The following is a 72089-nucleotide window of genomic DNA, read 5'->3' on the forward strand; positions in this document are numbered from 1 at the left end:
TGGATGATGTTTTCAACGAGCAAATTGGAAGAAACCTAGAAGTCTACGTGGATGATTTGGTGATTAAAAGCAGGGAGGAAAAACAAATGCTCAAAGACATCGAAGAAACCCTTTCGCGCCTAAAGGAAGTAAACATGAAGCTCAACCCGAGCAAATGCACTTTCGGCGTACAAGAGGGGAAATTTCTAGGTGTAATGGTCACCAAGGATGGGTTCAAGGTGAACCCAGAGAAGGTGGAGGCCATCCTTGACATGCCCTCGCCATCCACCATGAAAGAAGTTCAAAAGTTGAATGGTAGATTGGTATCAATCAACAGGTTCCTAGCGAACCATGCAAGCAAATCTACCCCATTCGTTAACACATTGAGAAATTGCCTAAAGAAAAGCCAATTCAAGTGGACGCCTGAGGCTGAGCAAGCTTTCAATGAGATAAAAGAATGTCTGATAAATCTGCCCGCGCTCACAGCTCCACTTCCTGGCGAAACTCTAACATTGTACCTGTCAGCAGGAGAACGCGCCATCGGCGCAGTGTTGTTGGTGGATCGCAAGGGAATCCAAACACCGATATATTATGTGAGTCGGGTGCTGACAGATCCTGAGACGCGCTACTCCATCATGGAAAAGTTAGTTTTGTCACTAACACACGCGTCGCGCAAGCTTCATAGATATTTCAATGGTCATCCTATTGAAGTTCTGACTGGTTACAACATCCAGCAAGTCTTGCGGCGTCCCGCGCTCTCAGGAAGGCTGACAAAATGGGCGCTGGAATTAGGAGAGCACACGATCGCCTATAAGCCCCGTCCAGCAATAAAGGGACAAGTCTTAGCTGATTTCATCGCAGAAATCCCTGAAGGAAAAATTGAAGAGGCTCAGCGCGAGGTAGATCCTCCGCGAGCCAATGATGAAGAGAATGTTTGGAGATTATTCACTGATGGAGCTTCAAACAACGAAGGGTCCGGCGCAGGCCTCAAACTGGTGGATCCAGAAAATCATGAGTATACTTATGCAATCAGGTTGGATTTCAAGAGCACCAACAATGAAGCTGAGTATGAAGCCCTGCTGGCTGGCCTGCGCATCGCGCACAAATTTGGAGTTAAAAAGCTAGAGGCCCATGTTGATTCATACTTGGTAGCAGCACAGGTCAATGGCCTTTATGATGCCAAGGAGAACACCATGCCTCTGTATCTAGAGCAGGCGAAAAAGCTCATCGAGCAATTTGACAGCTTCAGAATCATACATATTCCGCGCAGTGAAAACAAATCTGCCGACGCGCTGAGCAAGATGGCATCAACCAGCTTTGATCATTTTGGCAAAGATGTCAGGGTAGAAGTAATGAGCAATCCGTCGGTGGGAGCGAAGTCTGTCCTTGTAATTCATACAACACCTTCATCATGGATAACTCCGATAATGGAATTCTTGAAGGAGGGAAAGGTACCAGACGATCGCGCACAGGCGAGGAAGATAAGACACAAGTCGCAGAACTATGAACTGCTTGATGGTACATTATATCGACGCTCTTATCTTTGACCACTCATGAAATGCCTAGATGCTGAGGAAGCAAGCTATGTGATCAGAGAGATACACGAAGGAATCTGTGGAATACATGCTGGCCCGCGCATGGTGGTTGCCAAGGCAATGAGCGCAGGTTACTATTGGCCAGGCATGTACTTGGACGCGTTAAAAGAGATCCAAAAATGCAAAGCGTGTCAGAGCTATGCGCCAAACACCATGCGGCCAAAGAACAACTTGATTCCGGTGACCTCCGCATGGCCTTTCCACAAATGGGCAATCGATATTGTGGGTCCCCTACCGCAAGCGCAAGGGCGAGTAAAATTTTTGGTAGTGGCAGTAGACTATTTCACAAAATGGGTTGAAGCCAAGCCACTAGCAAAAATCACAGCCGAGGCGATGAAGCAGTTTATTTGGAGCCACATCATATGCCGTTTTGGCCTTCCCATGGAAATTGTGAGCGACAATGGCAAACAATTCACTGACAGGAAGATATCCAGCTGGCTCAAGGAATTGCGCATCAACCAAATTTTCACTTCAGTATACCACCCTCAGGGGAATGGCCAAGTGGAGCGCGCGAACCAAAGCTTGCTAAATGGGCTGAAGAAAAGGTTGGAGGGAGAATCCCATTCTTGGGTCGACGAGCTACCTAATGTCCTGTGGGCGCACAGGACATTAAGCAAAACCAGTAATGACGAATCCCCGTTCAGCCTAACCTATGGAACGGAGGCTATGATTCCAGCAGAAATTGGATGCCCATCCCATAGAGTGCTCATGATGAACAAGATTGATAACGAGCGCGAAAGGAGGTTGGATCTCAACTTACTTGAAGGGCGCAGAGAGGCGGCTATCATCAGTGAAGCCAAATACAAGAAAAAACTGGAAAAATATTACAATCAGCGCGTGAAAGAATGCCACTTCAAGAAGAATGATTTTGTCCTTCGAAACAAGGAAGCTAGCCGCGCGATACCCCCGGGAAAGATGTCCCCCAATTGGGAGGGACCTTATCAAGTCTCGGAAGAATTGGGAAAAGGCGCATACGCTTTAAAAGATTTGAATGGAAAGAAGATCCCGCGCGCATGGAACGCAGCACAGCTTAGAAAATGTTTCATGTAAAAATTGTCAAGTTTGTAATCAAGGCTTTTTAAGCCATTATGAATAATGATACGCGCTATCTTCTCTTAATGTGGGTTCTATTACCTTTTGCATACATGTTTCACACTTCCCTTTATTAATTTTGAGCAATATGACAACATTGTATTGACATCAAAACAAAAAATAAAACGAAGTAAAACATACATGCGCGAGCTTCAAGCTCAAACGCGTTAACGAGTTTTAACTCTAAAACGTCAGGGCCTTAGCCCAATAATATGAGCCTTAGCTCAGGGCCTTAGCCCAATAATGTGAGCCTTAGCTCAAATCACTCACAACATCCATCCTACATGCTGCGCAGCCTGACCATAAAAATACCTAAGCACAACTAAGGCAAAGCACATGCCAAAACATAGTTGTTAAGGTCTCAGGTCGAGGTCGCGCATGGATTTGTAATGGATATCTGAGTAACACATACACGTAAAGGCTAAAAAACTCATAATTCCCTATAATAAATGCGCGATAACATCGCGCAAAAGAGGAATAATGAAACGCCAAGGCATGTGTCAACATAATCAGGATATTGCAAAATCACTTACAATATGACAAGGATTAAGTAAAATAATTTCCTTACAACCTTGTTCTTATTTCAACGTGCAAGCATATCTTATATTCAACAAGCAAACATGCAATATAAAGAGATGAATGGGGAATGCGCAAGATGCGAATAAGGGAAAAACAAAATTTCATTCCAAAGCATTGAAGTTTACAAGTTTACAAGATGATGAGATACAAACTACAAATAAAAAAAAAAAAAAAAAACATGAAGGGCTTCTCAAGTCTCCACGTCGACGTCAGCCTCTTCATCGCCCTCCTCATCACCGCCCTCAGCATCTGGCGCAGCCCGCTCCTCGTCATCTCCAAACTGACCATAGTCAAGTTGTTCGTTCTGAATGGAGTCGTCTTCTATCACAATAGTGTCAGGAGCGGGTCCTTTGGCCACGCCAGAGCCGCTAGTAGGGGCAGCATTCCCCGCGCCATCATCGCTGCCACCAGCCCCTTCGCACTCGTCAAGTAATTTCTTTAGCGCGCCGAGATCGGGCTGGTCAGCAAGTTCGGCTATCTGCAAATCATAAAGGAAAATATGAGTACAAAAAGACTAGGAAAATAAGTCAAGGTAAACTCATTAAGGTTGGGCTTCATCCTTCTCTGCCCGCGCGGCCTCTAGCTCCTTCTTCAGGCGCGCAACCTCACTCTCTAACGAAGATTTATCAGTGATAGACTGTACAAGAGCTTGGTCACGCGCCTCTGCGTCCAGCTCCAAGTCGCGCACTCGCCGCGCGTACTTGGCCGCGTCCGCCTCGGCCGCCTGCAGCTTCTCCCGCGCAGCCTGTAGCTCATGCCCGCGCTTCACGAAGGCAGCGTTGGCACTTGCTCGGTTCTCGCTGAGCTCTGCTTGGAGTTTCTCAGCTCTCTCTCGAGCATCAGAAAGGTTCCAAGCAGATACTTTAGCCTCTTGCTTGGCTTCCGCAAGAGCATCACGTACCTTTACGTAATCATAGCGAAGCTCTTGGGAGGCAGCAAAGAAAGCCGACCCAGCGAAAAGATGGTCATTGAGCAAGTCCACGCGGGCGCGCTCCTCCTGAAACCTCCTTTCAGCTGGAGGCACGGAGTGAGCCCAGAAGTCTTCACACACCCCCATGGACTGAAATGAGCTATCCTCAGTAATATTCCATCTCGGGCGGTAGATGTGATCGGCTTCCTGCAAACATAAAGCAACGTTCTAGTCATCTAAACACTAATATGGAAGTCCGCGCAGCGGAGCAAAACGAACTTATACCTGCGGGGAGCAAGCAGAAAAGTCAGCGCCAGCCCCACGAGAAGACTACGCCGCGAAATCTCGTGGCGCTACAGGGCTTGCGCGGCCGCCGTCGGTGTCTTCAAGTTGAACCTCCTTTTCCTCTGAAACAGGCCTTTTCTCCTGCGACCTAGAAGAATCAAAACCAGTCTCGCGAGGAGGGCTGCGCGCAGGAGGAGGTGAGGGAGGTCTCGACGCCGCCAGATCAGCGCGTAAAATGGCCTCCTGCTCCTTAGTAATCCCGACGAGGGGAGAATCAGAGCTCGCAGGAGCAGGAACAGAACCAACGGCGCTGGCACCGGCGCCAGCAGTGCAGCCAGCAGCTTGTACGCCAGCTATGACTCCTATGAAAAAATCAACAAAGAGAAATGGTTCATGACTTGATCTAAAAGAAAAAAGTCAGAAAATAAAAGCGCAATACATACATTGGCGCACCGCCGTTCGCGAGTTAAACATCGCCATGAAGTCTATTCTCCCCTTTTTTGAGGGTAAAACGGGGGACTTCGAAGCAACCTCCGGCGCAGCCTCGGTACCTGGTTGTGCCTGAGGTTGATCCACCAAGGTCGCCGGCTCTACAAACATTTGAGTGAACAAAGATTCATTAATAATTCTATCCGAATCGCGCTCATAAAACCATAAAGTATAAACAAAGTATACCTGTTGAAGAGGAGACAGCAGGCGCAGCGCCGCTTCCCTTTTCCGCCGCGCGAAGAGAGGAAGTGGCGGCACCATACCTCGTGTGGACAGGAGGACTGCCCACACCTTGAGGCAAAGAAGACAAGGAAACCTTGGAGGTAAACCCCTTGGTTTTCTTAGGTCCCTTCGCCTGAGTAGGAGGATCCTGAGCAACAGGGGCATCATCTTTCCTCTGTTTTTTACTGGCCCCTGCGCCAGTTTTCCCTTTAGCTTTACGCTTGAGCTGTGGCACCTCAGCTTCCTCCTCCTCCTCTTCTTCCGCGAGCTCCAGCTCGTAGTTCTTGAGCGCATCTACAATACGTGCAACAGAAATGTTAACCAAATTTGGTATTCTAAAGGCATACGCATAAGTACAAAGGCCTACCAGGCGCATCGCTGTCGAAGCAAAATCCCAAATCAACAGGGATGAACATATCAGCGAAGCGATCGGGGAAGCCAACTTCCCCAGCGCCCAGCGCGACAGAGCCACCCTCCATATGCTCATCATAGGCGGCGTGGACGTACTCCTTGCTTACTGCATAAAACAAAGACATGATATCAGCAAAACGAATTATGTTCGCGCAGAAATAATGCAATTAGCTAATAACTCACATAATCCATCAACTTGGATAACGGGCTCAGTCGCGCTGTCGGCCCACCTCCTGCTCATGCCAACCCCCACCAGCGCCTCCTCGCAAATATTCTTGGCGGGGGATGGTTCAGCAACCAACTTTTTAACCCATGCGCCAGTTGGGTTCTTAAAAACATTCACATCCGCGGGCGCATAAGTGATCGCGCGCATGGTCATGCGGATGGGAATCACACCAGCCTTAATATAGAAAAATTTCACAGACCAGTCATGAAGGCTCTTGAAAGAATCTTGGATTTTTGGTTTATAAAAATATTGAAAGCGCCGAGGGGTGGGCTCCTCGCGCTGAGATTTGCACATGAACTCAAAATGAGTCATGCGCACAAGTCCAAACGGATGGACTTGGGATATGTGAATCCCATAAAATCGAAGCAGCGCACCCACAAACCTTGTCATCGGGAGACGAAGGTTGCAATGGGTGAAAAAGTGGCAGTACAGGGAGATGTAGCCGGTGGGCGGATCCGCCGCCGTTTGCCCGGCCGCCGGGAGCATGCAGCCATACTCAGGGAGAAAACCCTGAGAGGCGATGAGACTGTCAAAATCGGACTGCCTCAATTTGCAGGGGATCTCATCCCACCTCTTCACTGCCTTGACCTTCCCCACCTCCTCCGATGAGGCCTCGGCAGCCCGTTTCCCCTTGCCGGTCTTCTTCAAAGTAGACATCACCAATGACTTTACACGGCGTTTGCTGGGAAAGATTGTGGTGTCTGGGCTATCAGACATACAACTGAGAATCAGACAGGTTACTTCAATGGAAATCTGGAAGCAGAAGACAGGCCCTAATCGGAATAAAAATGGAAGGAAAGAAAAGCTCTGAAATAACAAGGAAGATGAAGAATAATAACTCAAAGGGCTTGCTTTTATAGGCCCAGGAGAGAGAGAAACAGGTACTGATCAGAGTCCACGCGCCCCCACTCGCAGGTGTAGACCAACGCGAGCGCGACACGTGTCCCTGACACTGTGTGAGGGGACATGAAAGGGAACGAAACAGGCACTGATCAGAGTTCACGCGCCCCCACTCGCAGGTGCAGGCCAACACGAGCGCGACACGTGTTCCTGACACTGTGTGAGGGGACATGAAAGGCAACTGTAGCACCTCGAGCACACGAAAAGTCTGACACATGCCTCCATCTCTGACGCATGTCAGCACCAACCAACCACGTACATGGACGATTCATTTCAACCACAAGGATAGAATTTCGCGCAACGATGAGAAATAAAAAGAAAAGACAAACCCTATTAAAAGAGCAAACTATTAAGTCTAATATCTATCTTACCTCGCTCGCGCGAGACAAGGCACACATTAGACTGGGGGGGCTTGAAGAGGTATGTACCCGCCTCAACATCGAGCAAGGCGGGTCAACCCACAAGATATAGACAAAAGGCTTGAAATCAAGATATTATGAAGGCACAAAGCCAAAACCTATGCGCATGGCGCATATCACATATGCTCACGCATATCACATGCTCACGCATATCACATCTGCGCGTGGCGCATCCGCGCGTGGCGCATATTACATATGCTTGTGCATATCACATCTGCGCATGAAACATCTGCGCGTGAGAATAAAGAGAAGACCTTGCGCATCCTCAGGATAGGCGCATATCACACATGCACATAATCAACCTCGTCCTTATCCAAATCAGGATAAGGACAACCTTGATTGTGCACGTCAGACAACCTTCCAGAAGGTATCCTTTAAGGAATAAGAATATGCTGATGTTGACAGCTGCCAATGAAAGGTGGACAACTCAGCAAAACCCATGTGCTACCACGTGATTGCACATGGGTCAGGTAAAATACCTGGGTCAGAGAATAATCAATAAAAAAGCACCAGGTGTCCTAAGGACACGTGGCGCAAATCAATAGGAGGAGGCCAAAAAGGCCCTAATTGGGTCTGAGCCCAATCATTGGAAACCCTAGCACTATAAATACCACACCACCTCCACAAGGAGAGGTAAGCAAGAGTAAGCAACAACAAGCTAGAAAATACATTCCAATTCCTTACTCACTCTCAGATTATTATCTTCTCCTACAATCTCTTATTCTCACAACGGAGTGTTACCCCAAAGAGGACCCCTCTGTCCCTTTCTGAGGGGTAAGTTTACGGTGCTGTTCATTTTGTAGGTGGAAGAATCCATACTCCGGAGAACCATCGGTGAAATAGCATAATCATACCCGATGAAAGTTGATCGTCTACCAGTGAGCCGATCCACGTTTCTTCAGGTACACCAAGTCACCAAGACCTGTGGCAAGCCATGATAGATGACTAAAACTTTTTTCATAGATTTATAAGAGTATATGTTTAAGGAGACAACTTTGAGCAATTGTAATTAAGGTTCCTGCCATGCATGTGACCTGAGGTCACGGGTTTGGAGATTGTTTAGGCTCAAGTTGGCATGACACCCTCGGACGCACCGGCTTTGCCCATTAATTATAAAGGTATCTATTTATTTGGATGTGTGTTATTATAAAACTGATTATCATTATATATTACAAATTTAAAATCCTAATAATCAATTTAGGTCAAATGATTACATTGTTGGAATAAAATAATTACTTCACGGTATCATGTAGGCTTGCTTGTAAACAAACCCAAAGATAGTGAAACATTCGTGAACCGTTCACTAGAAATTTTGTTTATGTTAATTTATATATTAAGAAATAACAAACATGAACGATTTTTTTTAGTTAAACAAACAAGGACACAAGTCTCGTTCTTTCGTTTATATTCATGAATGTACGTTTACGCTAGTTTAAGTTTGTCCGATTACATTTTTTTAAGTTCGTTCGTTTATATATTCATTTTAACGTTTTTTTGGCTCATTATAATTTAGTCTGGTTTTATAAAATTAAAAACAATCATCAATTACAATTTAGTCTAGTTCTATGATTCTTTTTAAGCCCAAAAAGATCAACGCTAGTGTTTACTTTTAATTGGTGTCCGCTCGGTCATGTTTGGTCATCCACATTCAATTAGTTACATTTGTTAGTTTACGTTCATGAACCGCTCATTTATATTATTAACAAAGTCTATGAACGCACTCATTTTCTTAACGAAAGACCATGGACAACAAAATCCTATTTGTTAATTTGCCCGTGTGTTCAATTAGTTTCTCAACTAAAGTTAAATAAACAAACACAGACATGTCTTGTGTGTGTTTGTTCAGTACTTTTAATGCCTAACCAAAGGCGTGCTTTTCTCCGATCTAATTTGACAGCTTCAATTCCACAAATAGCAGAGCAACTTTTTATGCCAAGTTGGATATATTTTGTTAGGGTACCATACACACAGTAACTGCTTTTTCCATGTTACACACAATTACAGTTTGTTAAAAGTTAAAAATATGTGTACACAAAGACGTGGGCAAGACAATAAAAAAAATTGAGTATAAAACTGTGAGAAAAAAATCATAAAAAATCCAATATATTTGCAAAATTCTGAACAATTCGGTGAGATGTATGAAAAGACTGGGAAGTCAACGCATATGATGTAATGAACACAAACAAAACTATTGGAACAATAAAACTCAAAGTCAAACCCTAAAAAAAAGGAAACTGGATGGAAACCAGTGAAATCAACATCTGAGTTTTGATTGGACGATCATGAATTGACGAATACAAACAAAGAATAAGTTACTGACCTGAAACATCGACGAAAGACAGATTTTACATGATTGGAATGAGGTTCCTGCATAGCCAACCACTTGTGTTCATCGTAGATGATGGCGGCTGTACCCAGTACCCTATCATTATTAACATTAATGGGTGCAAATCATTGGTAGAGAATTAATAAGATAAGGCTGAGGGGTGTGGGGCTTCAGCGGGGGCGCGAGAGCCCCTCCGCTCGCGCCCCCAGGCGCGAGCACCACACCACCGGGGCGCGAGAGGGGCGCGAGAGGGGCGCGAGCACGGAATTCAAAGCAGGCGCAAGGTGGGTCGCGGGACCAAGCTGGCGTAAAGGAGCATTGGGAGACGTGAAATAGCCGTTGGGAGTACAGAAATGAGCCGTTGGGCTCTTTAATTTAATAAAAAAAAATTTATTTTAATATTAAAACATCCGAAAGAGGTTGATCGAAGAAGACCAAGCCGAAGAATAAGAATAATGTTTTTTTAGTACTTTAATTTTTTTTTTTATTTTTAGATATTAATGTGTTTTTTTTAATGTGTGTTTTTTTAATAATTTATGAATACGTTTTTTGAATATATTTATAAAAAAATAAAAAAATAAAATCCGCTGGAGCCCCTGCTGGAGCCCCTCCACACCAGGGCCAGGGGCTCCAGCGGGGGCTCCAACACCCACCTTATCCAGTTTCTCTCTCTGCCACACGTCACAATATTATTGGCTGGAGCCCCCACTCGCGCCCCCGTTGGAGCCCCCCACACCCCTCAGCCTAAGGAAAAGAAAAAACAAAACAAAATTTTCTTTTTCCTAGCAAAACGAGCTTTCAATAAATAAAATAAACATAAAACAAAAGTAAAAGAAAACAAAAAAAACATTTGAAAAGTTTCTTTTATTGGTTAATCATAAAGCAAATTAAATTTTTTAACGACTAATAAACAAATAATTAATTGTCTAGTTATTCTGTATGAGGTGACCCGATAACAAAATGTCATCTTCAGCTGACTCAACCTAGTTGTACGGAGCTTTTACGCGCCTCCAAGTTATCTCCACTTACGGAAAAGTCAGCCATCAAAGGCCCACTGGTGGCAAAACTCGAGCACTCTCCGGATTGAACCAGAGATCACAAAGATCTCAGACTTTCTTCATTGAGCCACCCATGTCATCCCCAAATTATTGTCTGGAGGATTCGAACCAGAGTCTCTATTGAAAAACTCATGTTTCTTTCGGTACTGCACCACAATGCCACATTGGAAATGACATAAAGCAAATTAACATATAATTCACAAACATTTTTATATAAGCTGATTTTGACATATTAACAATATATAAAAAAACATTAAACTATTTTTTTATATTAGATTTATTAAGCTTTTCTTTTTTTTTTTGAACGACAAATTTCTGTCCTATTTGGTTAATTAAACTCAAGACCTTTCAACTCTTGTGTTTTAAAAACTTTGCGTTTATCAATGAACCAATAATCCTATTGATATTAGACATTAAGCTTATTTAAAAAATCCATGCAATTTTAAACATTTTGAAAAATAATAACATTTTCAACTATTAAATGATTAAAACATTATGATATAAAATCCGTTTTGTAAAATGTTTAATGCCATTTTATGATCAATTTAAAGTTAACAAGATGATTTAAAAAAAAATAGTTACAAATACATGCATGCATGCATGCATGTTATACATGTTTACTGTTTTTAATACATAGAAAATAGTTTAGTGAACTATCGAGTTATCTTTATGAAGTGATATAGATTAATAAGTAAAAAAATTGTATCAGTAATTTTTGGGTATCAACCCATTTTTGTTTGGTTTTGCTAATTATAGATTTTTATTTATGTTTGCTTATATGTCAATCGTGTAGCACTTTCTCTCATTACCCTTCTATGTATGTAGGGATGGCAATGAAACTCAAACCTGATGGGAAAACCTAAAACATGGCATCAATGAGATTGGTAATACCCAACCTATTAGGGTTTGGGACGGGTTTGAGATTATTTATAAAATTTTTCGTGGTTTTGGGACGGGTTTGGGATTTCTAATATACCAGATTACCCGACCCAATTACCCGATAGCAGGGGCGTAGCTCTTTGAGGACCCGGGGTGGCCCCGGCCACTGCCGTTTTCTCCGTTAGTAGGTTAAATTTTACGATTTTTCCCGAAAATTTTTATAGGTATTAAGCGCGGTCACCCCCCGATGTATTGTTTCAAAATGCTACCAGTCACCACTGATTATTGTTTTTAATATAATACCCCATCGTTTGTTTTTTTTATATAAAATCTCGCAATATTTATAAACAAAAGTTACAAAATAGTAGTCGAATAGTAAAAGATTTATTTTTATAAATATTTTAGGTCTTTGCAATTCTTCTTCTAGGTACTCACCCTTTGGGATGAGATCGGTACAGCACCAGTAACGGTTATGGTACCGGTACCAAAATCCTGATCCCAAAAATCACAAATTTTTGATACCTGTATGGCTGTATCGATACCAAAATATTCGGTTCGGTATCGGTATTGAAAGCAAAATTTGGGAAATACTGAAACCGAAACTCAAAACTTTGGTACCTATTCGGTATCGATGGTACCAATGCGGTATCAATTTCGGTACCCGTACCGGTACCAATACCGAATTTGCTTACCCCTACTCACCTTTTTCTCGCATTATAATTAATATTTTAGGTCTTTGTTGGTTAATAAATTATTTTGTTTTTTTTATTGTAATAACAATCGTTTGAATAAATGAAGAAAAATCAGATTTATAGATGTCATATTGTTTGATCCGACCCGAATCACCGACAAGAACCGAATTATCGACCCGAAAATTTTTAAGTGCGTGACTTCGGCCACCCCCATGACTAGGCCCAAGCTTCGCCACTGCCCGATAACATACCCGATATATATATATATATATAAGATCCAATACACTAATCCTTAACGTACATTAACGTACACGAATCCATTTTTTCACGAATCGATCCATGAAATCACATCCAAACATCTCGGAATCGTCAATACATATCCAATCATATCATTTGTTCTTCGAAAAAATAGTTTTGTGTCACACCCCGACTTACGGCCTATGCGTGTGACCAACAGTTGGTATCGGTTTTGTAAATGTATCAGAGTTTAGCGGAAGTCTTTTAAAACTATTAATATTTTGAAATATCAATTTACTTATAAAGCTTTATTTATAATAAATATTAATATTTCTTTTGAAACATTTTATTAATAAATCTTTGTTTATTTATTTGAAAAGCTTTTAGGATAATAAATATCTGAGCGTTTATTTATAAACCTCGTTTGATTTTACAAATCATATTATTTATAATCTTTTAAATAATTAAACAATGAGCCATCTCTACCTTGCAAACATCCACTTTATGAATGGCTCCAATTCTTGATACTTTAATCACCTGAAATGTTAGAAAATACGTCAGCGATGTGCTGGTGAATACGCTGACGCTAAAATATTTTCTTTTGCTTTATTACCCCTCGAGACTACGTCTGCCTCGGCCCAACGTGGCTTAAGAATAACAAAGTCAAATAACACATTATAAATATGAGCCTCTACTCTAGGTCACCTCAGCAAACACCGCAGCGTTCGACTTAGTTAAGTACCCGTAAATATACACAACGGTCGTACTCCCTGCAGGAGAGCGTCCTACGACCAAGGGTGGTGCGATCATGCCCATTCATCGCATAGTACCACCTATGTAAGGATCCAGACATACGTATACCACAGCCTGAGGGCTAGGTTTATACCCTTTATTTATAACGGTTTTAGGAACACATAGTTCCTTGTAAACAATTTCATATAACAAGTTTGACTCATTTTTAAAATAAGTAAAAGTTTGGGGGCGTATTCACATTTTCGCTTGGGATCGGCTTCAACACCGTCCGAGGGTCTTTCCCTTGCTATCTCGCACCTATGGTACGAGTATAGCCTTCTCTTTTGGATCAACTTCAATACACTGTCCGAGGGTCTTTCCCTTCTTTGTTATCTCGCACCTATAGTACGAGTATAACTTTTTCTTTTTGGATCAGTTTCAATACATTGTCTGAGGGTCTTTCCCTCTTCTTTGTTATCTCGCACCTATAATACGAGTATAACTTTTTGTTAGTCGGATATACAATCCGGCTTAAGGCCTCTAGTCTCTTTTGTAAAATCTTTACCTCGATTTTAATTTCTTTATGAACCTTTAGTTCTAAACATCTTTTCTTTATTTTAAACCTTTAGTTTAAAATATCATTTCTTTATTCTCTTTTTCAAGTAAAAAAAATTATTTCTTTTAACTTATTTACTTTTCTTTTCTTTCACAAAATAAACCTCTAGTTTAACTTGTTGTCTTTTTCTATGTTTCTTCTTCATTAAGAAACGTATCTTTTTATTTTCTTATTATTTCTGAATAATAACTTAAATAATATTATCAACTATAACTCTTTTCTACTTCCATCTTTTCCTTTTCTTTTATAGAATGTTTGAACCTATAGTTCAACTCATATATCTTTTATTTTCACATTCGGACCTTTAGTCCGTCATGTTTTATTTTCTAAACTCTACGTTTTCCAAAACGTATACATAATACATATTCATTATTTAGTTTATATGAACGATATAAACAATATATATATATATATATATATATATATATATATATATTCATATTCTTTTACTTATTATTCAAAATGCTTTCAAATAATGTTTCTATCTTTATTTATTAATATAGATCATTTCATTTTCTTTTCTTTTATTATTATCTAATATCATTTAAATAATAATTTTGCTTTATCTATAACCAATAGTTATATTTATATATTTCTCTTTATATAATTTCTTTGCTTTTCTTTTCTTTATTTTTCGAGTTATAGACTATACCCTTAACTAGGGTCTAAGCCTTTATTATTTTATTAATATTTTATTCGGGCATTATGCATACCTTGTTCGGTTTATTATTTTCTAAACTCATGGGCAGCACTTCGACGCTTGCACGTATATCGAGAATCTTGATCACACCTCCTTGGTACGCAAATCGAGGCACGCCCCCTTCAAATCTCGTCGGCACGCATTTCGGAGCGGGTCGTCTCGGGTCGGCACGTACTTCGAGGCGGAACGTCGGGTCGTCTCGGGTCGGCACGTACTTCGAGATATTGTCGCTGGTACTTTGGGGTATCGTAGGTTTATGGTACGGATTACGAGGTATAGTGTCGGGTTTCTGGCACGAAAAACGGGGAGGTCGGTGGCACGTTTTACGAGGCAATTTTTAGAGAGAGTGTGTATGTTCAAGAGAGAGGGATGTGTGTGAGAAATGGTGTGTGTGAAATGAGAGGCTTGAAGCCTCTATTTATAGGCAATGCTATGGTGAGTCACCATGTAGGTTTGTCACACTGTGACACGTGGCAGGACACGTGTGTAACACCCCGACCAAAGGCGGATTATACATCGGGGCGCCACATATTGTTTCATTACTCGTGACACTATTGGGTGTCAATATTTAATAAATACATTCATTCGCGCACGCGCAGGGTAAACACAAGATAACATAAATCATCATAAATCAATATATTATAAATCATAATAATAAAACAGCAATAACTTGTCTTGATACATTTTAATCTAGGTCCAAAATAAAGAAAACTTCCTAGGTGTCCACAAGCTCCAAAACAGCTACTGCAAACCTGAACATGTGTTAAAATAAACGTCAAACACTTGCGTGTTGGTGAGAAATCAAGTTTAATACAATACATAGATAACAATAAATCTGCGCGCAACATGTGTATGTCTGGTTTTCAACAAGGGTGTAATCTGATCGGGACCAACTCTAAGATTCATAAGACTGCCAGTGCTCACAATTGAGCTCACAAACAAGACAAACTGTGCATGTGTAAACAAAAGAGAAAATCATAAACGATAGTTCTCCCGTGTTCATCTAATGGTACCATGAGAACTGCGGAATAGACCGACAAGACGGTTAATGATCCACACATACAAATAACACATGGGATACTGCGCGACTAAAGTTCATAAACAGTTTAAGACTCTAAGTTTGTATGAACACATGAACATCCCAAAACATTTAAAAGCAAAAAGGGATTAGGTACGAGATTACTCACTTGATAAACGATGCGGTGTAAGATAAAGCAAGAACCAACTTTAAACAAGCACAAGTTAACCTATAAATAAGATTATTGTTTTAATGATTTGTTTTAAGTCTTGATTATAAGTTAGCATAATTAATAAGTAAATTATTATATATAATATATATATATTACCGGAAAAGCAGGGCAGAACAGGGAGGAAGACGGAGGCAGAGAGGAAGACGACAGAGAGAGCAAGGAGCAAGAGAACATGAGAGATTAAGTGTTTTGTGTGTGTAGTGTTATGAAAATATTATTATTATTTATAGGAAAACCCTAGGAGACATAATCCCTAGAAAAGGGGAAAGGATCTTTAACAGGATCAAGCAAAATATATCAAAAAGCATAAGAATCCAAAAGCAAAAGATATGGAAAGATATGGCAGCTGCAGAGGCAAGATAAAGCTGACAGGGAACAGTAAAAAAAGGCATGGGCGGTTCAGATAAAGGTACAGGTCAGGCATGGAAAAAGCAGATCTCCAAAGATAATGTCAGTCACTTTTTCTGCCAACCAATGGGGTTGGTGCGCATGCTGCGCCGAAAGTAACTTTTCAGACATAAAGCAGATTAGGTCAACAGCTCAAAAGATAAGACAACACAAAAGCAAACGGCTAGATTAAACAGAAGAAAACTCAAAGGGTTTAGCGCGAGAAAGCTCGAGCGCGAAGGCAGACACAGAAGGTCAAGAGAGCGCGAGCGCGAAGGCAGACAGAACCAACCTTAACGCGTCGCGGAAAGAACTACATTTCTAAGCGCGCCGCGGGAAGAATCACATTTCTTAGCGCGCCGCGGGAAGAACTATAATTCTTCGCGCGTCGAGGGATGAACTACGATTCTTAGCGCGCTGCGAGAAGAACTACAAATCCTTAGCGCGCTGCGAGAAGAGTTCGTCTCGCGTAACGCTGAAACAGGTGGTCTTCACGCAGGATTCCTTGTAAGGGGTCTGGCGCGTGGAGCTGCGCAGACAACCTTAGGCGGGAAGGAACAAAGGACAAGCAAAGAGTTAGAAAAAAAAGAGGGAAACAAGGCGTAAGGGCGGGACGGCGACAAGAGGGAAAAGAAGGCGGAAAGAGAGGAGGAGAGGGACGGGACGGCGGAAAGAAAGAGAGAGAAAGAGGCGGGAAGGAAAGTATATTATTATTATTAAAAGTAAAATATAAGTATAAATAAATATTAAATCATAAAAGAAAGAGATCGGGTCAGAGAAACGGGTACCTGGGTCGGGTCGGATCGGGGCAGATGTCACAGTCTCCCCTACTTTAAGAAATTTCGTCCCGAAATTTATCTCGAAGTAGGTTGCGCAGAGAACAGGTGCGGGTACTTGATCTTCATTTGATCTTCCCTTTCCCATGTAAACTCGGCTCCGCGCTTGGACTCCCAGCGAACTTTAACAATAGGGATACGACTGCGCTTGGTTTGCTTTACCTCGCGATCCAAAATCTCAACAGGCTTCTCAACGAAATGCATAGTTTCATCAACTTGAACTTCATCAAGTGGAATGTGAAGGTTCTCGTCAGCTAAACACTTCTTGAGATTGGATACATGGAACGTTGGATGCACATTACTGAGCGCGGGCGGCAGGTCAAGTCTGTAGGCAACTTTTCCCACACGCGCGAGAATCTTGAATGGACCAACATAACGAGGAGCAAGCTTACCTTTCTTCCCAAAGCGGACAACACCCTTCCAAGGCGACACTTTGAGGAGAACAAGATCACCAACTTGAAATTCGAGAGGCTTTCGTCTGCGATCTGCGTAACTCTTCTGTCGGCTTCTAGCAGTCAGCAGATGATCACGGATCTTGGCGATTTTATCGGTTGTCTCTTGAACAAGTTCGGGTCCTGTGATTTGAGCTTCTCCCACTTCGCTCCAACAAATCGGGGAGCGGCACTTACGACCGTAAAGTGCTTCAAATGGGGCCATACCAATACTGGAATGATAGCTGTTATTATAAGAGAACTCGATCAAAGGCAGGTGCGAATCCCAATTACCTCCAAAATCAAGAACACAAGATCGGAGCATATCCTCAAGAGTTTGAATAGTTCGCTCAGACTGACCGTCAGTCTGAGGATGATATGCCGTACTCATGTCCAAGCGAGTTCCTAGCGCAGATTGGAGAGATTTCCAAAAGCGAGATATAAAACGGCCATCGCGATCGGATATGATGCTCAAAGGAGTACCATGGCGGCAGACAATTTCCTTGACATAAAGCTGCGCGAGTTGCTCAACACGGTAGTTTTCACGAATGGGCAGGAAGTGAGCAGACTTAGTCAAACGATCCACTATTACCCAAATGCTATCATGTTTGCTTGCTGTCAAAGGTAACTTGGTAATAAAGTCCATCGCTACACATTCCCATTTCCACGTAGGAATTTCTGGTTGTTCGAGCAAACCAGATGGGCGTTGGTGTTCAGCTTTTACTTTAGAACAAGTCAGACATTTAGCTACGAACACAGCAATATCCTTTTTCATACCGGGCCACCAATAAGTAATGCGCAAATCCTTGTACATCTTATCAGCGCCAGGATGAATAGAATACCGAGATTTGTGCGCTTCACTCAGGATATCAGCGCGAAGATTCTCATCAAAGGGAATCCAGATGCGATTGAGATAGCAGAAAATTCCACTCAGATTAGGGACAAAATGCGCTTCCGCGCCACACGCTAACTCGGCGCGAAGGTTACCATTACTGATGGATGCGCGCTGCGCGTCACGAATACGCGATTCAAGGTTGCTTTGAATCGGCGCAAAGTGAAGATGCGTGCGCGGCAAGATACAGTTAAGCTGGCAGGGTTTTCGGCTGAGCGCATCGGCTACCACATTAGCCTTACCAGGATGATACCGGATCTCACAATCGTAATCGCTGATGAGTTCGTTCCATCGGCGTTGCCTCATGTTGAGTTCCTTTTGATCAAAGATATGCTGAAGGCTTTTATGGTCAGTGTAGAGGATACACTTAGTACCATAAAGGTAGTGTCTCCAGATCTTCAAGGCAAAAACAACTGCACCAAGTTCGAGGTCGTGAGTCGTATAATTCTTTTCGTGAACCTTGAGTTGCCTTGATGCGTAAGCGATAACCTTGCCTCGTTGCATAAGAACACAACCGAGACCTTGGTTGGAGGCATCGCAGTACACGACAAAATCATCATTACCCTCAGGTAGCGCAAGAACAGGAGCTTCACACAACAAACGCTTGAGCGATAGAAAGGCTTCTTCTTGCTTCGAGCCCCAAATATACGGTTTACCTTTGTGCGTTAGAGCTGTTAAAGGCAATGCGATCTTTGAGAAGTTCGAAATGAAACGCCGGTAATAACCAGCTAAGCCCAGAAAGGAACGGATCTCAGAAGGAGAGGATGGCGTAATTCAGTTCTTGATTGCTTCAATCTTGGATGGGTCGACATGGATACCCATCTTGTTAACAACATGGCCAAGAAACTGTACTTCATCCGACCAGAATTCACACTTGGAGAGCTTAGCATAGAGCTGCTCGGCTCTAAGCTTTTGCAATACCAACCGAAGATGTTGCTCATGCTCGGCCTTGGTCTTAGAATACACCAGAACATCATCGATAAACACAATCACGAATTTATCCAAGAAAGGCCTACACACCCGATTCATTAGATCCATGAAAACGGCGGGTGCGTTGGTTAAACCGAAGGACATGACCAAGAATTCAAAATGGCCATAACGAGTTCGAAAAGCAGTCTTCGGAACATCTTCATCGCGGATGCGCAACTGGTGATAGCCAGAGCGGAGATCGATCTTGGAAAAACAAGAGGCACCTTGGAGTTGATCAAAGAGGTCGTCAATACGTGGTAAGGGATACCGGTTCTTAATGGTGAGTTTGTTCAACTCGCGGTAATCTATACACATGCGAAACGATCCATCTTTCTTTTTAACGAACAACACCGGAGCACCCCAGGGCGAAGAGCTAGGGCGAATGAATCCTTTAGCAGTCAACTCTTGAAGTTGGCTTGCCAATTCTTGCATCTCAGCGGGTGCAAGACGATAAGGAGATTTAGCTACGGGGGAAGCACCAGGGACAAGATCAACACGAAACTCGACTTCACGAGCGGGAGGGATACCAGGAAGATCATCAGGAAAAACTTCAGGGAAATCACGCACAACAGGGATATCGCGAAGCTTCTCTTCTTCAGCAGGTTTGACCACATGGGCTAAGAATGCAATACACCTTTTCCGCATGAGCCTTCGGGCTTCGGCGCAAGACATAAGTTTAAGACCACTGGAGGGTTTTTCGCCGTAGATATGAAGATCACCATTTTCTCGAGGTATGCGAACCATCTTCTTGGCGCAAATAACTTCGGCGCGATTATTCGAGAGCCAGTCCATACCAATAATGACATCAAAGCTTCCAAGAGGCATGGGGATGAGGTCGATTAGAAAATCGTTTTCGTTAAGGTTAAGCGTGCAATCTTTAATCACCGAGTTAATTAAAATAGTTTCACCATTAGCCAATTCAACTGAAAAATCTTCTTTTAAGTTATCGCGCGGTCGCGCAAGCTTCTGCTCAAAGGCGCGAGAGATAAAACTTCGATCGGCGCCAGTATCAAAAAGTATAGAAGCATAAAATCCGTTAAGCAAAAATGTACCATTAACTACGTCATTATTCGCTTGCGCTTGGTGCGCGGTTATGTTAAAAGCTCGTCCACGCGTTACTTGGTTTGAAATCTGGTTCACCGGATTCGCTTGTGTGATTTGCACTTGTAGCCTTGGGCACGCGTTCCGGAAATGACTGGGATCACCGCAGTTAAAGCACGATCTGGGTCGTGGGTTTTGGTAGATTGATTGTGGGTTCTGCGGGTAGACTGGTGGTGTTGGCGCAATTGGATTGGCGGGAAGGACTCTACAGTTTTCAGCAGTGTGACCAGTACGGCCACATCGGTTACAAAGTCGACACGGGGTTTGGGTTGGGTGGTGAAATCTACAGGTTGGGCAAAAGGGATGGTTTCCTGTGTAAGGTTTCTTAGTTGGCGGGGCAGGGAGTGCTGGATTGGTTGAGGCATAGTTGTGGACTACAGGAGGTGTTGGGTAGGCTGACAGGGGTTGAGGGGCGTATGCTAGAGGTTGGTAAGCGGGTTGCTGGACTATGGGCGGGTTGGTAAGCGCATAGGCTTTGCGCCTGCGCTTGAGGTTGTTACGGTTTGAGGGTTCGGGTTTGGTTTCTGCGGGTTCATGGACAGTTTTGGTGGGTTTGGTCTTCTCAGTTCCCCGCAGGAACAGGGTTCCTGCTCTGACATGGTTGTCGCTGAGCACAGCGGCCAACTCGATGGCGTCAGAGAGGGTAACTGGGTTTCTGGCCCATACAGAATCTTGAATTTCCATGGGGAGACCCCCAAGGAATTTCTCTATGGCTCGGCGGGAAGGGGTAACAAGGTGAGGGACAAGAAGGCTTAGTTCATGGAAGCGCGTCGCGTACTCGCGCGCTTCACCGCTGTATTGCTTCAAGTTCCAGAATTCTTCCTCCAGGCGCTTAACTTCGTTGGGAGGGCAGAATTCTCGCGTCAGAATTTCCTTAAATTCCTCCCAGAGCATGCTGGAAGCAGCTTCTGCGCCACGCGCATGAGCTACTCCATTCCACCATGTAAGCGCTCTAGATTCCAGGACACTGGAAGCATATAGGGTTCGTCTGTCTGAGGGGCATTGGGTGTGGAGGAAAGCGTTTTCTATTTTCTCAAGCCACTGGAGCATCACGGTGACTCCTTCAAGACCTGTGAACTTTGGAGGGTTACCCGCGTTAAAGGACTTAATGTTGTAACCAGAGGTGTTGGTATTGTTTTGGCTCAAAGCTTGGGCTATTGCGGCGGCCATTTCCTGGGAACGTTGCTGTCTACGCATGCGCGAGGCTTCTCTTCTCTGAAATCGGCGAGATAGCGGAGGCATTCTATAAAAGTTTTAATTTTAGTTAATATCTTGGTTTTATCGCAAAGTATAACTTTATAAAGCTTGGTTTCGCAGAGTTAGATACTATCAAAAGTTAAAGTAGATTAAATGACCCTAAATGCAGACTTAATAAAGGTAACAAATTCGAATCAAGAATCGACAATTCATGTATCACCATGACTTTCCGAATTCCCAATTTAAAATATACGAGCAAACGAGTATTGGAGATTGACGATTCATGTATCACCATGACTTTTCAATCTTCAATATAAAACATACAAGAAAATGAGTATTGCAGGTTGACAATTCATGTATCACCATGACTTTTCAAGTCTCCAACCTCAGAACATAATCGTAAATGGAAATTGAAAATCAACTATTCATGTATCACCATGACTTTTCGGATTTTCAAACCCACCAAACGAATATGTAAGAAAAATCAATAAAAATCGAAATTCAACAAAAATCGAAATATCGCGAAATAAAACATAAAATCATATACCGCGCAAGCGCGAGCATATTCATAAATAACGAGTAATTAACAATAAGCGAGCAAACATGAGATTTCTCTCATGCGCGAGAAGGGACTCTTAGGTATTCTAGGCCGTTACGTCTAACCACCTATCCTAAAGTCAACGAGCTCTGATACCAATCTGTAACACCCCGACCAAAGGCGGATTATACATCGGGGCGCCACATATTGTTTCATTACTCGTGACACTATTGGGTGTCAATATTTAATAAATACATTCATTCGCGCACGCGCAGGGTAAACACAAGATAACATAAATCATCATAAATCAATATATTATAAATCATAATAATAAAACAGCAATAACTTGTCTTGATACATTTTAATCTAGGTCCAAAATAAAGAAAACTTCCTAGGTGTCCACAAGCTCCAAAACAGCTACTGCAAACCTGAACATGTGTTAAAATAAACGTCAAACACTTGCGTGTTGGTGAGAAATCAAGTTTAATACAATACATAGATAACAATAAATCTGCGCGCAACATGTGTATGTCTGGTTTTCAACAAGGGTGTAATCTGATCGGGACCAACTCTAAGATTCATAAGACTGCCAGTGCTCACAATTGAGCTCACAAACAAGACAAACTGTGCATGTGTAAACAAAAGAGAAAATCATAAACGATAGTTCTCCCGTGTTCATCTAATGGTACCATGAGAACTGCGGAATAGACCGACAAGACGGTTAATGATCCACACATACAAATAAACAGCCAAGTCTACGTCCTCAACACATGGGATACTGCGCGACTAAAGTTCATAAACAGTTTAAGACTCTAAGTTTGTATGAACACATGAACATCCCAAAACATTTAAAAGCAAAAAGGGATTAGGTACGAGATTACTCACTTGATAAACGATGCGGTGTAAGATAAAGCAAGAACCAACTTTAAACAAGCACAAGTTAACCTATAAATAAGATTATTGTTTTAATGATTTGTTTTAAGTCTTGATTATAAGTTAGCATAATTAATAAGTAAATTATTATATATAATATATATATATTACCGGAAAAGCAGGGCAGAACAGGGAGGAAGACGGAGGCAGAGAGGAAGACGGCAGAGAGAGCAAGGAGCAAGAGAACAGGAGAGATTAAGTGTTTTGTGTGTGTAGTGTTATGAAAATATTATTATTATTTATAGGAAAACCCTAGGAGACATAATCCCTAGAAAAGGGGAAAGGATCTTTAACAGGATCAAGCAAAATATATCAAAAAGCATAAGAATCCAAAAGCAAAAGATATGGAAAGATATGGCAGCTGCAGAGGCAAGATAAAGCTGACAGGGAACAGTAAAAAAAGGCATGGGCGGTTCAGATAAAGGTACAGGTCAGGCATGGAAAAAGCAGATCTCCAAAGATAATGTCAGTCACTTTTTCTGCCAACCAATGGGGTTGGTGCGCATGCTGCGCCGAAAGTAACTTTTCAGACATAAAGCAGATTAGGTCAACAGCTCAAAAGATAAGACAACACAAAAGCAAACGGCTAGATTAAACAGAAGAAAACTCAAAGGGTTTAGCGCGAGAAAGCTCGAGCGCGAAGGCAGACACAGAAGGTCAAGAGAGCGCGAGCGCGAAGGCAGACAGAACCAACCTTAACGCGTCGCGGAAAGAACTACATTTCTAAGCGCGCCGCGGGAAGAATCACATTTCTTAGCGCGCCGCGGGAAGAACTATAATTCTTCGCGCGTCGAGGGATGAACTACGATTCTTAGCGCGCTGCGAGAAGAACTACAAATCCTTAGCGCGCTGCGAGAAGAGTTCGTCTCGCGTAACGCTGAAACAGGTGGTCTTCACGCAGGATTCCTTGTAAGGGGTCTGGCGCGTGGAGCTGCGAAGACAACCTTAGGCGGGAAGGAACAAAGGACAAGCAAAGAGTTAGAAAAAAAAGAGGGAAACAAGGCGTAAGGGCGGGACGGCGACAAGAGGGAAAAGAAGGCGGAAAGAGAGGAGGAGAGGGACGGGACGGCGGAAAGAAAGAGAGAGAAAGTGGCGGGAAGGAAAGTATATTATTATTATTAAAAGTAAAATATAAGTATAAATAAATATTAAATCATAAAAGAAAGAGATCGGGTCAGAGAAACGGGTACCTGGGTCGGGTCGGATCGGGGCAGATGTCACAACGTGTCACAGTGTCATGGCTTTATGCCACATTGTGACACGTGGCATGACACGTGTCTGGTTGTCAGACATCGCCATCGCGATACTCGATGGCGTTGCGCCCAAGTATGTCGCGTATCTCGATCGGCCGCGAATTCAGAAATTTTCATTTTTGATTCTTGGACTTTTTGAACTTTGATATTTTTGACCCGTTATTTTCGTGATGTTACATTTTGGATGGTTAATCGATCAATTTTTCACTTTTTTCACGAAGACCGTTTTTTGAGCGTTTGCTGAGAGTTTAAGGATTCTGCGCGTTTTAGGTTTTTGCCTTTGTTTTTTGCCTTTGAGCGTCTCGCGTACGTTAATGTACGTTAAGCATTAGCGTACAGTAACTGCACCATATATATATATATATATATATATATATTATATTCCAAATATTATTTTTTGAAACTCGTTTATGTTAATTATTTGAGATATTTTATCTTTATGGTAACCATCTTTGTAATCGATTAGTTATATTTTGTTAAAACCCGGCGGGTTATAAGCTGGGTATACCCGAAGGGTATTTTATCAAAACCCGATAAGAAACCCGAAACCCGATGGGAAAACCCGAAACCCGACGGGTAATTACCCGATTAAAACCCGACGGGTTTGAGATGGACTTTAATAACCGGGTATGGGTTTGGGAATACATAAACCCGACCCATTGTCATCCCTATTATGTTCTTAGGCTATGTGTAGTGGAGAGACTACAAGATGGGCATTTTACGCATGTGACATCCAGTCAACAAATAGTAGGTTTTTGTTTTAAGGGTGTAATGGTGTTGTAGACCAATATATATATCACCCACACACATACTAATATAATAATATTAAACACAAAACACAATCAGGTGAGAAATACCCCCCCCCCCCCAATCGCCCCACAAATTGCCTGGGGGCGGTGTTGGCGCCCAAAGTCGCCCAAATTAGCCCACATTTATCACCCACTACGTTGGGCCTTAGTGTCTTCTATTTAAGGCAGGACAATTGGTTCATGTTCTTAGCTTGTGTTAGTGGTGTATTCATGAACTTTGTTCTACGGGTTCGGAAAATTTCGATGGACGAACGATCGATTGTCAGTAACTTAAGTTTTTTTTTGTCAGTAACTTAAGTTTTTTTTCTACGTGTTCGATGTTGAAATATCTACTTAATTATGTAATGTCAAAATACATGAATATATCATATCACTAAAGCATATATTTGGGTTCGGTCGAACGTGTACCTCAAAAACTGTATACGCTCCTGGATTGTGTAAGGTGTGAGGTACGTATGGTAGCTTGCTCAACTTGCCGGTTTGAAAATAGGCAAAACATTAGAACATATCTCTTTGTGTCGATATTTATATATAAAGTATAAAAATCACATATTATCTAATATAACTAAATACGAAAGTTGGCGCCGCACCGACTATTGTATTTTTTTTCTTTTTTCTTTTTTGATTTGTTTTCTTTTTGTTTTGTTTTTGTTTTCCTTTTTTTTTTTTTTGTTTTTTTTGTTTTGTTTTCTTTTTTTTTTGTTTTGTCCTTTTATTTTGTTCTGGTATCATAAGCAAAAAGATAAAGCTAATCGATAGAACTCTTTTATTTTAGGTTCGGTAACATAATGAATGTGACAGAACCAACCAAAACGTAACGCTAACCGATCGAATTTTTTTGTTTTAGTTTCGGTACCGTAATGAATGTGATGGAACCGACCGAATTTGCGTAGACTAACCGCCTCAACTCCTGAGTTTGACCAACGTCACCCCATTGGCCAACCTCAATTTATATAAATTTTTTGTTTTACTTCTGGTACCATAACCAACGTAACCGAATGAATTTTTTTGTTTTAGTTACGGTACCGTAACGTAGATCATGGAAATCGAAATCCTCACGTAGACTCGCCCGCATCAACGCCCGAGACCGACGTTGCTCGGGTTTTACGAACATTCGATTTTACCAACTGACGTCACCTTATTGGCCCGCATCAATATTTGTATTGTTTGTTTGTTTTTGTTCCGTCACCATAACAAATGTAACCAAAGGCGTAATGAACATGCCGGAAACACATCAAATTTGCACAGACTTACCGCCTCAACGCATGAGATCGACATGGCTTGGGTTTTACCAACGCCTGAGTTTTACCGACTGACATCATCCCATTAGTCCTCTTTGATTTTTAATTTTTTTTGTTTTTGTTTTTGTTTTTGTTCTGGTATTGTAATGAATGTAACAAAAAATGATCGAATTCATGTCGAGTTAACGCCTCAAAACCCGGAAGCCACGCAAAGCGGGGGTAAATTACTAGTATAGAGTAAAAGAGAAAGTTGGTGCCACAAAATGGTTACTTTATGTTTTTATATATGTATTAATGGTTTTGAAAGAAGATACAAGTATTGGAGTTGGCTGGGTGGTTATGTTGGTATGGGAAGATGTTTGTGCCGGTTTTGGGCGCAGGTTCGACTCCTTAAAGCAGTAAAAGATCGTTACATTTTTTATAATTGTGTTATTTATGTTTTTGTGTAACGACCGGGTTTACCGACCGTTTTTTGCCGGTTTTGGGCGCAGGTTCGACTCCTTAAAGCAGCAAAAGATTGTTACATTTTTTTTAATTGTGTTATTTATGTTTTTGTGTAACGACCGGGTTTACCGACGGAATAAACATTGTTTTTAAATTTGTTAACAAAAAAATTATAATATGTTATACGAGTGTTGTTGAGTCATTGTCTCAGCGTCTGGGCCTGACTGACGCCACCCCAGTGGCTCACCTCTATCTTTATTTTTTTTTTGTTTTCATTTTGTTTTAGTTCCAATACCATAACGAATGTAGCAGTTATCGACTTGATTCGCGTTGACTCGCTGTTGTCGTCCTGGACCAACCGACGCTACCCCATTGGCATACCTCAGTTTTATATTTATTTGTTGTTTTCAATTTGTTTTAGTTTCAATACCGTAACAAACGTAGTTAATATTGACTAAATTCACGTTGACTCCCCTTTACGACACCCGACTTTTACCGGCCGATTTTACCGCGCAACGCGCGGGTAAATCACTAGTTAACATATATAATAAGTTTCAAGTTTTAATTTTCTTTCACAAAAATCCAATATAACTTTTTTAAACATTATTAAATGATGTCTTAATATTATAAATAATTTGTTGACCACACTTTTTATTTGTTATTGTTGTATTTCCGCTGGATATTACTATAATTATAAAGTAGTATTGCCACTATATTGTTTTATTCTAAAAAATAAAATAATCCCAACGTAGCTTAGGAAAAATAAAAATAAAAATAAAAAACTGATTCTTTTTGTCTTTTGTTGTCTTTAAAATTTTGATTATATCATAATAATTTTAAATAGTATATAAAAAGTTTATTTTAAAGAATGATTTGATACTAAAAAGACAAAACAAAAATAAAATAAAAGGCTTGAAAATGAAGATAACAAATGTTAGTTTTTTACAAAATCATTTTAAAAATAGTAATGCTTGTTATTTAAACAAAACAAAACAAAACAGTTAATTTAATACTTGCATTATTTTTTCAATAGTGTTAAGTATTTAATGCCGTTAGTAATACTAATACTATAATAATCATAAGTATTAAAATGAAATAAATTTACCTACTACAATGACTTGACACATTATCTTTGTTTATAAATTTAGGAATTGAAAGTATAACAACACAATTAAACTAACTCACATGTTTGTGGTTTTCGTTTGGGTTTGGATTAGGAAACATTGGGGGTATTAGGTTCCGATTATAGGTGTGGAAAATCAAAATTGGTATATCTGATTAACCCGAATAAGATTTGCAATATGTTTGTTGCATGATGATTTGAATGCTTGGATGAAATTTTAGACTTTATCATGAATCAAAAGTTGATTATTGCAATTGATTTGAGAGCGATCGAGACGAAACGCTGTAAACTGAATATATGCACCACAACACATAGATTCACACATCATATATGATTAAACATATAAATCGCATGGAAATTAGGTTTGATTTAGGTTATCGATCTGATCTTCTCCCAATCTTTGAAATTGTGAGTGATGATTGCCTTGTTGTTCTCTTGATGGTTAGATAAGTTTTCAATAAACCAAATTGGGATATAGGCATAACCTTCTTGTAATTCAGTTAGCTTATTAAATATACTTATAAAAAAAAGAACTATTAAAGTACCTTATCAACACCACTATTACCCATGATCCCTTCCATAAAGAAGAATTTTTCATAGTATCTTTGTGGGTCGTGTCATCCCATTCTATCTCTCTCTTACATGTCAACCTAAAAGAGCTTGTGGGTTGAACTTAATTTTACAAAACATTACTATGACACACTAATTAACTACAAGCCAATACAAACAGATACCATCATACTCAAGCACCCAAAAAGGCCAACAAAGAGATCAGCATCCCTTAAATCAATCACTAACAAGTTAATGATGGGTTTTTCATTTCCATGTTTAACATAAAAGCTGAAAAACAAACACCATATGGACTTTAATTGTCAATATACAATGTTCCACTTATTTTTGTGTAACAAAAGAATATTTTTTAAGTATATAAATACGGGTTTGGGTAAAATAGAAAGATTATATTTTATAAGAAGGCTAAGAAAATCTTAAATGCTAGATAGTATAATAGATAGCTAAAATTAAATGAGATTTTTAGCAACATAAAAGGGTGCCGAGGGTACTATCGTCCATTGTATTTTTTTTTCATTTTATTTTATCATTGTGTTATATCATCGCGTTTTGTATACAGTTATGTTATTTCATTATGTTTTACAGGTTTTACAACTTGTGATTTAGATCACTACTATTACCTCATCATTCAATCCCTCTGTCGTCTGCACGTCTTCAATTTGCTACCACCTTCAAATGCAACTTCAACATGCATCTCAACTGTCATGGTGCCCGCTACATGCCTTTATTTCGACAACAAAATCATGCATTTTTCCTTCAATTCCTTTGAAGCCACAGATTTCTCACACGCACTCAAATTATGCATCTGGAAAGGAACAATAAACGCCACTGCATCGCATACTATAGCGTCACCAATCACCTAGTGGCGCTTCACTCAGACTTAAACCCGTGAATAAGACACATGAGTGGGATTCGATCTCGTGATTTCAAGCAAAAGAAACCTTTAGGTGTACCTAAGATAAAACTCCAAAATGAAATCGGCTCCCCGTATTTGTCTTAGAAGCATAATAATAAACTTCATTTTTCACTTTCATATTAAAAAGTACTTTGTCTTTAAATAAAAAGCAAAGTAAGCTTAATTATATTAATTATTGGATGTACTTTAATCACCGAAAAAAGCATAACTCTTTTGGGTAATTATTAGAGATTGTGTTCACAATAATGCTTTCAAACGACTTTTTATTCACTAGCTCTTTCACACTAACTTGTCACGAATCGGTATTATACATAGGCATACGAGATGTCGTCTATGCCTAAGAATGAATGCATAAGTTCAAATATTGACTAATTTTTGAATCCCATAAGATTGAAAAGTTCAACAATTGACTTGTTAAGATGCAATAAAAAGTTTGATTCACGGACTATAGTCATATACATACATATAATTATTTTTAACCTAGAAAATGTTCAAAATAGAGTTAAGACAAGTGACATATCGGTATTCAGATTGATTTTTAATATCTTAAAGTGTAGAAATTAGGTGGAAACGCATCCCGCATACAAGAATGTAGAAATCTTGATCTGGTTCATAGGTAGGAAGCTTTGCTCTAGCTCATATGCATGCGCAATGGGAGGTGTACATGTGGTTCGAATGATTAAGAATTTTAGAAATTATGCATGTCTTCAGACACGAAAGCAGACCCAGTTTTGTTCTAAAAAGTTTTTTGAACAACTTTCATAAAAAACAACCCAAAACCTTCCTACCAAGACAATAGCAAGGGCTGGTCCCATAATACAACCGGAAACGAATTACAACATTATCGATTTTCACTTATCCCAGTCTTAACTCATACAATTTACCCTATTTTTTATCCCGTTTTTGTTCAAAATGGTAAGTTTTCCACTTTTCCTAAACCACTTTCTTCTCTCTCAATTGCTAAGTTTATAGATAGTATGGCATTTATGTTCAAAAGGACAAATGTGTCTCTGAAACCAAGTTAAGAAGGATTCAAAAGTATGAACTAAGTTGACATTAGAAGCACTCAGATGTCTTATATGACAAGTTTAGAAGAACTTAGAAGTCTTTAAGCTTTTGTGGAATTCTTACCCTTAAAATTGCAAGAAGTCTAACATTAATTACATTTTTATAGTTAAGACTTTAGTGCAATTTGCATCCATGTGATTAACGCCCATATACAATTTGAGCATCTGTGGTGGATGTTTTGCACGGTGAACACCTGTAGTCTACAATTTTTCATAATGTGAACCGGCTATTTCCCCAACGTTGTCTGCATTAAACTATTTGTTACTATTGATCCACGTAGAGGACTTGGTCCAGTGGCGGAGCCAGAAACTTTTTCCTATGGGTTTGAAAATTTCGATGCTTGATTTTTTTTCTGGTGTCAAAGTTTTCGTGCCCGAATGGGTCGGGTTGGGTCGGGTCAGGTTGGGTTGATCATTCGATAAAATAAATAAAATGCAATATCACTATCATAACAAAAATATATCGTTAGCATTCAATAAATACAAAGTCATTAAATATAAAGATATTGCATATTATAATTTTTACTTACGTGTTTTCATGTTTTGAAAAATATCTTCAATCGCGACTTTGAAAAAAAAACTCATTCTCAATACAACAAATACAAGCATAATTTATATAATCGTCACCAAAATGATTATGCAAATCCGACTTCACATGCTTCATTGAAGAAGAACCTTGAGGCGAATGACGAAGAAAAAAGTTGATCGATTGCCGAGTCGATTGGCCGATGCTTTTATTTGTTTATTAACTAAACTTTTTATAATAAATGGGTTCGATTATACATTTTTAAAACGATAATGGGTTCGCTCGCTGAAAAAGAATGAGTTCGCTCGTTAGTTCAACACCATAGGTTATATATAAAACGAAAAAGGACCGGGTTCAGCTGAACCCGGTGGTTATAGAGTGGCTCCGCCACTGACTTGGTCCATGTCAACATCTTTAACAACAAATGCTGGACAGATTACCATTAAGATCTCTCCTAGTCTCCCATACACCTCTCACGTCTATGGCCAGGGCATTAGTTTGGGATTAGGTTTAGAGGGTATATTTTTCTTTCTTTTCTTTTATTTTGAATAAATCATTATTTCTTAAAAAAAAATTTAACGACCACCAAATTGAATGTTATTAGAAAAAAAACGCTATTAAGAAGCTAAACCCACCAATAAACCAATAAAAATAAACAAAGACCGCCAACAAAATAAAAATAAAACCAACAAAATGCTGCTCCAAAAATGTACAGAACCCCCAAAACCTGTCAATCACAACCACTCGCTATAACCGAAACCTACGCCAATCTTCCCAAGTACACCCGAGTCTCCGTGATCTATCCTTTTTCCCAAAGGAAACTTAACACTTTAATATCCTCCATTAAACTTGTGACATGAATCGGGCTTCCACAGTGAACCAACTTGTTTCTCTTCTTCCACAAACACCAAACTGAAACCAAACATATAGCGTGAAACACTCTAGACTTTTCCTTCCAATATGAGGAATACTTATGCAACTCCAAAAGGTTCCGGAAGCAAAAATTAAATAGATCATGCATCTTGCACCATTGAGAGACTAACGCCCACATCGTTTGAGCCAAGCCACATGAAACAAACACGTGTTCAATCGTTTCCTCCGCCTCAACACATATCAAACAAAGTGTCACTAAACGGTATGTTTCTTTTTTGCCAATGCATCAAATGTCGGTAACCGTCCAAGAACCCTCCTCCAAGCAACGAAGCCAACTTACTTCGGAATCAAATTATTTCAATCGAAAACGTATTCTATATAAGAGTTTTTCACCAACTAAAACCTTAAACTACGAACCAAGAACACTCTGAAAGAGTCAAAGCCCCATACAACTTCAAGAGGGACATAAAATAAATTTAACTAAAATAAAATAAAATTATATGATAATTAAAAAGAACCGTCCGGTCCATGCTATTTCGCCAAGTCTCTTCGTCGCTTCTCTCTTTCTCTCTCTACTTTCTCTCACTAAACCTCTCGATTTCGATTTGCAGGCAGATGATCTAGCAACCATCTTTATCCAAATCCACCACTGACCCACGTCACATCTTCCCATATAACACACACCCATCTTCTCAATCTCACAATCTCCATACCCATATCCTCAGATCGAACCTACGTCGCTTTACACACCCATAATCGTCTGTACGTCTATTTCATCTTTACCGCGTTAATCTAAGTCAGTTTCAGTTGCTTCAGCTGTTCTAATTGCAGGTAATTTGTTGACATACGTGAGGTACATGTGTTTCCCCAAAGATTGTTGTTAACATGCACTTCGTACGTGGGGTTTTGGGTTTGGTTTTGAATATGCACGCCAGGTGTTCGACGAAATGCTAGGTTGAAGATGTCGAGTAATTTGGTGGTGGAAGTACGGAGAGATGAGCTGGCGGCATGCATGACATGTCCTATTTGTAATAAGTTGTTTAAAGATGCTACTACTATCCCTGAATGTCTGCATACATGTGAGTAGTTATATGTTATATTTTTCATCTTTCATTGTTATCAGCTACTACTTTAGAGGTGGATTTTGTGTTATTTTGTAGTTTTATTGTATAATTTATCATGATTCCCTATCTCGGTAGGGTTAGTTGGGGGTAATGTAAACTTAAGGTTGCTGAATGATCGATGGTAATTGATCAAGTTTCTTGCTTTAGCGGTCTGATTATCATAAGTTTTTGTTTTGTGTATGAGTAATTATGTCTTATATTTAATCTTTCTTCATTATAATCAATCGCTACTTTTAGAGTTGAACTTTGTGAACTTGTATAGCTTTGATGTGTAATTTGTTCAATTGGTATTTTGGATTTCAGACATGATTCCAAAATTATAGTATCAGTAGGGTTAGATAGGCTTTAGAGATTTTGTAAATTAAAGATTGCTGACTGATTGATGCTAAATGATCAAGTTTCCTGCTTTATTGGTCTGATCATCATAAGTTTTTTTGTGAATGTTGTTGGGAGATTTGTATTTACTATCGTGTTTTATGAGTGTTTTGAAGTCAGAGGCTGAAGAAATTGTACAAGCATATGTGAAGAAAGATGCATGATTTTGAATTGACCCCCAATTTTAGAATATACCCTTTTTAGTTTTGACTGTTCGAAATTGTATTAGCTAGTAAAAGATCCTTGTATTGTTTAATTTTTGTTTTGAATTTGAAACTTTGAATTATACAAGCAAATGTGATTAAAGATAGAGGTCGGTGTTGTTTTCGTTTATTTTTGTTGGAAAACAGAGATGAGTGCATGATGCCTTCTTATTGTTTGCGTGTGAGGACATTTAAATTTAGGTAAAGGGTTTAAAATGGGCAATTAGGTTGCATGTTATTGCTGTTTCACTTATGATAGTAACATTCATGTTTGGATTCTTATCTCCTATCTGATTTTATGATTTGTTATTTACTTTTGCCTCTTGGACATAATCCAGTCTGCAGGAAATGTATCCGTAAGAAAATTTCAGATGAAGAACTTGAATGCTGTCCAATATGCAAGATTGATCTTGGATGTGTACCTTTGGAGAAATTAAGGTCTCCCCTCCCCCCTCTCTCTAATATCGAGATAACGTGGCCAAACACGAGCACATCATTTGCCACATCATCATGTTGACATTGAACCTGTACAGATTACTTTAAACCAAAGTAGTTGATAATTTGAGGGTTTTTATAAAAAACTATAAAAACTTTTACGTAATACATTAAACATGAATGAAGCATAAAGCATTTGTCTTTAATGTTCATTCTTATTTATTTTTTTTATTTTGTGTTAAACAGGGCGGACCATAATTTGCAAGATGTGAGGGCTAAAATATTCTCATACAACGGAGAAGAGTGAAGGCCCCTGAAGTAGTGGCTTCAGTTACACTACCATCAAGGCGAAAAGAGAGATCACTTTCATCACTTGTGGTCAACACTCCAAGAGTGTCAACACAAACCCCATTGTCCGGAAAACGGTCAAAATTCAACTCAAGGAAGAAATCTCGCGGGCCAAGTTTCTCTGTTGAGAAGCGGGCCAAGAAAGAGGATGATTCCATGGATGATTGCCAAGAAAGTTCCAGCTCACCTGAGACTTCAAATAGGATCAAATGCAACTCGAAGCAGGTAAAAAGACCAATAATTCTGTCTAGACGTGGTAAAACTGGCGGGTAGTGTAACATGTCAAATGGGGTTGGGTAAAAAATAGTGCTTTAGTTACAAAACCATACTAATGAAACAGTTATCTAAAATTTTTACATACATGGTATAGGAGATTATAATCATTGAAATATAGTAGAGAGAATCTTGACCCGTTTGACTAATAGAGATAAAGTATACCCCGGGTTTTTAAATGTGTCCAATGGGTTTGGATGAAAATGGGGGCTTTAGTTACAAAACAATTATCTAATCTTTTTTCATATATGTATAGGAGGTTGTAATTATTAAAATACAGTAGAGAATATGTTGACCCCGTTTTGACTTGTTAGAGATTTAATATAACCCATAAAATTTTCATCTTTTAAACAATTGTAAAAGGATCAAATGATTTTTCTGTCAAAACGAGTGCTTTAGTTACAAATTTATTCTAATGAAACGGTTATCTAATCTTTATCCATAAATGATATAGGAGATTGTAATACCTGAAACACACTATGGGAAAATCTTGACCCATTTGACTTGTTAGATATAAGTTATAACGCATAAATTATACATCAGTTAAAGGGTCAAATGGATGGGTTCGAGTAAAAATGGGTACTTTTTTATAATGTCAATACTGGCTTCGTTTGGTTGGACCCCTCACCACATATATGAATATATATATTTTTTTCAGTTTGATAAATAATTAGTGTTTTACTATGCTTACAAAAACTATTAATCACCATCTTGTGCTTAATTAATAAATTTAATGAAAGATAATAACAAACATGCAGAATTCTTCAACTGATGAAGAAAAAGAAAATGGTCAACCATGGGACAAAAAAGTTGACTGGAAACCATTGAACGATCTAGTGGAAGCAGCAAACAGGAGTAAATTATCAAAACATGCTTCTCAAGGACCTATTATTAAATCAGAACCGTCATACACGTTAAAAGTTGATAAAAACGGGTCCAAATTGAAAGGAAAAGACGCGTTACAGAGATCTAAAATTCCAGATGATAGACATGAGGTCGATGATGCTACTGATTCGTTAAAACCTAAAAAGTTAAGAAGAAAACGCAAAAAGAAAGATGGCGATTTAGAGGATTCGGGTGTTGCTGCCGCTCAAACGGTGGTGGTTGCTGGCGGCAGTAATGGTGCCCGGGAGAAAAGAACATATCCTATTTGGTTCCAGCTGGTGCCATTTGTAGAACAGTGAGGACTTTGTTTTTCTTACAAGTGGCAATTTTGACCCGTTAATATATAAACGGGTCAATGTGTGCCCTAATGAAATGGGCCAAATGGGTTGAACATGTTGAGAAACTTGTTTTTTATTGCATAAAACTGTCTAAAATCATCATATTTAACAAGTTAGATTATTACTGGAAAAATATGATTTTTATAATAATATTTGACATGGTAGTTATTAATAAAAAAGTGTTTTGAGTCAAAGTCAACACTACCACAAAAACTACTCTTTTTGACCCGTTAATATTTGAACTTGCTAATTTCGTCCCTACTTAGTGAAAACGGGATAAATGGGTTGAACACATTGAAAAAGTTAATGCATAAAACCTTCTAAACCATTTTATTTAAGAATTTGAATTATTGCCGGAAAAATATGATTTTTGTAATAATATTTGAGACACTATTTGTTAGGAAAAAAAATGAAAACATGTTTTGTGTCAAGGTCAAAGATACCAAAAATGACCCTTTTGACATGTTAATATTTGAAAAGGTCAAACGAGTGAAAACTGGTCAAACGGGTCATAAATCTTTCTATTAAAAAAGTTAGATTATTACTGGAAAAATGACTCTTTTGACCTGTTACTCAACCAGGCTGAGCTGACACACACCCATTTTGCCACATCTAGATTCTTGGAATCCTTTTAAAATAGATTTGAGTGAATAATAAATGCTAGTTTGTAATTGCATATTGCTGATTTTCTTTAAATGTTTTTCAGGGAAGGTGAACCCTTGCGCCAGATTGAGGGACGCTATGTTAAATTAAAGTGAGTTATCTCTACACATACATGCATATATACATATTATATCATATATGCATTAATTATATGAATAAGTTATTCGTCTGATACTGGTTTGTTATCCTGTTGTTTGTCTAACTTTAAGAAAAATGGATGCTTAACAAAAAACTAATAAAAGTTAAATGATTTGGGTGCTTAAGAAGTTGGTTTCTGATTTAAACATGTATTTCTGTATGTAGTTGACGCCATCAAGAATTTAAACGACAAATAGTTGACCAATATAATAAAACAGATTAATTTGGGTTATGTTTGACTTCTGACAAGCGAAACATGTAAAGAGTTATTTAGCTAATTAAGAAAAGGCTAAAATAAGTCAAACAGTGTATTCAAATGCATAAATACTTCATGAATCACTTTATCAAAAACTATTCTAATAATATAGTTACTAACTTACTATAATCATATTTAGCACTTTACTAAACACTATTCTAATAATATTGTTACAGTGATGGAAATGTACCAATTTCAATAATCCAAAAATTGGTGATGAACAAACTACAACTTCCAAGCGAAAACGAGGTAAATTACTCGGGTTTGTGGGCCCTCTTTATATCATGTGAAGGAACCAAAGATATAAACAAATGTGTTTTTGTTTGTTTTGTTATTTCAAGGTTGAACTGAGATGCATGGTTCAGCCGGTGGGTCCCACGCTGCAGCTGCGTAATCTAATGGATCAATGGCTGCAGGCTCACCCGGACACAATAACCGCAAATGTTGGTTCATCTGCACATGAATTTGTCATGGAAATATCATATGCCAAGAAGGCTCCTGCTCTAGCTGTGGTCCAGTGAGTTTGTGAATCGCGATGATACATTGAGGGAAAAGGGCTAATGATTTTGGCTGTGTTGTTTTTAGTTTATGAGATTATAAGTTGATATTTGGTTATAACTTTTAAGTGAATTTTGTTGTTCAATTTCTATTTGGATCTGTTGTTCAAGCTGTATTTTGTGAGTCAAGTTTTATCTCGCGGTAATATGTTCAAATTGGTGACTAAATGGAGGGATCAAGTGTAATTGTTTAGGTTAACTGAACCATCGGTTAATTGTTTGATTCAGTTAATTCGGTTATTTGTTCACACCTATTAACACATACACATATTTGTTAACAAGTAGATTACACGAAAAGACATGTTTGACGCAATCAAAAGTAACAAGTTAAATAACACTATCAGTTAAACCTGCTATGCGTGCCATAAACGAGTCAACCCGTTTTTAATCGTGTCATTAATATGCCTACCCGCGTATAAAGGAACAAACTTCTTCAAAAAGGCATATAATAAATCCACTATACAAACAACAAACTTTCAAATCAATTCACAATACAGTTAATTACAATTACAATTTACATTCCTTTTTATATTCCAATAATCCCAATCTCAGCAAGTATCTCCTTGCAGCGCGGATCGATCTCCTTAACCATAAACCCGATAAGATTCGCCACACGACTCTTCCCTCGCACCCCATTCTTATCCGTCAACGAAACCCGAGCAATGCTCTCATCATCCATCACCTCGGGGCACTTTTTATCCGAGCTCTCGGTGAGCCGCACATCACAAATCTCCTCCTCATGGTCTCCGGAAACAGTAATGCTGTACATCCCGTTGGAGTCGCTCAACCCCTCTTGTTTGCAGGTCTCGGATCCAGACTCACGTTTGCGGCAACGGAGGGTGACTTTCGTGTTTGGGACGGGGTAGGAGATTTTGGTAGGGAATTGTATGCGGCACGGGTCGCAATAGACTTTGCCTTTGACGACGAATGTTTCGTCGCCGCTGGATGGGGTGGGGGATGGGGATGGGGATGGGGCGGTGGTGTTGGTGGAGGTGGCGGTGGTGGCGCGGCAAGTGGCGGGGCCGACGATTGAGAGGATTGTGCAGAAGAGGGCCAATGCGGCGTAATTCGCCATTTTTTATATAATATATAATTTTGGTGGGGGACAGATATATTATTATTGGAAGTTAATCCTGAAACGGAGGTAGAAGGTGGATAGGATTATCAATTAAGAAGTGGTGATGGGAGGAGGTGTTAAATGGAGATTAATGTGTTTTGATGGGGAGTAAGAGGATTAGAGGAATTGGCGGGAATGGTGGTTAGTTTTTTTGTCACCAATGGTTTATATTGAAGCTACATGTATTTATACAATATGTTGGTATAAAATTTTAATACATTATGTATTCGTGCATTTAATATTGGCGTACGATAAGTGAATATTTAACGCGTCTTATATTCATGATAGTCAAGTATGTCATTAAGTTCTGCTAAATGTGAATTGTTTTATTTGACGTATGATTCATAACTAGATTTCGTTATTATAAAGTATTTTCTACCGAGCAAGGAGGAGGTTGATCATATTTTGTTTTGAATGTAGCTTCTTGATGGCAACACGTCTTATATTGATTCATGATAGTCAAGTATGTCATTAAGTTTTGTTAATAATGAATTGTTTTATTTGACGTATGATTGATGATTCATAACTGTATCTTTTGTTATGAGCAAGAAGGAGATTGAATCGATTGATCATATTTTCTTTTGAGTGTAGCTTTTTGAAATTTGCTTAGATCTTGGAAACTACCTTCTGATTAGTTATAAGTCGGAACCTAAACAGAGTCCAAGCTTAGCTATGCTTTAATTTGCTCGCTAATTTAGTTAATTTGAAAAGCAAGGAATACGTTAGCTTTTAGAAAATATGTGTGTCCCTCTTTGAAGATGGCGGATGAGATCAAACTTTCAACCTATAATTGGATATAAAAATAGGGCTAAAATTTGCAACTTGTCATGGTTGGATTGAGGTGTTTCTCGCTTTTCCTTTCTAAACTATAACTTGTAACTTCTTTGTTGGTATGAGCTGGACCAGAGTCCAAATATTGTAATTTCTTTGTTGCCTTTGAGCTGGACCTAAGAAGTGCAAATATTGTATTTAATTTAATGTAGTTTTGTAATTTTAACTAGTTTACGACCTAGTTCCTTGCTATGAGCTGGACCCGTGTCCAAATTAGCCCAGTAATAACAACCCAACAAAGTGAAGAATCTCATAATTTAATGAAGCAGACGATTGTTGAAGGAAATAAGGAACATGATGAATAAGTAATCGCATCTTCTTATCCAACGGTAATCTTATTTTCCCACCCCCTCTTTTATGCTATGTGATCTGCTTTAGTGTATAATAATACACTGTGTAATCATTATATCAAATCAACAGAACCATAGTTTCTTACTTCCTAATTTCATTATCACAATTGTGTCAATATCAGATCATAAGCCAACCCATTGTGTCAATTGAACCATAGTTTCTTACTTCCTAATTTCATTAAACAACACTACATAGCATAAGTCAACCCATTGTCCGAGACTCACTGTGATAAAACCCGGAACTTAAATTTCACTTCCCCTTAAATAAAACCCTCGATAATAAATAAATAATATTCTCCAAATTCTTGTCAGCTCTACTTGGATCATCGCCTCCGATTCTCGATTAGTCCGTCCGTCCGTAAGGTTATTCGAACGATCGGAAGAAAGAATGGTGTACATTGTATCGTGGGATGATTTCGTCGAACGATCCGTTCAGTTGTTCCGCACTAGCCCTCAAAACGTACACACACTTCAATTCTCTTCATCTCATTATTATTATTATTATTATTATTATTTTCGATCTAAATCATAACCTTGTTGAATATTTTTATTATTTCTATACAGACTCGATATGTGATGAAATACAGACATTATAAGCTTTATTTTTACTAGGAACTGCATATTTTACTCATCTGTTTTACATATAAACCTCTCTGTCATAATATACGCATCCCGTAGGTTCTTTAACAAACCTCAAAACATGACCCTGAACTACCTTTATTTCCCTGTTCCGTTTTCTTCCCCGCGCATCTGTTTAAACCAATGTGCCAAAAGGCTGTTAACTCATGTGGTGTCACGTGTTGATCTATATTTTAAGGTGTGTTCTACCTCTATAGTCATCGACGAAAATCACTCCTTCTCTTTCTTGCTTTGCAAGATTGGCATTAAAATTGCATATCACGAATATGACATTTTTTTTTCTGACAAAAATGTAACATCTATCTTTTAGACATGAAAACTTTATGTACGTGCTCATAAGATACGTTTAATATTGTGGATTGAAACTAAGTTGTATGAAGATTGGAATTTTAAAGGAAAATGCAGCTCAAATTGTAGTTGTTTGTTCGTATACTTGTGTTCATTTGGGGTCGGGTAGAGTAGGGTGACCTTTTTTTGTTTTGAAGTTTGTGTTCAAATTAAGGGATTTAAGTTCCTAACACGATATACAGCTAGCTACTGTAGATGAAATCACATGTATTAGATGGGGATAATTATGGTTCATATTCAAAATAGCCTCACCTTTTTTTATTTTAATAATAATCTTTACACTCTATGTTAGTTTTTTGCAAACTATTAACTACTTTAATGACAACATTAGCATTCTTTCCTCTGTTTTTATTGGTCAGGTGAACCTTCTAAACAAGGCGGATTGAACTAAAAATAGTATTTTATTCTGCATTTGGTTAAGTTTTGTCCCAAATTATATTTCATTACAATAAGTAGTCTGTCGAGTGTCGAATTTGGCTTCAAACATTGTACTATTCCAACAATATTCTATTCAGTATGCAATATCACTTTGGGCGACTTTAAACCTGTGCAACTCATTTCTTTTGATTTTTTGTGTTTAAAATCTCATTTTTTTTTCTGCCTGTTTGATCATTAGAGAAAAAACACAATCCTAATCGTTCTACTGTTGTGGATAAACTTATTGTAGTGTCTGAAGTTCAAAACCGATCAGGCACAAGATGCTAAAAAGATGGAGAAGCTTAACAACATATTCTTTACCCTCATGGCTCGCGGTCCCGAAAGTATTCTTTTTATACTTTCTCCATTGCATTTTACCTAATTGTGTTTCCGTAATCATAATCAACACATTAGTTTATTAATAAAAAAAACTGTGAATAATTGTTTGTTTTTTTTGTGCAGCTGATATAACAGAAGTCACTGGGAAAGAACAAGCAGCACAGCCTCCGAAAAGAGGAAGAGGAAGGAAGCAATAACTCTCAAGCCATATTGTTATTGGTATTCTTGACCCCTTTTTAATGCTAAATTTACAAATATTAACCTTTTTTAAGTTGTATGAATTGGTAGATCTTTTGGGGTAGAATCTTGGCAATACTTTATGTTTCTACTTTTATGCTTTGCATTGGACATAAGACACATTTCGTATGGTTAGAATTTATAAACTTTTAAGGGGAGACTTTGCATCATGTTAAACTTTAACCCGAAATGATTTACAAAAGATATGGTTACTGGTTACAAATTCATAGCATAAACATGATATAAAAGTATAACTTGTGATTAAACAAACATATATACAATTAAACACTAGTTAAATTTCAATATTAGGGTACAACATAGTCAAAAGACTAACTAGCATACATTCTATAGCATAAAAGCCGTTGATTCTTTGGATTTTTTTGACAATTCTGAGAAACGATTTTATTAATCAAGAACTCGAACTGAAATCATCAAACTAAAACCAAATTACAAGAACATCTACAAACTCAAAAATTTGTTATTAGGTACCAATCCCTAAGACTGTAAACGACCATTGACCCGAACGAATGAATCCAGAAGCTCACATGCAGCGATGAGTTGCAGGTTTGTACAATCTAAAATCTAGGTAGCTAGAGGTAAGCGGTGAGAGTGATGAATCATCTGAATATGTGATCTAAAGCAAACAACCCTTCTCAACCTTACTCAAGGAAGTGTTGAAGAGCTGGGCATTGAACCAGGTTACGGACCCGACCGGTGTAAACGACCCAGGACCGAACCGGTTCTACCCGATCTTCAGGTATGAACCATGTTTGAGTTTCTTCCCACAACCGACCAAGACCCGCCGGAACCGGTTTCCACCTCTAGCCGGTCAAAACCCGAACCTGACCTGACCAAAACTTGATAAAACCTGGCAAAACCAGTCTAAAACCCAACCATACTGGAACCGGTTCCTACCCGACCCGGTTCTTGGCTTTTGTTGACCAAACCGGGAACTGGTTTCTCCCCGGTTCCGGTTTCTGAAAAACCCGGTTTACTCACCTCTAGTTCTCACTGATTCACAGCTCCTGCCTCCCGGGCTCATCCAGTAATTGAGATCCAAGCCCACTGTCTTCCTCTTGTGCACAAGCCCAAGAAGCCTTTAACTATGCATTAAAGCCCAACTTTTACTTCTTTTTCCAGCCCGATTTCATCACAATTAAAAAAAAAGCATATAAGAATAAATAAATAGAATACCACAACTCATTAATATTAAACATGTATACTGTATACGACTAGTTTAACTATTTTATATCTATAACACACCTATTAATTTAAATTATTTAAAAAAATATATAAAATTACATAATCTAATTTTTCGTGTTTTAAACAAGCAGGATTTTCAGAGCCCTAAACTTAGTGAAGAACACTAGCATGTATACTTCGATAACACCTTAAATTAGCTATTGTAATTTTATTATATATTAAAATTAACGATAAAAAGTAATTCAAAACCCAAATAATTTGTCTTGTATTTAATTATTTATCTTCTGAGTTGATTAAATACACTTGTCACCCTAATTTCAACCAAACCGCGTTTTGTTCCCTCTTCTCTAGCGTGTTTCAGTAATAGTATTAAAAATCAAAATAGGGATGATAAAGATGTCTAAAACATTAATGTAAAGTACTTTTAATCAAATTAACAGTTTTTTTTTTTTCTTTTTTTTTGAACAGTATATTAAAAGAAAGCAACAAGAAGCTGCATAGAGTCAACAAACCTAACAGGCAATACAAGAAAACAACAAGAAGCTGCATAGATCACCCCAAAGGAGAGTCCATCCAACAAACCCATTGAAGCATCTCATCAACGACACTCAATCCTTAAGACACGACAAGGAAAATTAGCCCTGATTGACCAGTCAACTTCATTGTACTTGGACCTAAGTTTGAACCACCCGAATAAACTTCTTTGTATTTCTTCAACTGAGAAGCCGGTAGATAATGTCCGAGTGTTAAACACCCTTTCGTTCCTTTTTTTCCAAATGAACCACAAAGAAGAATATATGATTGCAGTCAGTAAACGCCTTTCCGTTTTTCTCTGCGGTTCCTCCGAGACAGTCAAAAGTTGCTCGAAAGAGTCAAGACTCCCAGCCGCTCCAAACTGAGACTAATCTCCAGATTGCTTTAGCCCGGGGACATTCCAAGAAGACGTGTTTCGCCGATTCAACCACCGAAACTCAAACCCGACAGTCGCTAGAAGTCAACGACAATCCTCTAGAAACTAAATTAGGTGCTACTGGGATCTTGTTTTATAGCATCCTCCAAACAAAACAATTAATTTTTATCGGCACCCAAGTTTCCCACTCACAAATCAGAACACCATCGCCGTAGATGGCGTCTGCCATAAACCGTCTCATAGCATGAACCGTGAACGTGCCAGAAGTGTCACTATTCCAGCGCCACCCATCCTCCTTGCCTTTGTTGAATAATAACATTCCTACCATCTCATTGAGATCATTTAAATCTGACAGTTCCTCAAGGGAAAAGTTGGATTTGGACCATTTAAAAGCCACATACACACACCCAGTAGCATTTGAGGAAACCAAGTCACTAACCAAACAACTTTTCTTGATAACCAATTTGTAGAGTTTCAGGAAGAGATCCTTCAACGTGAATTTTCCTAGCCACACATCCAGCCAAAAACGAGTCGAGTTACCCGTCCAGACCTGTCTGACAAACGTTCCCTTCAAGTCGATCCCGAGATCATCGAATTTTTTACCGATCTTTGCAATGTTTTGCCAAGGTCCACGAATGGATTGTTTCGCCAATTGACCATCTAGTGGAAAGATTTCACATAATTTACCCACTCCACCACCATTTAGCGAGAAAGGCCAAATTCATCGTTTTGAGACAACCAACGCCTAACCCACCAAACCTTTTAGGCTTCACGACGATGTCCCAGGCAACCCAAACATATCATAAGCTAAAATAGGAGTTTAAAATCAGGGCCTCATAAGAAAATGATGAGATGTTTATCAACCCTATTTCGAGTGATGACATATCATTTTAATCGATTTACAAAAGACACAATTCATGCCTATTAAAGCTAAACTGAATTTTTTATAAAAATTAAACGGAGTAAACCCTAAATACTCAATCCAAATTTAATTTACGAAAACAAGATAAAAACCTACTAAAATAATTAAGAACTAGTTTTATATCCGTCGATGGACAAATAGTTTAATGTCATCATAATGACAAAACTAATATGTCATCCACATATTAGTCTAAGTTTTGGATTCTTAAAAGCCAATTTCTCTAAGAAAATAATAAGATAATCATAATAAAAGTTAATATTATATTAATACTTAACAAATCCAATTACATTAAAAAGATAGGTAAATCAGCAACAAGTTGTGTCACTGTTCCCTCTCAAATATACTTATACATCAAATATATATAGCTATACCTCTTTCCTGTAATTTAACATTTCTTATTTCATATAATGTGTGAATGTAATAGATTAATGTATCGGTCAATTTAATGAATGGATACACGTGACTAAAAGTATTATGATACAATGAATCTTTGATTGTTTACTTTGTGAGACTAAGTAATTCAAACGACGATGGACTTGATCCTAGTCGACAAACTGCTAGTGCATGGTTGAACATGACTAAAAAGAAGGTAATTTGATATTTGAATATAGTTTAGTTCAGCCCCCCTACTGCCGTACATACTTTTTTTTTAATTTTATTTAAACTACGTGTTACATGAATTTATATTTATATTGTATTTTTTGGTTTTATTTAGACAATCTAATTAAGCTATCAATTATATTTTAAATAGTTAACCATAATCTAATATACTATTATAATAAAAGACTACTTACTTGTGCCATTTGTTACTCCCTCAACCATTCTCACTTTTTAGCTTTTTTTCAAAAACATAAATTCAACAAACATTGTTTTGGATCTGGTCAACTCATTTGCAATACCTCCTAAAAATTCGAATTCTTTGTTTATATGGAAAACTAAAATCACGATTTACTAACTATTTAAAACTTTTCATTATGTATTTTTTTTCATAACTAAGATACCTTAGTTGTTTATTTTTTCGTTATTCATATTTGTGTTGACTATATTTTGTTTAATGTGCAAAGTTTTAACATTTTCATTAAAAGCACTTTATTTAATATTTTTAAAATTAAAAGAATTTTAGTTAAATATTAAAACCATTGTTAGTTTTAGCTGAAACTTTGGAAACCTACAATTCTTGTTTTCTTGCTAAAACTCTAATCATACGAATAATTATTAGTTTTAAACCTTAAAATCAAGTATTAAATTATATCTTTTTCCTTATTAATACATATATAAGTGTGAAAACAATCATGGTTTACTATGTGTTTAATATTTCAACAACTTTCCAAATGAAATTATTTAATCACACGGGGTGTATCAAATTATAGATATTCATTATTTAACACTTTTAACTAATATAAATATGAGTGATTTGATTTTTTCAGATTTTCCTAAATATAAATCAATAGATTATTTTAGGTAGATTTTTTTAAGAAATAAATCAAGGGTCTAATATGCACTGGCGAAGCTTAGTTAGGGCCTGGGGTCCCCCCCCCCCGGTTTTTTGCGTAGTCGTGTAAATTTACCCGTTTTCGTCCGAAAATTTTTATATGTAGTGTAAATTTAGCCGTTTTCGGCCGAAAATTTGAGCTCGGCCCCCTCCGTTTATGAAATTGTGTACATTTTGAGTCCCGCCCCCCCCCCCCCCCCCCCCCCCGGTGTCTTAGTTCAAGCTTTGCCACTGCTAATATGATCAAGCTATAATAACGGTTTTTTTTGTTTAATCTGGTCAGCTCATTTACCATGATTGTTTCCTGTAAATCTGAATTCTTTCATTATTTTGAAAACTACAATCATGTTTTTTTAATTGTTTTAAATAACTATAGAGATAAACATATATCAATTTAATTAAAATTGCAACTTCTTCTTAAAATAATCACCAATCACACGGGATTAGTATTCAAAGTGTAAAACATTATTTATCTAATATTTTCAAGTACTATATATAAGAACATCCTTTGGTATTTTGCTAACTCATACAGTAATCAACGTTTTCACAACTATGGCAAACAGGTTAGTATGTCTTTTTCATATTTATGCCAATTGCATTCCTTGTGTAATACTTTCAACTATTTCATATATTCCCTGATTATATGACTTTTAATTGTAATAAATAAAAAAAACTTGAAATATTTCAATACCGATCGGTTGGTGACAGCAAATTTACATGCTCATTCAACTTCTGATTCAATTAGTATAATACTTTGTATTCTGTTAGTATAATATTATTAAAAGTATCCAATTCAATAAAAAATAACCAACATATATCTTTTTATTTGAAAGAATCCGTGTTCTTACATGGACGGTTATATGTTGCCCTGTCAAGAGTTACAAATAGACATGTGTTAAAGAATTTGATTCTTGCTAAACAAGGTAATCTAATACAAGCACAAATGTAGCGTACAAGGAAATGTTCTTATTTGTAAAGTATTTGTGTAATGTTTCTTTTGTAGTTTATGTAATTTCAATGTAAATTGTAATTGTATTAACAATATATGATGATTTCGTCTTTGATTGTATATTTCTTAATGTTTAAATTTTAAATTGAGAAAATTATAATTTGCTTCCCTATGCTTTATGGGCGGGAGCACTTTACAGGCCCGAGTCCGATTTTGCGTGTTGCATGCCACTAAAGTACATGGAGGCAAATCATAATTTTCTCTTTTAAAATTTTCATTAATTACCCGTGTAATATACGGGCCTCAACCTAGTTAGTATAAAAGAGAACTTTGGTGTCACAAAGTGGCCTACTTTTGTTTTTATATATGTAATGTAGTAATGGTTTTGATAGTTGACATATGTGAGGGTGTTGGTGGGATGGTGTTGTTTGTAAGGTATGAAGTGTTTCTTTCGGAAAGCAACCAAGGTTCGAATCCCTCATGGGAATGATGGTTTCTTTTTTCATTGTTTTATTTATGTTTTTGTAAGTAGAATGGTTTGTCATACAACAATGACGGTTTTTTTTTTAATTGTGTTATATATGATTTTGTTTATGGTAGAAAGAATGGTTTGTCTTTTAACATTACTTTGGTATGAACCAGATAGTTGTGTTGTTAAGTGAAATGACCGAATTTGCGTACAATCATCACATTTAGTTTCAGTATCGTTACAATAACGAATATTGACCGGATAACAGTTTTCTTTTTGTTTTTGTTTTGTTTTTTATTTCCGATATCGTAACGAACGTGACGGAGACCGACCAAATTTGTGTAGACTTATTGCCTCAACGACCGGGATCGACAAAACTCGGGTTTTACCAAAGCTAAAGCTTTAATGACCGACGCCATACCATTGGTCCACCTCAGTTTTTAGATTGTTATTAGATTTAGTTCCGATGTCATAATGCAAATAACCACAACTGACCGAACTCGTGTCGACTTACCACCTCAAAGCAGACACCTAAAATGCTTGGGTTTTACCAACGTTTGAGTTTTACCAACCTGCCCGGCGCAACGCGCCAGGTGAAACACTAGTTATGGTATAATTAACAAGTTTGGTGCCGCAAAGCCCCGATTGGGCTACTTTGCGGCACCCTATTAGTGGCATTTTATTATTTTTTGTGCCTTTTCAGTTTCGTACGTAATGAATATAATTAAAACCTACCGAATGTGGATTTTGTTATTGTTGTTTTTTATTATTTGGTTTTAGTTACGATATTGTGCCGAACGTGACAGAAACCGACCATATTCGCAAAGACTCATGGCGTTTTGTTTTAGTTCCGATACCGTAACGAAAACTGGCTGAATGCTTATTTTTGTTTTATAGTTCCGGTACCGTAACGAACTTGGTGAAAACTGACTGAATTTGCATAGACTCAACCGCCTCAACGCCCGGGATCGATAACAGTCGCGTTTTCCAAATGATCGAGTTTTACTGACCGATGTCACGCCATTGGTCCAACCCAATTTTTACAATTTTATGCTTTATTTTTGTCTTAGTTCTGATACAATAACGCATGTAACTGAAACCGATCGAATTTACGTCGGCTTACCGTATCAACGCTTGTGTTTTACCACCTGCCCAGCACAACACACGGCGAAAAACACTAGTTATATATATATAACTAAAAACCAACTTGCGAAATTTGGTTTAATAGTTTTACCATTAAAGTTTTAAATATCTATCTTTTCATCACTAGAGTTTTATAGTTATTAGTTTGGTCTTTGTAGTTTTGTAAGAAACTTTTATATTTGATCTTTTGGTCCCTATAGTATTAATTTAGTTTTTTAGAGCTTTGTCACCTGTGTTTTAAACATTGACCTTTTGGGCCATAGAATTTTGCCACCTAAATTACAAAAAAAAATCATTTTTCCCTCCACTCTAATAATAAAACTTTTGTTTTTTCAGCTTTTTCCATAATATGCGTAACCTTACAATTTTGACCATCAAACTATTAGTCTTCTGACTTTGGTCACAAAATTCTACACTTAAAAATAAAACATTTAAACTTTCAACTTTGGTCACAAACATTTTACTATAATGTATCGATTTGATGTCGACCGAGTCCCTGTCGTGTCCCCATGTGTTATATATTTGATTATAAATCAACTTGAGAAGTTTGGTTTTCCATAGTTTGTCACTAAACGTTTGAATATTAACTTTTTGACCCTTAGAGTTTTAGTTTAATTTTTAGTCTAGTTATGTACAATTTTGTTACTAAAGTTAACTATTTAACTTTTGACCCCTCTATTTTTAGTTCTTCAGAGATTTGAAGCGTTTCAACGAACAATAACCATTTACTATTGAAAATAAACAAAATGTAACCTTGTTGGCTTTTAAACGATAGCATTAAGCAAAACGATTGAAGAACATGTATTTAAAATGAACGTCTACCAAATTAAAAGACATGCGATTTTATATTAATATAATTATTATATTGTAATATAGTTCAATGTTGATTCCTTTACATGAAAGCGAATGATGACTTTTTTTTGTTCACTTAATTAATACTAGCTACATTTTTCACGTTTTAAACGATGTTACCAATAGTTTGATTGTTTCTTTACATGAAAGCGAATGGTGCCTTTTTTTGTTCATTTAATACTAGCTAAATCTTCCGCGTTTCAAACGATGTTACACATGCTTAATCTTGATATTAATTAATTGGTGGTGTCGAATTATTTTTTGTATTGATATTATTATCTACCTGATTTGATATTAAAATAATTTTTGTATATATATAGTACATTAGATATTAATTTGTAATATAATTATTCTATTTTATGTCGATGTTGTATTTTTTTAATGTATTTTTATTGATAGGTCTGTACTGTCCATTTAAATATGCGTAAATAGTAAACTATTAAAAAATAGACAAAACGGCAAAACAGGTTGTTTATGTTTTCATGGTTTTTCAATAGTCGTCTTTTAGCAAACTTAATGACACAAGACGTATTTCATGTTTCAAATTGTCCATATCTCTGGATCGCCACCACCCGACCACCAGCTCAAACTCGCCGCCGGACTCTGCAACTGCTGATTTCCAGACCACCGCTGTCCGCCCTCTATTCTTTCTCTCTTTACACCACAAAACCACCACCAACCAAACAACCAACGCCACCTCCACAACTTCCGTCACCACACCAGACCAACAACGGTCATCGACGTCACCACCGTCAACTCCCGAAAAAGATGGCGGCACCTAATTAAGTTCGTTCGGCGGAAATCGCTATCCGGAATTCAATACCTTGGAAGTCGGAATGCTTGTGCAAGTCTCAATCTGTCATTCCCCTAAACTATCAGGTCTTGATTTTCACCGGAAAATGCCGACGGCAGGTCGGAGCCCTAGTTCTTGGCCGGAATTGTGTCCCTCAATTGGTTGCCGGAGAAGATGACCACGCCGGAATTACGGGAGTTTCGTATCTTCTCCTCCACTGCCACAAAATTCATCCAAACTCCGACTGGAACCACCTCACTATTTTTGTACCTCTTCTGTTTACCTCTAAAATGATGATGATGGAGGCTGATAGTGATGGTGGGTGCACTGGTGTGTGGTTGTGTTGTTTATGAATACTTGGGGGATAAAGATGAGGGTTTAAAGGAGAAGTATGTTTATTTATTTAAAGACCAAAGGTTTAAGTAAATTAGCAAATAATCCCTGAGGGGTAAAAAGACTAAATTGTCCTCACATGAGGTGCACATGACTGGATTTAACGAGAAAAATTAACCCCCGTTAGCGAAAAGGACGAACCGTGAAAGATTTTTTTAACATGAAAGATGTTTTTTGTCATTAAGTTTGCTAAAGAACGACTATTGAAAAACCATGAAAACATAAAGGACGCGTTTTGCCATTTTGTCTAAAAAAAATATTTAAAGTTAATATTCTAAGCATGTTTATGATTACTGTTTTCTGCCTTTATTATAATAATTGCATGATATTGATTTGTGAAAGATGTTGGAGAAGGGGGTACAAAGAATTCGGATCCACGAGACACGCGGTTTGGTAGAAATTAGTTAAGGTGACCGAGTACGAGTCAACACAAAGAAAAATAAAGACTTATTTAGTTGGATTTTTTGCTTAATTATTATTATTATCTAGTTTAATGAAACAGCTAGCTCATTTAAGAATTAAGATGCTTTTAATCAAACTTTCTATTCTCACTTCTAATCAGTGTTTTAAAAACCGACCAATATTACCTGGTGTATCGGCGACCGCAAACATCATCGAGACGATGGAACCGGTTGAACTGTCGTAAAATCTTGTTTTACCGGTGCATACCGGTTTATACCCATTTTCAATTTTGATGTTTAATAGCTAGCGGCTTTCCGATTCACTACTAGAAAACAAGTCATTTTCTCACAAAAAATTACAACAAATTTCATACGACAATTAATTTCAACATATTTCCAACAAAAAATAAAATATAAATTCCAATAGTTTTTGTAAGAAAGTTGTAAGAAGTTTAAAACCACATGTTTTTGCAGCAATTTTGTATAAAAAAGTTATTGGAAAAAGATTGAAAACAATTTTCAAGCATACGTTTTTTTAAAGCAACTTTTTTGTTGAAAAACTTTTAGAAACTGAATTTTCCAACAAATTCAGTTGTAGAAAGCATCTCTTTTTCTAGGAGTGATTCCCATCGCCCAACTTTAGTATATTATGATTTTTGATAATAAAAATTCCTTATTTTATATTGTAGGAAATGAAAATAGTTATCTTATGAGGATAGCAATGAAAGTGAATGGTGACACCAAACCAAAATGAGTAATTGCAAGCCAACATCCACAACAAATACATGATCCGAACTATCACTGTGCATGGTGGCACTCCCCTCTCATCACCCACAGATTAAAGAGCTTTTGTTGGAGCACTACAATACCTATCTCTCACACAACTGATGCAGCTTTTAAGGTCAACAAGTTGTCTCAAGTTATCCATGCACCAACCACTACTCATTGAAGTGTTCTCAAACACCTCATTCGGTATCTTCACGGCTCCATACACATGAGTATTTTGCCACATCACAAATCATCATTACAACTTCACGCATTTACTGATGCCGACTGGACACGTGAGTACGTGACAATTATAAATACCAAAATACCACTGGTTACATTGTATATGTATGCTCAAATCCTATTGAATGGAGCTAAACACATCAAACTACATTAGTTTGTTCATTAATTGATTGTGTGGTTGCTTCCACCATCTCCGATATTTATGAATCAATTCATATTCATTCTTGCATGAACTCAATTTTACATCGGTCACAAGTCCAACATTTTTTTTTGACAACGCCATATTTCTTTCCCGCATGAAACATCTAGTACCTGACTTTCATTTTATTCGTGAAAAAGTCTATGATCATTCCTTTTGAACCCCTCATATGATCAAGATTGCATCATCTATTTTTAAGATTGGACTCACTACAAGACCGTCATTCTCGCGGAGATGTTAAGGAAAAAAAGGATAATTCAAATTATTCCCTCCGCTCTTATATATATATATATATTGTATATTAAATAGTTTTCTTTGTAATTGTAGTTGCTATATGTCAAGGTCAAAGTCACGGCCATGGTCAAGGCCAGTCTTCTTGATTGCTCTCTTTGATTGCTTTTCATCATGTATTTATATGTTCTTCATTCTTGTTAATAAACAACATAACATAACATTTCATATCATATTCTCCTTGCTAACTTGGCTACGTTTTGTTATCCGGAGAAATGAGTTAACCTTGATCTCCTTCTTAACTTTCTAAATCAAATCAAAGCTATTATTGAAAATTTTATTGCTTATTTGTTTTTCCCTCTTCACATGCAAGAATTACATCATGGATAAAAAACAATTGCATCAACTACCTTATTATGAACCGCGCTTCTTACTAACTTGGCTATGTTTTGTTAACTAAATAAATGAGTAAACCTTGATCTCCTTCACAGCTTTCTGATCAATTGAATGAGGGCTATTATTGAAATTTTAATGGTTTTACCTCTTCACAAGAGTTGCATATCGTTGATAAAAAAAACTCGCACTAACGACCTTTTTATGAACCGTCTTGCCTTGAGGCACCGAAGAAATAGTCAACAATTCTACCAAAATTGCTATAAGATGAAAATTGAATCTTGATCATGCATGCCTCTATTTGTGATCATACATGAAAGAAACATCTAGAGGAATAAATGAATTTAATTGGGTGTTACAGCGAGAGGAATCTAAATACGCATGGTGGCACTTGCGCCTCACGAGTTGTGTTTTGTCCGTGGCACACTTACTGGTCATGGATCATTCGTTGGTTTAGACGCGAAAAAACCCTAATTTCACCTATATATACAATCGTGATGGCTGAAATAGCTACAAGTTCCATGGAGCTTCTAAACACCTCGATTTCATTCAATCATGTTTTCATCAACCAAATCAAGAATTGAAGCCACAAATCAAAGAAATAGCTACATTTGATTTGATTTGATTCTAAATCAAATCAAAGCTATTATTGAAAATTTTATTGCTTATTTGTTTTTCCCTCTTCACATGCAAGAATTACATCATGGATAAAAAACAATTGCATCAACTACCTTTTTATGAACCGCGCTTCTTACTAACTTGGCTATGTTTTGTTAACTAAATAAATGAGTAAACCTTGATCTCCTTCACAGCTTTCTGATCAATTGAATGAGGGCTATTATTGAAATTTTAATTGTTTTACCTCTTCACAAGAGTTGCATATCGTTGATAAAAAAAACTCGCACTAACGACCTTTTTATGAACCGTCTTGCCTTGAGGCACCGAAGAAATAGTCAACAATTCTACCAAAATTGCTATAAGATGAAAATTGAATCTTGATCATGCATGCCTCTATTTGTGATCGTACATGAAAGAAACATCTAGAGGAATAAATGAATTTAATTGGGTGTTACAGCGAGAGGAATCTAAATACGCATGGTGGCACTTGCGCCTCACGAGTTGTGTTTTGTCCGTGGCACACTTACTGGTCATGGATCATTCGTTGGTTTAGACGCGAAAAAACCCTAATTTCACCTATATATACAATCGTGATGGCTGAAATAGCTACAAGTTCCATGGAGCTTCTAAACACCTCGATTTCATTCAATCATGTTTTCATCAACCAAATCAAGAATTGAAGCCACAATCATGAATAGGAAAGCTAATCAATCCCATTGTGACCACCTCCGGGTGTAGAGTTCATGTAAGAAACTTATTTATGTTAGTTTTGTTCTAATTTTGGGATTGAGTTTGTAACCCCCTTGTGATTAAAAAACTAACAATTTGATTGTGTTAAGTGTGACATTCGTCAATTTCGGGTCACTTTTGTTATGTAAACCCGACCCGTTTGTAACCCGAACATTTCAAATATATAAAATATTGGATCTTGTCATCTAAATATATAAAATATATAAAATATTGTTTTTTTTATATTATGCATTGTTTGACCATTTAAACATACCCATTTTTATGCAAACCATAAAAGAATCTTTATACCCAACCCTTCACTCCTTCCCTATATATACACACCCATCTTCTTCATTTTACTCTTGCTACATCTCCAAAAAAAACTCTCTCAAACTCCATAGATTCAAGGTTGTTATTTCTTATGTATTTTTTGAAGTTTTGACTTCTCAAGTCAAACTAACTATAGTCTTTCATTCTAACTTGTTCATCTAACATTTACTAACTCTTGAATATGGTGGTACAACATATATATAATACACACCCCTTGTTTTCTTTATTTGTTACTTCACCGACTTTGGTTGGTTAAGTTTCGAATGTCATAAGGCAAGGCTTTATGGAGGACTTCGTGTTCTTGATATATAATTACACACACATAACTTATTATACATATCACTTATGACTAACTTCTAACTCTTTAGTTTGTTCATCTTATTTACAAGTTCCATGGTGTGGGTTTGTATAAGACTAACCTCGGTTTAACCGAAACTAGTCCAAACCGGAAACCGAACTTTTGTTTACTAGTTTTGTTAAAATAGTTGTTTAAACATGTTTATTGCTAGATTTGAGTTTCAAAAATCATTTTTACAAGTTCTTTGATATTAAGCATATGGAATCCATCTATGAACTCGTTGGGAGATGGAAACCGAACTAAACAGAAACTTTTGTTTGAAAGACTTGTAGTTAACTTTTTTTGTTGTAAAATTTAAGTTTTCTTCATTTATAAACCAATATACAAGTTCTATGATATTTGGGCATGTAGAAACCATCTATGAACTATTTGTGAGATGGAGACCGAACTATACCGACTTTTACTCGCTTAAGACACACAAGTGTGTTTTTAGTTATCAAGACTTGTATATTTCTTTAAAAAAAAAATAGTTTACAAACTGATTTTAATTATTTTTCTTAAGTACTTGGAATAGTTGGATCCAACTTGATCTCATAACATAGTTTGGACCGACAAAACCGAACACTCGCTTAACGTGCGTTGTTAGTTCTAAACAATAGATCTACGTACTTGGTTAAGTGTTAGTATGTTTTAATGAGTTATCTCATAACAATTAATATTTTGGAAAGTTGACTTTGGGTTCGACCATTTGTCAAGACCCGAACCGACAACCCGAACACTCGTTAAAAACCCGTTTTAGTATCTTTAGCCTAATGGAACTTGCATTTTAGCATTTTCCCCACTTTATTACTTAACATTGGTTAAGTAAATATTAAGGTTAGATACTTTAACCCGGTTTTGAGCAAACTTACATTTTTTAAAAGGGTTATTATTATAAATTCTTAAATAGTTACATTTTAAACCTTGAACTTTAATTGATTAGTTTTTGCAACAATTATTTTATTTAAAGATCTTCAAGACAACCTTTCTAAATCCAAGACTTTCTTTTATTTAGGCTTCATACGTTAAACTCGTCGTTCCGGCAAATCTCCAAATAATCAATCTTTCAAGTTTATTACTTGAACGTGAGTAACTTCATACCCTGTTTTCTATCTTTTATTTTGGGGGTGACATTTCAACTTATCTAAACTAAATGTTTTATACTTGGGGTCTTAAACCACAAACGTTGTTGTATACCTTACTTGAATAATTGCTCGATTTGGTGTTCTATGCTTATTTGACTATGTGTTTATCGCTTTTGGATGGTGGAACTATAAATCCTATACCATTTGGCAACCCCTCATGGCAAGGTGTCGTTAACATAATGCAATTAACGATAACTATAAAATCCTAAACTATTTGGCAACCCCTTATAGTTGGGTGTCGCTAACTTGTTAGCGATAACTATTTATCCAATTTTATAGCTATTATTTATGGTTTTGTATACTAGTTTTGTGGCTTTTCATACTATATATCTATTGTTCAAACTTATGAATTGCTCACCAACCTTTGTGTTGATAAACTTTATTTTATGAAATGTTACAGGTTTGCATCTAGGTTGATTATGGAGTTCGGTGAAGAAAACATCACAAACACCGTTAGGATATTAGCAAAAATGAACAATATTTGATTTGCTCTATTTTGTTGTATTTGAGTTATGAATATTTGGTTATGTGACATTTTCGATGTTGTGAAATGAAATGAGTTTGTTAAATATTGTCGCTTTAAATAGTGTCATGCGCTTATGAGCAATCGTTGCACCTTGGCATGTTCCGCCGCCTTTGGTCGGGGTGTGACATTAAGGCTAATAATTCGTTATTATCAGAGAATTAATGTATACCGCATGTATTTCAATGATTTTCACTTGAAGTACTAATTAACACCATTTTGTAACTACTTAACAAGCTAGCTAGTATACATAAAATCTGCAACTATTAACAAAAATTATATTTATTGGTCTATATATTTTATCGAACAAACGATGTTACAAAACCTAGCATACCATAAAATAAAACATTGAACCCCAACCACCATCACAGTGGTCATAATGACGTTGCCGGCAGGTTCAAATCAAACAGAAGGGGTTTCTTGGTTGTCTTTAAATTTGAATCCTCATCATTCACCACATTATCACCTACCGATTTCTTTTCGTACCCGAAATTCAAAACCAAATCACCTCCGGCAGGAAAGTTGTTGTTATCATCTTTCTTCTCAATCATCCAAGGTGAAAATGCAGTGAGGCCGAAGTTCATCTTCGCCTTTGCACCGCGGAATCTAAAAGCGGCCGCGTCATATGCCAACGCGGCCTCCTCGGCTGTGGAGATCGTGCCGAGCCACAGCCGAGTCTTCTTCCACGGATCACGAATCTCTGCGGAGTAACGTCCCCACGGCCTCTTTCGGACGCCACGATAGTGAAATTCTTTTGTAGCTGTTTGTGCCGGAGCGGTCTCGTTACGGTGGTGTAGAGTATTGTTTGTCATCTCCGGTGAATGGTGAGTTGAGAGAAAATGAGGTGTTGCTAATTAGGGTTCAAGATGTATGTATATATTTACTCTCATGGGTCATGCATGATTAAACTGGCCACAAATGAGTTTTTAAGTTTTTACCCTTAGAAGTTATTGAAGTTATTAAACTGACCACAAATTAATTGTATGAATGAAGTTAGTTGTGGTTGTTATTTATTTTTGTCGAATGGACCACCTGAGATTGTGTTTGTCAAAAATGGTTTGCTAAATCTTCTGTCTGTACTAGTGACCACATATTATGAAAGTCAACACACACATGTACTATATATGAAAATGTTTTATAAACTTATTAAAATATATTAACCTTGAATTTATTTTAAGTCTTTTATATCATATATCAATACATGGACGGTTGCAACGACGGATCTAGAAAGAACAAAAAAAAAACTGATTCGTCCTCTTCAGATTTTTAAGTTTGAAATCAAACAATTACATCAATTTGTTAAACAAATACCTAAATGCATAACTAAAATATAATATTTCTACACTTGCCCTCTACAAGTTTTCATTGTTTGAAATTTAGTCATTATATCATATAGAGAACATTCATAAAGACCTAAACAAAGCTTTTATCAATACTTGTAGGCTTGTAGCAACATGTAAAACAAGAGTTAACTTAAATAAACGGTATACCGCAAGTTATTTTAATCACATTCTTTGGTTAATAATATTTTTTTTTATTAATTAATTCAATCAACCTCAAATGACTGAATTAGTTATCGATGTTTCCATAATTAAAGAAGTTGCAATGTTTTAAATCTGAAACAAGAAAAGTAAATAAAACATGAATCGGCCTAAATATTTTTAGAAAGTAAAAGAAGTAGATTTCAAAGTAGATAAAAACATATATTTACGAGCTTTTTCCCCCCCATAAATATACTTGAAAACTGAATATTTTTGTCCTCAAACTACACAGTAACACATATGCTGATCATGATCATGGCCGGTAATGAAATGTTTTGATTATAGAGTTTAAAATATTAAGGCTTGCGAGATACTAATTGGAAATAAATAAATTAATATATTGTATGCTTTGTACTAAACCAAAAAAAAATGATTATTGGATTAAAATAATCTCATCTTTAATGAGTTGACCAATAATAATCTCACATGAGTTATTTTCCTCTGACAGTCTCATATTTTCCATGTTTTTTGTTTTATGATCCCCCGTTAAAATTAATTAACGGGGTCAACCTTTTGCTGATGTGACTATATGAGTTGGCATTTAAAAATCCAACGTGGTTTTTTTTCTTATCTAAAATTAAGTTTTTTTATCTTCTTGTACAGTCCATCGCCCGGAAAGATAGACACAATAAGGTCTGTATGGCGAAAGGTCCAAGAGACCACCGTATACGGTTGTCTGCGCATACTGCGATACAGTTTTACGATGTGCAAGACCGGCTTGGGTATGACGCCAAGTAAAACTATGGACTGGCTTCTTAGGAAAGCTAAATCCGTCATTGATGAACTTGCTGAGCTTCCAGCGTGGAAACCCACTACAACTCCGGTACCAAGAAACGCAAACCCTAATTCTTCAATTGTGAATTTTGAGCAGAACCCGGAACAATTGGGTCAATATGAGCAACACCCAGATGATAATATTGTTGATAATCAACTGGGTAGTTCTTAGAATTCAAGCTTTTTGCCTCCTTCCCTTGATTTTGACACATTTGTGGCGGAGGTGGTGCCGTAGCTACTCTGGCGGCGGAATCAGGGCTCCAATCTATAGTTTGGGTTTGTATGGGTGAGGGATGCTACGTAATAACCCTAGAAAGAAAAAAAAACCATGTTGGATTTTTAAATATCAACTCATATAGTCACATCAGCAAAAGTTAACCCCGTTAATTATTTTTAACGGGGGATTATAAAACAAAAACATGGAAAATGTGGGACTGCCAGAGAGAAATAACTCTTGTAGGATTATTATTGGCCAACTCATTAAATGTGGAATTATTTTAATCTAATAATAAAAAAAATAAAATAGAAAAATTTTTCTTCTCTTTCACAAAATCCACCGGCTCTCATCTCCATATATCTTTTCCAATGTGTTTTTTTTTTCATCTTCTTCCATTGAAGTCAAATTTCTCAGGAAAATCCTACATCAAAATTGTGATTTTGTTTGTAACTCTTAAAAGTGAACTTCATATACCTTAAATACGTATTTGCATAATTTTAAAATTTGGGTCGATCTTATTGAGACACCGTTATGCCTCTCCACTCAGGCCAACTTGTACCAAGTCATGCAACACCCCGCAGATGTCAACAAAGAACTCCCGAGACATATATGTGGTCCGTAATTTGTCCAGGACCACAAGGACTAATTTTCTATAATAATAATAATAATAATAAATAAGGGATGTTGAGTAAAAATGTTTGTATTCACACAATCACACGCCTGGTTAGTCAAAAACATAAAATTCAACTTTGCTAATATATTTGCCTATTAATTTAGTTTGGTAATCTTTTAATATATACTTTTTATTTTTGAAAAACTAGTTTCACAATACAATATAATGCTTACATCAAGACAAGTTGTAAAATCCATCAAATGCATAGTTTAGCTTTGTTAATAGATGGTTCTCATTTTTTGGTTACATTCTAACCCAGATGAAAGAATATGAATAGGGCTTGTTTATATTCGTCGTTTACCTTTTAACTAAATAAACAAATAAAAGTGGAACAATTCTTTTTTTATATACGTTTCTTAAGAAAAATCACGTGTCCAGGTTTGTTTATGTATGTTCATCAGTGCCGTAAACGAATAAAAACAAGACGCATATTAATGAACATAACTAACACACGCATACAGCATTTAAAATTAAGCACTAATATACGGATTAAAATTTAAAACATCATATGATTCAAGTATATCTAGTTTTTCAAAAGTAAAAAAGTATCCAAATTAAAGTCTAAATAAGTTTGTTTATATAAGTTTATTTAATGAAACAAAATGACATAACGACAACTTTTAGTTCAGTTAATTACTAGAACAAACATTAACACATACCTCATTCGCTCATTTACTTGAATATGAGTTTTAAGAATATTAAAGTATATTTTACTAGTAAATAATAAAGGTTAATGATAAAATAAGTTCACATTTCATTTCCCCCAAAACATATTTCTTTCCTCAAAAGTGAAAAAGACATAAGATTAGTCACCTCCACTATATACCATCACTGTCATCTTGAATGTTGGTGTAAACCCTTTCAGGAAATTAATAAAACACGATGGAGAATTTGCAACCGCTCGAAGCTGCATCGAAGAACAGTCGGAAAATGACCAATGGCTGATTTCCTTGTCACTGCTTTATCATCAAATTGATAAACAATTAAGTTAATTTATACCAAGTCAAAGCAACCTCATTTTTATAAGTTAATTTATACCAAGTTAATTTTCCCTTAAACTATGTTTATATTAATATATATACAAAATTGTCATTATAAAAATATTTTATTAATTTAGAATTGTTGTTAAACTGACTTTTTAGAAATAAATTATTTGTATGAATGAGACTGTCCCTTGATTCATGGAATCAAGACATACGTACACTCATTGGTTCTCATACATTTACTCAACGATGTTAATTAATTATAATTGACTGTGATAATTAAGGAACCATATATATTATAGGGCTTTTCTTTTACTACTATAATCGTCGTGGTCATCTTCATATCATCATCAGTTTTCCAAAAAAAAAAACACACACACACACAACAACGACTATCTCCGTCTTCCATTTGTGTCGTATTAGTAACTTAGGTGGTGGTAGTGTTGTTGGCGGTGATGGTTTGAGGGAGACGAGGGGTGGCAGAGACGGTGTGGTAAAAAAATCTTACGATAATAATAATAATAATTGTGCGAAAAAGGTGATTTTGCTCTTGACATCTATGATTTTTTACCGAAAAAGTTCACGGTGTACAACAACATGTTATAAGAGGGATAGACTCAAACTGCATCAGTGTGCAAACGTCAGAGATGTAAGTGGCTTAAATTTGAAACGGGGTTGCAGCTATCGATTATATGAGTTCTGATGGTACTTAACTCTTAAAAGAATTTAATTGTTATCCTAAATGTGCATTTAATTAAAAGAACCCTAAGGTTCCTTAGTAAGAGAATGAAGATGATTTGATAGGCAAGTGACCTCTTAGCGGTTAAAATTAGCCGTTTAAAAGAAATTAAAAGTATTTTTAAATTAATGTTTTAGACACGTTTATCACCCCAGATTTTAGTTTTAATATGATTATTTTGATTTATGGAAAATGCTGGAGTAGGGGGGACAAAACGTGATTTGGTTGACATTAAGGTGACATATATAGCTTAGAACTATAATGAATAATCAACTAAAAATAAATAAATAAATATATACATAATAAATACAAAACTTATTTATTTCGGTTTTGAATAGTTTTTGTGGTTAATTTTAATACAAATAATAAATATAAATGAAAAAATCTCATTTATGGTGTGTTTTCCAAACAAATGATAATATGATATATAGGTACACATGGAGGAGCTTACAAATCATGTCTCTTTGTTTTTAACATACGGCACGATTAACACAAGTATTAAAACTGAAAACAATTTGTTAATACTTGGTTTGGATAATCTGAACACGACAGTTATATGTTTTATGTATAAATGATGAACCTTAGCCACCTAATTCTAATTATTTTTAAACATAGTAATTGTTTGTGATCATGGGCATATTTAGATTAGATGGGCATATCTAGTTTAGATTAAGGTAGCTATGCTACCCTCAACTTTCTTGGCCAAATCCTTTTTTCATCCAGGGCGGATCAGTATTGAGCCAGGGGTGCATGTACCCTCTTAACTTCGTATTTTTTTCTATAAACTTCTACTATATTAGGGTTCAAAGCCCTATCTGTGTTTTTTTAGTGCCCAAACTCAACTTTCCGAGCCAACTTTTCAAATGCAAGTGTAGTTTTTCTTTCACATAGTAACAATTAAGCTTAGATTATGTAATTGTCTAACCACTTCATCAATTAGTTATTAATATAGTGATATATTTTGTTAGTTTAATCGGACCATTATAAAAATTAGATCACAATATGATAGTATTTAGAGTATCATTTCTTTTTTATAATTCTAAACTATTAAATTTAAATTTTTTATTTTTACATAAGAACGCTTTGTGCCGTAACAATTATGCAAAGGTTTTTATCGACTGTAATATGTATTTTGTTATTGTGTTTTGGGGAAATTTATTGCTTACATTTCTATATGTGTTTTATTTAATGCAATTTCATTTGACTTGACCCATTTTGGTTTAACCCGTTTTAGTTTGACTTGACCCGTTCTATGTTGACATTTTTTACACCCACTGGCAAAATTTTCTGGATCTGTCACTGTTTTCATCGTGTGACATGATCATTAGTTCGATGTCTGTAAGCTTAATTAGGATATATTAATTATTAAACTATTAATCAAATACATTACATCGAATATTCGTCCTACGAATGAAGTTACAAAAACGTTGCAGGCAGGTTTAAATCAAACAGAAATGGTTTCTTCTTAGACGTCTTTAATTTTGAATCTTGATCATTATCATTATCATTCACCACATGATCACCAACAAATTGCTTTTGATCATAACCTAAGTTTAAAGCCAAATTACCTCCTGCAGGAAAGTTATTATTATAACCATCTTTCTTCTCATCCACCCGCGGTGAAAAGCCGAAATTCATTTTCGCCTTCGCACCGGGAATTTGAAGGCGGCCACGTCGTATGCTAGCGCGGCCTCCTCTGCTGTGGCAAACGTGCCGAGCCACTTCCTTGTCTTCTTGCACGGATCACGAATCTCCGCGGCATAACGCCCCCATGGCCTCTTTCGGACGCCACGATAGTGAAACTCTTTTCACGGCGTAACTACAGGTGGTGTTGGTGTTTGCGTTCGAAGCGGTCTCGGCCACGGAGAGGTGGTGGTTACGGTGGTGTAGAGTAGTCGTTGTCATCGCTGGTGAGTTAAGAGAATAAAAGATTTTAAGTTGATACATTTTATGGTTTGAGATGTTTATTAATTTATACACTTACGGAGTCATGGGTGCATGCATCGTTAAGGATACAGGGGCTCGGAGGATACGGTAGAAAGCATGTGTTGGGTAGAAAACATAAGAAACAATCTCATCCCTTCATTATTAGATCCAATTGATGATATTGTTCAAAGCAACACAATATGTTTTTCTATTGTTTTAACGGATTATAAAGGGCAAGAAGGTAAAAGTGTGGTTTTATTTTAAAAAGGTGATTGCTTAAAAGGTGCCCGGTCTTTCGTCTTCAACAGATAGTCCACCTCCAAGTAACCAAATTGAAGATTAAACAAGGCAATTGAAGATCATTGACGAAATTTTAAGTGTTAAGTGACTCGTATTTTTCGCTGATTAGAAATATTAAGGTAAAAAAACGCAAAAAAATTTTGGCTCGGTTTTGTCGACTGCCAGTCTGCCATATATTTAAGGTTAATGACGAAATTCGATGCCGTATAGGCTAGACGGAACTTTGATTTTACACGTTTTTATATGAAGCTGGTGTTATTTTTACCTGGTTGAACCAACACCATGGTTGGTGTTGGGTTGTTTATGTTGTCTTAGGTTGAAATATATGTGTTGTTATTTGTGTTGTTAGTAACAGATAAGCTCGATCTGATTTTGTATACTAGGTGTTGTTATCCTTATGTGCTTGTGTTGGTTTTCCAGGTGTTGACAACAAACTATATTTAGGTTGAAGTATGTGTTGTTTTGTTGGTGCTCTTTGAACCGGATTGTCCATCATATAACTGAAAGATCATGAATATTGAAGAAAATGCATATGATGGTCGAGTAAATTATTAAATTGTGTTCCTGAATGATCATGATCGTATAAGCAATTGATCAAATGTTGGAAAATTGTAACCGATGATACATGATTATAGGAAATTAAATAAAATAAGATTTTGCAACATGACCATAATATTTTTTTTATTTAATTATTATTTTTCATTTACTCTTTTCTCATTGGTTCTTACGATTCTCATCCAAAAAAGACTTTCTATTTAATCCTCCCTCAACGAAAGAGTGGCTAGTTTTTATGCTTAGCCCTTGAACTTTTGAAAAAGTTGATAAATGGACCCTACAAGTGGGACCACCTGAGATATTTTCGGCAGCCTTAAATGGTGATTTACACACCACGTCAATTTTTTTATTTTAACAAATCTCAACACTCATTAGGGTGATTGTTTTTCCATCAATTAACTGTAACACCTAATTAGGGTGTGCCACCTCATCCAATCATTTTCCATTACTAAGGCTATGCGTAGTGAAGGGCTACAAAGTGAGACGAATTGCGACACGTGACACCCAGTCAGCAAGGAATGAAAAATTTTTTTTGGTGTAATGATGTAGGGGCTACAATAGTAATATAATATAATATATATATATATATGTATGTATATATATAACACACATACACATTAATATAATAAAAATAAAATCAATGTGATGCAAGGCGACAAATTCACCTCGCCACCTCCCCTTTTCGCCCCAAATTCGCCCCGGGGGGGGGGGGGGGGGGGGCGGTGTGCACCACAAAAATCGCCCATTTTCGCTCAAATTGTCGCCCCATTACACATTGCCTAATGACGGAATTTAGTGGGGGTGGTGGTAGTTTGATGGGTTTTGGTATACAACTATACATACATACATACATATATACATATATATATATATATCTGTGTGTGTGTGTGTGTTTTTATGTGAGTGAAATGAGTGTATTTGGGGTATGTATATATATATAGAGAGAGAGAGAGAGAGAGAGAGTGTGTGTTTGTTCACCATTACGCTAACCCCCATCACTCGTGATGAAAGGGGAGGCGGCGGTGTTCCAAAGGTCATCACTCATGATGAGAGCCCCATCACAGACCACCCCCGTCCCCCCTAATAATAAGGGCCTCTCCAATAGCTAGTTTGAAAGGAGGTTAAGAGTCCACATGAAGCCTAGGTGGAAGAGTGAGAGAAATATAATAGACGACCGACTCTAAACAAAAAAAACTAAATAGTTGTTTTCATTGTAAGCGAAAACGTTTCCGATAATTGTTAAAAACATTTTGTTTGAATGTGAGAAGAATGAATTATGACATATATGACTGATTAAACCGTGTCGTAGAAGCATAACGCAAGCCAACGTAAATAGTTGCACGCTATGAGCAATGTGATAAGATATATTATATATTATGAACTTTCTTATGCTATCATGAGTTGTACATGCTGCTTTACAAGTTGTTCAGTGCAATGTTGGTTGTAAGCAGTACGTGTTTCTTCTCTATCTGCATTATTCTACCTACCTCTCATTCTCTCAAACCAAACCTTGACCTTCGATGCTTCTCCCTTCCTCTTCTCCTACTCCGCCTCTTTTAAAATGAAATCCCCACCTCGATTTCTAATGTTTCCGGCTTTCATTTTGGTACGACCGTGTGTTGACGATGGTGCTGTCGCCGCAAAAGTGGATAATGCATCTGCCAAAGCTGAAGGCATATACTTGACAATATATAAATTACAAAACATCAAATAAGGGCATTGAAGTAAGAAAAGCCAACAAATTGAGGGTAATTTTTAAATTTGTTGAGCATCTTTGATTGTGTTTTTTTCTTGCAGATTGCGTGGATAGCGAGCGTAGGGTGTAAATCCGATGGCGGTATGCTTTCTGTACACAGGTATGGTCAACGGTGTCAAAATATTCATTCAAATTTTGCTAATTTGCACATATGTTTAAGTTCTTACAATGATAATTAGCTAAAGTGAAACAGTCCAGAAGTCGATAAAGCATGTATGTAAGTCTTTACAATGTCCTCAAGTTGTATTGTGGTTGCACTGTTACAAAGACTACTCCAAAGTTGGTTTTGAAGTTAAAGAGGATTCAATGTCCTATTGTATACCACTTAAAGAGTCTTCTACGGGTGACACATGCTAATTAGAGTTCATTTTATATAGAAGTGGCAAAATTTCCAATTCGCATAGGTTATTTGTAAAAAGTTGGTGTTAAACAGGAATCCAAAGTTTGTATAGCAAAAACTTTAAGCATGAAGAATTGGTTGTCGACAATTTTCAACCCATTTGGCCCGTTGTGTTTTAACTAAGTCGTTTTTTAAATAAAAAAAACGTTTGATAGAAGTGACAAAATGGACGGGCGGGATTGACCTGAAAGACTGTTTGTTCAAACTTCATGTATTCATTAAATAATTGTAGTGTTAAAAGGAATACAAATTTATAAAATAGAAACGGATCTTTATATGAACATGAAGCTTAATATTTATGTACTCATGATACATTAGGTTATATGTCTGGGAAAACTAATAATCAATTTGTTGTAAGAATATCATGTGCCAGTTCCAAAGGTGTAAGATGCCTCATTTGTATACAGAGTTCGTCCAAGAATAAAAGGCTAACAAATATACTTGACTTTAATAAAAAAAACTCAAGGAAAAGACAAAAGTTAGGAATGCTGATGAATTCTATTTCAAGATGATCAACTTCGAAACCTTTGATAAGTTACCGATCAAAACGGGTCGCTTTAGATTGGGTAACATGTCAAAACTCAAACGGATCGGGTCCGGTTGTTTAACTGTCTAAATGGCTCGGGTCAGATTGGGTAACGAGTTGAGTCAGGTTAGGTAACGTATTGAAATGGGTTGGTTTTGGTCGATTTGTTAAGCATGTCCAATTGTTTGTAATGACAGATTTATGACATGTGAGTTATGTGCACTTTTGCCAATCTTTCTCACTTGATGTGCTGCCTGCCGAGATGATCTATAATTGGTAAACTACAGTATCATAGACTAACAAACGTGGTTAATGAATTTTAACAATCACCTTCAGCGCTTAGATACCTTAACTTTTGTTCTAATATACAATAACCCGGTGAAACGCGCGGGTCTTTCATTCTAGTTATAAGTATAATCAATGAATTTTTGAACTAGCTTATTTTCAATTGGATACGAAATTTATCCTTTTGCTGTACAAGGATAAAGGAAAAATAAATGACCGAGCCCAAAAAATTTAGGAATTAGTGATCGGTCATTGTGCACTAGAGGTGCACAAAAAACCCGAACCTGGAAGCGGACCCGAAATAAATACCCGGAACCGGTTTTTCTAATACCCGGGTTTTTAATACCCAAACCCGTACCCGACCCTACCCGTAAGGTACGGATAGGGTATGCATTTTGGCACTAAAACCCGAACCCGAACCGAACCCGATTTGTACCCGGTAATACCCGAAAACCCGATTTGTACCTGGTAATACCCGAACCCGAAACCGAGGTTTTCCAATACCCGAAACCGGGTATTTCAAATACCCGATGTATACCCGAAAAATACCTTAAAAATACCCGAATAATACCCCTAAAAAGTGTAAACTTTTAAAAAATCCAATCTATACCAAAAAAATACCGGAAAAAACCTGTAAATAGGGTTTTTTTCAATACCCGATAATAGGGTATTCAAATACCCGGTTTTAGAATACCCGGTTCTATACCCGACCCGAACCCGCTGCATAGGGTATGGTTTTTAGAGACAATACCCTACCCGAACCCGACCCGATTACTACAAATACCCGGTCATATCCGTACCCGGTCATACCTGAACCCGGTTCCATACCTCCCGGGTATTTAAAAAACCTGATTTGTGCACCTCTATTATGCACTGCTTCTTTAGCCCAAGTCAACTGGGCCTGATTTAGTTCGTAAGCATAAAAAACACAAGACAAAACAAAAAGGAAGAATATTTTTGGCACCATCGTTTTATGAATACCATATTAGGTGAAACAAAAGAAAAAAATGGTGTCTTGTGTAGTTGAACTAAAAATGTAAAATACCGAAATTCCGGTACCGGTACCCGTACTTATTATTTCGGTACAATATTCGGTTTATAAGTTAGATCAAATTTGGTTTTGGTATTTTAAAATGTAGTATGGTTCGGTCTATATGGTACCAGTCTCAATCCAAAATAAAGATAAATTTTTTCCGTCCCTGAACTCCTAAAGTATGTGTCATTTTTAGTTTCTTATTACCAATATTTTAATAACTAGACTGGTTATTGAATCAGCAAAATTATTTATTTATTTGTCTATTAAAGTTAAACTTTTAGGTGTGTGTAATTAAGGTGTAAATGTGTAAATTGTATGGATAATTGTAATTAGGATTATATGATCAGGGGTTAGATACACAGCCCATATTTACATAAAGTAACCTCCAACATTGCTGGTCTAGCACAATTAAACTCTATATGTAGGAGTGGGTTTATGAAGATGTCTGATATTTGATTTTCATTGGAAATGAATTGGACTCTTAGTTTGCTTTGTGCAACTTTTTCACAAACAAAGTGAAAAGACTGGATTAGTAGCGAGCTAAGTTGCATCAAGATTATCACACCAAAAGGTTCAGCCCCCAAGCTCTTTCAGTAATGCTTCTAAATAGGTTAACTCGGCTACTTTGTTGACTAGAGCTTTGTAATTTTATCCTATAGATGATAAAGAGACTGTCTTTTGTTTCGTGTGATTCAAAAGATAAGGTTGAAACCCATGTATATGGCGAATCGCCGAATCCCCTCGTGAATCTACGGTCATCCGATCGAGCAACCAACCTAATGATGTGTCACAACATTTACTTATTTATTGAGTAGAGCTCTTAATTTCTTCAAATAAGAATATTTGAATGCACATACAACAAGATTAATGGTGCAATTCAGGCTCACAGTCTACACTGGCAATAGTGCAGTACTACTACGTTTTGTTGTTATACACTGGGAGAGATACGTGTTCTAGCAAGATATGCTAAATACTTTTAATGGAACCGTGTCAAACAACTGAACAAGAAACTTTAATTTGTTTCTACCCGTTTTCTTCGTAATTTTGTACTGTAATTAACATTCCTTTCAAATAGTTGTAAGATAGTGAACGATTTCCCAACATAAATATCATAATTCAACTCTATTAGTCTTTTATATATGCCAGCTAATGTTCATGCTTGCCTACGTTATTGACTTATCTAAGGCCCGCTAAGGGTATTATGCTAGTGAAGCAATAACATAAATTCAACGCTACTATATTTAGTTTCCTTTTAGGTTATTGTATAAAATACTAATATAGGTGCAATTTTTTTGTGCTTAATAATCATGAACTTGAATCTTTACATTTGCATGAACACAATTCATAGTTTCCGATTATAATACATGAAGGTTTGTCTTAAGTCTGGTTCTAATCCATATGTTAGAATGGCAAGGGCTTGTTGGATGAGATATTTAGTGAATCAACCATTGGCTCGTTGACGACTTGGTTACTCCATCTGATTGAAAGGAATACGCTTTGATTTTTAAAATTAATGACCAAACGAGTCTTTTCAGTTTTTACTAGTCAAGTTGAAGCTTTTTAGTTCGTCTCCAGCCATGAATTTTAAGTACATGCTATAATGTAGAAAATGATATAGCATGACTTAAACTTTATTGAAGATTGTATACCTGAGGACGCTCGAGACATTGTCTTTATGAATTTAACTTGATGTTCATGTTATCGAAACACCTATTAAGAATCAAAGTAAAGAAACAAAAATGTAAAATTATACAAAACATAATAAAGTACAAACCTCTCAACCAAGTACGTAGAAATGGTGCTTGCATCTAATCACATAAAGGTTGAGGGGGATGAAGCCTGGTCCGAAATCACTTACAATCGTAATGATTTTATGAAAGATCTTGGGCCAGCCAACACGCCCCGCAACATATGATGATCTCAAAACTCTTAAGTAACCAAATGAATTAAATTTAGAAGTTGATAGTTCAGGAAAAGAACTTAAATATGAAAGAAAAGATTCATGGCCATTAGGAAATCCTCAAAACACATCCCATTGATGATATATAAAGAAATAAAACATCCATGTGGTCAACTCTCAAGTAGATGCTTAGATTGAAATAGAAAAAGGAAAGAAAGGACAACTAATAGATTCCAAAAACTACTCATATCTTGATAAACACCTCATGTGAACCATTCATTTCAATCCCAAAAAAATTCTAAGTACCCATGAATATGAGAAGTCATTATTAGCATTTGATGCTACACTCACATGACTTTGTATAGTCGTTGACAAATTTGATTAGTATTTTGGCCTTCACAATTTATCTTTTTACTAAGATGGTAAAAGTTGAAATCGTTTATTACATGTATCTTATACTAAAAGATATGTATGAAATGATATGAATATCTAACACGTGTGTGTGTATATATATAATATATTATGCATACATTTATAGAAGAGTCGTATTCCAAGGCTATATGCCATACCATGCTTAAGTCTCAAGCTATGAGCACAAAAGTATCTCAAATAGCCTTTATTGTTCAATTGGACCGATCTATTTAACGTTGAAAAGTGTCCTGCTTTTCCCATTATTCTTTTATATGGAGTATACTTTTCATAGATTATTTTAGAAATATATAAATATATTAAGAAAAATCAAAAAGAAATTCAACTTTGGTAAAGAAAAGATCTATTAACACAGTCTAAACTTTTTATCAATTGAACACTAGTCAACTACAAAGTAAAACGTTAAGGGTTATCAAGTTTGATATGGTAGTAGTGAAACTTTGTTATTGTTGTGTATGGGACATAGGGAATAAAGGTAAATAGCCTCATGAGAAATTAAGAAGAATGCAAAATCTAGATTCCTAACAGGCTTCAAGAGTATCGCGTAAGTTTTCGATAAGTTAATATATCAAACTAAGTTCGGCTAAACATGCCCATTTTATATGAACATGAATTTGATCGTGCAAAAAGAGTCTAGATCAAAATGAGCTCTCTCGAATGTATAATTTTAGAATATATATATATATGTATGATGGGGTGGGTGGTTGTACAATAATGGCTTACGTACATTACGTACGCAACCTTCCAGAGCTTTAGATTACATAACACGATGTGACAGTTTCGTAAATAACCCAAAAACTAGTTCATGATCATATTCATCGATTACAAATAGATTCTGATCCAAATTCTGAACTCCGCCTCTATCTTATCCAATTTCTTAACCCTAATCAGGCTTAAAGTATGAAATCTCAAAATTCAAAAACCAAAATCAAATAGAATGTCATTGAACATCAAGAATCTTCAAATTAATTATTTAATCAATCGAATTTATTTGTAGGAGGATTTAAAATCATCAATCGATTATGAAATTGCAAAATATTACACTCAATTGAGATCTGATTATGGTTCAAAATATTATGTTTAAATGTTCTAAACAAAACTGAAGACACTATGTACATTTAAACGTTCTGATCAAAACGAACACCCTTTAAATATTCATGACAAAATTGTCAAACACTTAGAACAAATTACCAAAAGGAAGTACACACTTAAAACGAACAAATATCTAAGAAGTTCATAACAAAACTTAAAACTTTCAGAACAAAAACTAAGAAGTTCATAACAAAACTAAAAACGTTCAGACAAAAGTCGACGAAAATCATAACAAAAAACTAAAAAGTTCATAACAAAAACTTAAAACATTCAAAAAAAATTTAAACGCTCAGAACAAAAACTTTAAACACTCAGAACAAACATTTAAACGTTCAAAAACT

At 36.9% G+C, this 72089-nt stretch overlaps 2 protein-coding genes and 2 pseudogenes across 4 annotated transcripts; 2 read left to right on the plus strand and 2 right to left on the minus strand.

Annotated features, from left to right (window-relative positions):
• Positions 1–32520: 32520 nt before the first annotated feature.
• On the plus strand, positions 32521–37444 carry LOC143637489 (E3 ubiquitin protein ligase DRIP2-like; annotated as a pseudogene). Its single transcript, XR_013154435.1, has 8 exons — positions 32521–32534; positions 32639–32782; positions 33744–33843; positions 34087–34413; positions 35220–35641; positions 36391–36438; positions 36918–36990; positions 37083–37444. The product of XR_013154435.1 is annotated as an E3 ubiquitin protein ligase DRIP2-like (transcript).
• On the minus strand, positions 37282–38373 carry LOC143637491 (pollen allergen Sal k 5.0101 pseudogene; annotated as a pseudogene). Its single transcript, XR_013154436.1, has 2 exons — positions 37623–38373; positions 37282–37397 (listed from the first exon to the last, which is right to left on the minus strand). The product of XR_013154436.1 is annotated as a pollen allergen Sal k 5.0101 pseudogene (transcript).
• Positions 38374–39884: 1511 nt separating this feature from the next.
• LOC143637505 (signal recognition particle 9 kDa protein-like) lies at positions 39885–41756 on the plus strand. The gene is made up of 5 exons (XM_077104886.1): positions 39885–40056; positions 40161–40192; positions 40876–40942; positions 41251–41344; positions 41463–41756. Exons 1-5 carry the CDS (start codon positions 39985–39987, stop codon positions 41534–41536), a joined length of 339 nt encoding a protein of 112 aa, XP_076961001.1. The 5' UTR covers positions 39885–39984; the 3' UTR covers positions 41537–41756.
• A 15234-nt stretch (positions 41757–56990) lies between these two features.
• LOC143637506 (ethylene-responsive transcription factor 4-like) lies at positions 56991–57428 on the minus strand. The gene has a single exon (XM_077104887.1). It carries the CDS (start codon positions 57426–57428, stop codon positions 56991–56993), a length of 438 nt encoding a protein of 145 aa, XP_076961002.1.
• Between the last annotated feature and the right edge of the window lie 14661 nt (positions 57429–72089).

This window comes from Bidens hawaiensis, unplaced genomic scaffold (genome assembly GCF_021521415.1).
Source record: "Bidens hawaiensis isolate Kalapana, Puna unplaced genomic scaffold, B.hawaiensis_p1.1 tig00008321_1, whole genome shotgun sequence".
Classification (NCBI taxonomy): Eukaryota; Viridiplantae; Streptophyta; class Magnoliopsida; order Asterales; family Asteraceae; genus Bidens; species Bidens hawaiensis.

Bases quoted from the DNA above. Each gene is read 5' to 3' on its own strand.
- LOC143637505 (XM_077104886.1), top strand. From the start codon at position 39,985: ATGGTGTACATTGTATCGTGGGATGATTTCGTCGAACGATCCGTTCAG. The intron at 40,057-40,160 runs GTACACACACTT...ATTTCTATACAG, and splicing joins TCCGCACTAGCCCTCAAAAC to ACTCGATATGTGATGAAATA. The intron at 40,193-40,875 runs GCTTTATTTTTA...ACTCTATGTTAG, and splicing joins ATGAAATACAGACATTATAA to TTTTTTGCAAACTATTAACT.
- LOC143637506 (XM_077104887.1), bottom strand. From the start codon at position 57,428: ATGACAAACAATACTCTACACCACCGTAACGAGACCGCTCCGGCACAA.